The sequence below is a fragment of the Mytilus californianus genome, unplaced genomic scaffold, assembly GCF_021869535.1.
Source record: "Mytilus californianus isolate M0D057914Y unplaced genomic scaffold, xbMytCali1.0.p SCAF_12, whole genome shotgun sequence".
In the NCBI taxonomy this organism is placed as follows: Eukaryota; Metazoa; Mollusca; class Bivalvia; order Mytilida; family Mytilidae; genus Mytilus; species Mytilus californianus.
The window spans coordinates 21,982,662-22,054,750 of NW_026262604.1; the positions used below are offsets into that span (position 1 = coordinate 21,982,662).

General features: G+C 32.9%; 3 protein-coding genes across 3 annotated transcripts; all 3 read right to left on the reverse strand.

The window, feature by feature from the left end:
* Positions 1-15,673: 15,673 nt before the first annotated feature.
* Positions 15,674-42,748, reverse strand: LOC127722343 (uncharacterized; the record flags this gene model as incomplete). The annotated part of the gene is given in 2 exon segments (XM_052229229.1): positions 15,674-15,784; positions 42,542-42,748. Coding segments are annotated over 2 exon segments (318 nt in total), but the record flags the coding sequence as incomplete, so codon positions are not given.
* Positions 30,757-37,384, reverse strand: LOC127721547 (E3 ubiquitin-protein ligase Midline-1-like). The gene is made up of 2 exons (XM_052228314.1): positions 37,348-37,384; positions 30,757-34,207 (listed from the first exon to the last, which is right to left on the reverse strand). Exons 1-2 carry the CDS (start codon positions 37,382-37,384, stop codon positions 32,130-32,132), a joined length of 2,115 nt encoding a protein of 704 aa, XP_052084274.1. The 3' UTR covers positions 30,757-32,129.
* Positions 42,749-54,582: 11,834 nt separating the features above from the next.
* LOC127721551 (E3 ubiquitin-protein ligase Midline-1-like) lies at positions 54,583-56,843 on the reverse strand. The gene has a single exon (XM_052228318.1). It carries the CDS (start codon positions 56,816-56,818, stop codon positions 55,925-55,927), a length of 894 nt encoding a protein of 297 aa, XP_052084278.1. The 5' UTR covers positions 56,819-56,843; the 3' UTR covers positions 54,583-55,924.
* Positions 56,844-72,089: the final 15,246 nt, after the last annotated feature.

Sequence of the window (72,089 nt, forward strand, 5' to 3'; positions counted from 1 at the left end):
AGATTACGTAGAAAAAGATTTAGTTGCTGGCATTTTCTACTTTATATACATTCATAAATGTCAATGTAATAAAAAGAATAACTAAGCAAATAATTAAAATATCGAACAATATTCGTAACAAAAGTGATAATTCACCATGAACGTGCATTCCAGAATTAATGTGTTGTTCGGTCACTCTTAATATTTGTCGATATTTGAATTCTCGGATAGTTTGTAAAATTAAATAATTCATTCTAGTCATTTATTTGTTGTACTATGGTTTTTTTTATTTTAGATATCATATTACTAGTAGTTGATTTGCATTACAAAAAAGTTTAAATTGAAAACAAAAATAGCATATATAATATTTAGACTTGTTTATATTTTTTCGTTTGGGCTTGTATTATATTTGCCTTCGGGTTTATATAATCCGTTCATCCTATTTCGACTCTTCAAAATTCAAGAGTCTATCCTAAATTGAGGTAAATTATATGGCCTTCCAAATACCATTTCGATTCCTAACATCAATGAAGAGACATTAATTGTCGAAATCCGGATATGGTGTACCAATTTTTGCACCTCATGTTTGTGGTATACCATCTTTTCCGCAAGTTTATTGTTTTCTGTTTACTATTAAATTAAAAATTAAGATCCATTTTGTTACATCTGGTAATCCGTTTATTTAGCAATCGCCATGGCAGTCAGCAGGGTTTAAGAACACCCGTTGTTCGACCTGCTAGTCAAATGCGTTTTGTTAAAATATACCTTTTTACTTTTTTGGTCTTTTGGATAATGTTGTTTGTGCTGTATTTAGACTCCTCTACCCAGAAATTTGTTTTGCATGCCCACTTTGCCTGTATCATATAGACCCAAAATTTTGGAATTCAATTTATTCGGATTAATTTATACCCGGTATCACTTTTATTTTTATTTTTGACAAGAGAGGTGGATGGATCTTTTTCGGGAAGCCGGGATTATGCCTTTATTTTTGCGGGAATTCGGTTATTGGGCCTTTATTTTCAAGGGAATTCGGGACTTACCCTTATCTGGACTCGAGAAATTAATTTTTTCAGCTGTTGTAATAAGATTTCTACGAACCCCCTTTCCCGCAAATATAAATGAAAAGGACCTGTTTTGTTCTATTTGGCGACCTGAAAAATCTCTATGGACTTCCAGCATTTTTCATTTAGTGTATTATAATTAGTGAATTAAGGGACATTTTGAGAGGATTCCTGATGCAAGAGCGGACGTACGAGTGACTGAACGCATCAAAAAGTGCATAATATGTAATTCCTACTTCACGGAATAAGAGTATTAAATTCGGATTAATCAATATAAATAATCCTAATTTTCACTGAATTTAACCAAGTAACACCTGAAAGATGACGGACAAACGATCGTTATACTGTCACACTTCACTGGATATATCATGGTGTAATTAATTCAGATTTGCCTAACGTGAAGCTTAACTTATAGCGATCGTGTTATGACAAATGCACTCATTACAGCCCTACAAATGTCTATCAATAAAAGGGTTTATTTATATCTCTTACTCGATTCTAATTACATCGTGTTTATTTATTGTCCTTGATAATTAACTCGTTACACCTTATCCCGATATTTCGTGTCTATGTCTTCGTATGTTCATCTTGTATTGAATATTGAGCTTTTCTTAAGTTTATATAGATGCTTGTTAAGGAATTGGAACTATTAGGGGTGTATTTGTACAGGCTTGTCAGCAAATAAACGTTACATGTAATAACGTGGTAATAGAAGAACCAAAGTGACTGAACGAGTTACAACAAAAAAGTGATATAACCAGCACATAATGACGTTCAAAGCTGTCAGCAAAAGTATACAAAATGACGTCGAAATATCAGTCTTGCGTAATATGAACTTAACTATAAAATATAAAGGTTTAATAATAATAATAATACAATATTATTAGTCATCTTGGTGTAATCAGGGGTGTACAGAATTTTACACCGTTGTTGAAAATTCATACACCCTGAGGCGCAGCCGAATGGGTGTATGAATTTTCAAAAACGGTGTAAAATTCCGTACACCCCTGAATACACCAAGATAACGAATTTATTTCTTTTGAAACATTCCTTTCCTTATTTTTATACTAGATTGTAAAATTCTGATGAAGTTCTAAGACGACAAAAAGCAAAGTGTGTCTCACAACATTTTTTTGGTTATAGACGACAAAAGCAAAGTGTGCGACCATGCAAGACTACTTTAGGTTACAGACGACGGAAGCAAAGTGTGTGGCCAAAACCATTTTAGGTTACAGACGACGAATGTAAAGTGTGCAGTCAAGACCATTTAAGGTTACAGACGACAAAAGCCAAGTGTGTGGCCAAGACCATTTTAGGTTACTTGGCCGCATACTTTGCATTTGTCGTCCCTAACTGACCCAATACCCATCCAACAGTAACTGTTTTAAACGATGTAACTACCTTGGTTAGCTTCCTGTAGAAGCGAACAGATTTTGACTTGGCTTTCTTAGTTATTTCCCATTTCTCATAAACTTGTTAAACGTAGTGGTCATCCTGCTGGTAGCTGATTTTTCATGTTTTTTAACAACATATGGCAAATAATAGATATAATGGAGGGGTTCGTACGCAAGTAAAACTTTAAAAACGTTTGACCCACCATATTTAGTGCCTGTACCAAATTAGACTTTCTTGATCATATGTTGTTCTTTGTTCGGAGGAGTCGGGTTTTCACGGTTGATGTGGCTTGTCTTATATTGCAGTCTTTTTTTGGGTTCCTGTTATCCCTATTAATGACCCGTCCCTCTGATATTTAGTAAAGAAATACAGTTTAAGTACTTAGTAATTCAACCTTATTTTAGCTAGGGACTATCTTGATTATGCCTCATTGATAAAAACCTTCAAGCAACAGACGAAGAAGGAACAGCAACAATAGTTTTTCTAAGGTTTTTAGTATTCAAATGGAGTTATGTCTCCTGTACGTTCACTGTATATCCATGTCCATTAAATCCACTATAAAACTAATCTGCACAGTCTAAAATGAACAAAATACCCGTTTTCTAAGAATGGCAGTCGTGTGATGTAAAATGTTTCGATTTTTTGTTCCGACACCCAATGAAGCATCGACAGAACTTTTGTTTATTAATCAATCAACCGATCTTAGTATGAACAATGTGTATCTATGTGCATTTAAAGACAATTATATTAAGAACTTGGTTACAAAATCATTTAGAATTTTATTTTCGAAAGAAATAAAATTTGGGATTTTAAGAGAAAAAATTCAAAACTTATCTTCTAGGTTTTTTCCAAAATAAGTTACTGTATATTTAAATAATTTCTGCAACAACAACTTTACCAGAGGAGACTGATGTAACTAGGAATGTATTACTGTTTTGTTTGAACCTAATAACCCATGGGTCCTTTGTCTCAAGGTCGTCACATGGAATTATTCTTATTAGTTCTCCTGATGGTGAAATGTGATGTATACTGTTTGTACTTAGTGAACAAACGAAGAGATTTCCATGGAAATCTGCATCAATTCCTCTCGGTCTGTTCAACAATTGATTTGTGTAGGTGAATTGTTTTAAACCATCAGCGGAGCAAGACACACTTTTCCATCCGTCGGCATACACATAACTTTTGCTTCCATTGGCACAAAGTAACCACGTGTCACCACTTGTTTTTGTTTCTTCAATTGCTTTACCGTTTTTTGCATTTAACGAAACAATACTTCTGCCACATGCAAAAACAAATTGGTTATTTACATCTATATATCGCAAACCATATACTAGAACAGGAACTTTGATTGTCCTTGCAATGCTCATTGTGTGGAGATTTATAAACTTAATTTCCATTAAAGATTGAAATGACACTGCCAACTGATTTTCTGGAATGTTTTCAATATCATAAGGTCCAGTTGGAAACTGAATGTCGGATTGAAATACACCATTCATACTAAACTTCAAAAGTTTCCTCATTTTGAAGGTACTTATGAAAACAAATTTTTCAGTAAATATTCCACTCACTTCACTCAAACTTGTATCTCCTGTGTTGAGAGTAAACAGCGTTTTCAACTTCCAAGTACGGAAATATGATACTTCTTGCTTTGGAACCGAATCGATCGAAGAGGCACATATCGACTGCAACTTGATACTTGGTTTTGGATTTACAATATCAACTTCGCTTAGGGATATTATGTTTTGATTTCGTTCAAAACCAACTGAACCTTTACCCATGTTAGAAACAGAATTGATTGAAGATATACGTAGTGCCTCCGACTGGGCACTTTGTTTTGAATTTACAATTATAATTTTACCAAGAGTTGTAACGTTTTCTTGAAACTTTTCTACAACATGGTTCCTTTGAAACCGAAAAGACTTTTTATCAATGTTTGTTGTAGCATTTTTTAATTCCGATTCGAATTTTTCTTTCATTGGAATTAGTTTGTTGATTTCAACCAAACACTCGATATCGGATCCTTCTGTTATGCATATACTCAAAGTCCTATGCCACTTATCAACGGTAGATTTTAATCTGGACATTTCTGTCAATTTGTCTGTAAGTTGTGTTACTATCTCATTCTTAGTGACAGCAATCTCGTATTTTGCAGCTTTTTCAAGTTTGTGTAGGTGTTCAATTATATCATGCATCATCTTTTCAATATCTGAAAATATATTAATTTCCAGAATTTCAACGGTAGACACATTTTCCTCTGTATTTTCAATTGATTGTTCGAGCAATTTTCCCCACTGTATTATCAGCTCAAGAAATTCAGTCATCTGCTTTGATTCTTTGATACCGGTTGCAGCATCTTCTATTACAACAAACTGTTTGCACTCTCGATGTTTGACATTTGCACATACAGTGCAACAAGGTTTTCTATGATCTTTACAATACATTTCGACAAATTGATTTGCGTGGTGATCGCAAGGGATTTTTCCGGTCATAGCTGTTGTCGTTTTATTAGTTTGTACCTCATGTAATACTAAAAGTTTATGACAAGCTGTTATTTTAAACTTACGGTGGCAATTTTCGCATGCAGAACACATTGCTTCCTTGCAGACAGTACACCATGAAACGGCCCTTTGATTTATATTGCTCAGCTCGCATACGTTGCACTGAGTTTTTAATTGATAGTTCGGAAGTTTGTCTGCCCAACGTTCAGGACTTATGGAATTTTCCTCAAAAGATACAAATGATTGACAAACGGGGCATTTTAAACCATTACATGTTTTGTCCTTAGCAACGGATGACTGAATGTACGAGCAAATGCATAACTTACAAAACGTATGCAGGCAAGGCAAATATTTCGGAGTGTTAAACATCTCAAGACATATATTACAAACAAAGTTTTCGTCTTCTTGGTCGCCAGTTTTTAATGTCCAAGTCGCCATTTGTGTCATATTTCTCTTATGCACCCTGGAATGAGACATACATTTCTTAATAATATATTTGGTTTGTCTACTTTTCAGAATGAAAAGTCATTAAATACTGATAGTTAAGTTATAAAGAACAAATTAAAATAAAGAATTTGTCCTGTTATAAATGAATTGTCAAAAATAAAAAAAAGCTTGATATAAGCGTTTGCTAAAAATGTCTCTATATTAATTAAGTTTTGTGAAAACAGACAGAACAGATGGAAAACCTGCACTTCAATAAAAAAGGCTGACTCTTTGCCATACAGAAGTGTCCCGCACACGGTACCAAATATTATGATCTTCTTAAATGGTTCTTGTCTGTATGCACATTACTGCAATTAAGTAGTCCCCCATCATCAGGTTAGATCAATATGAAAGAAAGTGCTGCCTTGACATAGGCCAAGTTTAACAGTACATTTGAATTTTTATGGAAAATATCTCATGCAAAGAGGCAATTAAAGAAAAACCCAGACTCATGTCGATTTTCAGACTTAGATTAACTTACCACAGAATAAAACTATTTAAATTAATAATCAATGTTACAAACCTGCTCGTGCATTTTTCATTGTTATTCAACGCAAAATAATTATCTAAGAGACCTTAGCACATACTTACAACTTCTCGTCCAATCAAATTGCTTATATTTGCCTTCTAATTTTCATAGTACATACTTTTCCTGTGTACTAAGTAACTACGCATGAATGACCACAAGGGTAAGATTTCATTGTATCGTAATCAAGATATTTAAAACAAAAATTGCCACTGGCTATTTTGAAAAAAAATGTTGTGTTCCAATTAAATTAAATAGTTTGTAATTAGTTTTCACGTTGATTTTTAAATATCCTGCTGTTAAAATCTTTGGATCTAAAAATTGTTTTTGACAATTGCAAATTTTATCATTTAAATAAAGGGTAATACATATGGTTCTTTATACCTTGATTAGAGTACAACGATATCTTAAAATTATGATAATGTATCATCCATGCAATTACTTTGTACACAGAAAAGTGTGTACTATGAAACCTTGTGCAGGAAAATTAAAGCAACTTGGTGATAATTTTTTAAACTTTCTTAAGGAAGGTGATCTATTTCGTCATGAATTGATTGATTTATTGATTATTAGTTGCTTAATGTCCAGTGGCAAATATTTCATGCATGTTCAGGACGATGTCATGAATTGAAAAACTGTGATTATGTCTGAAGATAATGTGCCACCTATATATATATATAAACATATTCTGATAAATCTTTTAGTTTTTACTTTGAAATAATAAAAAAAAAACACAAAACATATAATCTTTGATCTATTGGTAGTTGCTTTTTAATGCCTTGTGGCACCGTTAAAGTCCATAATTCTTCTAAAGTCCACAACACCGCTAAAGTCCACAACAAATTTCCGCTAAAGTCCACAACGCCGCTAAAGTCCACAAACTTTCCGCTAAAGTCCACAAAATGACCTCCGCTAAAGTCCACAAGAAAACGCCGTTAAAGTCCACAATAACAAGTTCCGCTAAGTCCACAAAAAAGCACCGTTAAAGTCCACACATTTTTTTTTTATTATGAAAAACATCAATTCGTTTTTTTATCCCGTTAGTACAATACAAAGCATGGGCCTTTCTTCTCGGTAGTTATTTGTTTATCAGTTTGATAAATGAGAAAAGTACAGTGTCTGTAGATGATTTTGTTCCATTAATTTTGATCTTTGTATTATGATCAGATGATGATGGCCAATTTGGACATCATTTCTAAAAAGTTCGTAAATTCGTTAGTGATTAACTTATAACATTATTACTGCATTCTTCAAGTACTTTTTTTTTCTTATTCTTTGCATATAATCACTTTTTGACGTAACTAATGTACAAAGCAAACGTGCCTCCTAATCTATAACATTTGAACGGCATTCATTCGGAAAAGAATCTTGATCATGATTATAAACAAAAAAATACTAAGTATATGAGTCCCCAAAGGTCTCCTGTCACAAAACTTTTATAACCAACGTTTAACGTTACTAATTTCGGTGTTGGTTATAGAAAACAACGAAAAATAATGTGTTATGATTTTCAGAACGGAAAAATGAAGCCAGTATGATAAATTCTAAATAAAAAAGAAAATATTCTATGCTTTAAATTATATATTTTTTTATTAGTATAGGATATTGATGCGTTGAATGGGTGTCTACCAAAATGTCACAATAAAACCTGATTTGAGTACATTTCAATGAGACAGCAACTCAACAATAAATGTAATACATATTTACACTACTCTTCCGGAAACCAAAGTGGAAATTTAAATATTACTTGCATCATACTTGAAGATCATTTTTAAGTTTGTACCAAAACAGCGGGGGAGGGGGAATAAGCTGCAGATCAATTGTCAAGATGTGACATGTCTTCAAAAATGAATTCAGTAGACACAAAATATAGGGGGAGGGGAAGTCAAAGATTGAAAAATGAAACATTTTAATCTGTTTACTTAATATTTTAAATTAAGGTACATTTCTCCTCGATTATTTTTTCTAAGCATATTATTGAGGGAAAGAAAGGCAATTAATCTATACCCAATAACCCGTTCAGTTATGATTTTTCATACACCGATTTAAAAGGTATGTAGCAAACTGAACTAAAACTGAGGAGATGTAGGTTATACGTCAATAAGACAGTAATCAAACGACAAAAACAAACTAATGACTACTAAAGGGCAACATGTAGTATAGTTTAAAAAAAAAAGAAACGTGTTTACACAATATGTCAATTTTTAAATCGTCACTAATTTATATAAAAATTTTGATTAAATTTAACAGAAACGATGAAAAACAATCTTACATCAAACTGCAATTCTCCAAAAAATGTAACAATTTAGGAAAAAGCCTAAATATAAAAAAAATGTTAATTATTTAATACTTACCAACCTTTAACTGAATTACAGCGTATTTCCCCCCTTTCTTTGCCATACAAGAAACTTTCCTAGGAGCCGTGGATTGCGGAATATCGTCCGCATATTTCCAAAATGTTCACGTAAATTGATGACGTAATGTGTTAAAACAGTTATTCGCCAATCAAATCGGTGTATATGGTTTAATCTGCACGGCTCGGGATGACCCTTTAACCCGAACTCCTACGTCGTTCTGGTTAATTAGGGTCACCCGAGCCGTGCAGAATAAATCATATATACCGACTTGCTTGGTGAATAACTATAACAAACAAGAAATGATTGTAACAGGATGCTGGGGACTGACCCTATACGTCATTCAAATGTTCGAGACATGACGAACAGGAATATATATGGTTTAGGGGTGGGGATCTCGACCATTTACAAGATACTAGAACATTGGGGTGGGGGGAACACCTGGGGACTGACCCTATACGTCATTCAAATGTTCGAGACATGACGAACAGGAATATGTATGGTATAGGGGTGGGGATTTCGATCATTTACAAGATATTAGAACTTTCTCAAATGGCAGGGGGTCGGGATGACCCCTGGGGACTAACCCTATATATCATTCAAACCATCTTTGCATGACAAACCAGAATATATATGGTTTAGGGTGGGGATCTTGACCACTTACAAGATATTAGAACTTTCTTAAATGGCAGGGGGTTGGGGTGACCCCTGGGGACTAACCCTATATTTCATTTGATGTGCTTTATCATGACAAACCAGAATATATTTGGTTTAGGGGTGGGGATCTCGACCATTTACAAGATATTAGAACTTTCTCAAATGGCAGGGGGTCGGGATGACCCCTGGGGACTAAGCCTGTATATCATTCAAACCATCTTCGCATGACAAACCAGAATATATATGGTTTAGGGGTGGGGATCTTGACCACTTACAAGATATTAGAACTTTCTTAAATGGCAGGGGGTTGGGGTGACCCCTGGGGACTAACCCTGTATTTCATTTAATGTGCCATATCATTTAGAACATTTTCAATTAAAAAGATTGTGTCTATCACAAACGGTTTTCAATTTATAATCATTTGAAAATTTTAAAAAATAAAATCCCATTGGGTTCTATAGTAAAAGCGGTTTTGGAGAACGGGTGCGGACAAGTTCAAATTTAAAAGCGGCGGAAGAGGAAGAGGAAGAGGAATAATAATTATAATAATAATAATAATAATAATAATAATAATAATAATAATAATAATAATAATAATAATAATAATAATAACTGAGCAAAACCAATAAGTCTTCCCAAACGAAGACTTAAAAAACAAGAATGTGTCCATAGTACACGGATGCCCCATCCGCACTATCAATTTCTATGTTCAGTGGACCGTGAAAATGGGGTAAACACTCTAATCTGGCATTACCATTAGAAAGATCATATCATAGGGAACATGTGTACTAAGTTTCAAGTTGATTGGACTTCAACTTCATCAAAAACTATCTCGACCAAAAACTTTAACCTAAAGCGGAACAGACGGACGGACGAACGAACGAACGGACGCACAGACCAGAAAACATAATGCCCATAAATGGGGCATACAAAAATATACATACACTAGTTGCTTACCTTAGTAAAGTGTTTTAATCACATGCAAAATTAGTCAAAGATTAATATGTATAAACTCACAAAACGCTAAATCTGTTCTGCAGTAACCAATAAAATTGTATTGATGAGAACAGAAACATTCCTTGATAGTATATAATTCGTAAAAGTTTCAGCTCAAAATTTCATACTAGTCTTCCATTTAGCCTTTTAAAAATACTAAAAAAGTATCTTAAAAAAAGAATAAAGAAAGGAAATTAACTCTGAAAGCGATACCGTGAACTTTGATGTGACGTATATTTTATCAATCATTATGACTATAGCCGTATAGGATAGTTCCACAATTGTTGGTGTTCGGACTCAATGCAAGATGAACGTTCCTATTGCCTTTATCCTATATCCACACCCTCTAATGCTCATATACATATATTTTTATTAGTCTGGATTTCTCAACACACAAATAAATCGGCAAGTGAATGTAAAAATCAAATAAAAAAAATTCCAAAACATTTGACGGCATTTACAGTTGGATTTTCACAAACCATTTGTTGAAAGACGCAGAATTATCTGAATATATAATTTTATTTGTTTATTTCGTCATAATTTTCTTGTTTTATGTTTTGTTTTTCTCCTGATGCAAATTAAAATTTTGGATAAATGTAAACTTTGTGTTATATCATCAGAAATTGATAATTAACGCTTCAAAATAAATATATTACCAAACAAACAAATAAACCTATGAGAGTTCTGCTTCTATTGGTACCAATTTTGATTATAAAATCTTACATGAAATAGTCCCTTAATATTTTTTATGAAAAAAACGTAAATTTTCATGATATATATAACAACAAATTGTAGGTCACAAATCCTTCTGATTATTAAATTTTTCTGGCTTGACGGTTTTTGAAGTAACGTTCCTAAATGTTCTAAAACTTATCTTCCAAAATATACATGTATGTACTTCCAATAACTTCAATTTCAATGAGCATTTGAACTCAATTTCATACTTAATACAGGAGATTAACTCATAAAGTTACAATGTAGCGTCACTTTTGTATTTAGTTAAAGTTTTAATTTTATTTTTTGACTCTTGGTAAATTTGACAAATGCACGTGTATGGTTGAGCTCGTACTAGACCGTACGAGTATACTCATACGGTACGAGCATACGTTCGAGTATACTTATACGGTCCAAATACTCATATTGTCTGGAACATATATACATGTAGCATTGTTGAAATAAAATCTTTTATACTTGTACTCATCATGGGTAATACACAATACAGAACCACATCCGCGTATAATTTATTCAAATTCATCTTTCATTCTGAAACAAATACATTTTCCTTTTTGAAAACAAAACAAACATGCAAACCAATGAGTGATGAAAATCTGCTGAGCACCACAAAATGCATGAATGTGTGGAATTCTTTATCATTATTTTGATTTCAAACAAGAACATTATGGTTCAAAGTCTATTTTTGAGATTTACGGACCGTTTTGGCTGCTGTGGAGCCTAACAGACACTGAATGGAAATCATTCTTATGTTTTATAGATATTTGCAAAGGAAATTTAAATGTTAAATATAGGCTCCAAATTATGTCAGTGTCTCCAGCATATACATAAAGAGAACGCTATGTTGTAGTTTCTTGTTAACAAAATTTAATGTTTACTAAAGAATAAAAAGAGCACCATAGCTAGATAACTTTTCAGAAATGTTGTCTGTTTGATTGATAGAAAATCGCAATACAAAGATCAAATTTATGGGGATCAAAAGTAGATATACTATAATCTTTTCATTTATCAAAAATATAATTCAAGCTGATAAGAAATACTTCCCAAGAACAAAAGTCCATGCTTTTTATTAGATCTATATATACTATCGGGAGTAAACAAAAGCGAATTGATCTTTTGATAATAAAAAAAAATGTGTGGACTTTAACGGTGCTTTTTTGTGGACTTTAGCGGAACTTGTTATTGTGGACTTTAACGGTGTTTTTTTGTGGGCTTTAGCGGAGGTCATTTTGTGGACATTAGCGGAAAGTTTGTGGACTTTAACGGCGTTGTGGACTTTAGCGGAAAATTGTTGTGGATTTTAGTGGTGTTGTGGACTTGAGCGGAATTGTGGACTTTAACGGTGCCACAATGCCTATCTGCTAGACTATATCTATGGGGACAAACTATCTCTATGTTTCAAATTTATTATAGCTTTAGTTTTACTGTGAAATTAAAAAAATGTTTTCAAAACATGTAAAGCTTCCACTGCAATTTAATTATTGTACATGTATAGTAAAACACCGCTTTATATCAGTATACATACTTACACCAGCAGCTACCATCTTTTCATTCTGGAGTGAAGGGCCTTTTGAAATCACATATTTTACAATAATACTAGTGAGTAGATTTACAAAACTTTGTTAATGACCTCCTTTTTACAAACACCTGTGATACAAGTAGTCAGCCAAAATAAACTATCAATAGACCAATTAAAAGATTACTCGAGTTGTAAATATGTGCTAAATTTGATAGTCTATGTATTAGATACAATACAAAGGTAACAAAGAAACAGGCCGGTAACAACCGTTGCCGGATAGTTTTTCTGCACGAGTAGTCAGGTGAAGGTCCGAGGCGATAGCCGAGGACCTTGACCTGACTACGAGTGCAGAAAAACTATTCGGCAGTTTGTTTCCGGCCTGTTTTTTGTTACCTTTGTTTTGTATCTGACTTGTACGACGTTTCAAGAAAGAAGTAGTACATTTTGCATGTAGAAGAGGTATAAGAATTTAACAGATTCGAAACTTAAATGGCAATATACAAGTTAATGTAAGTTACAGTAAGACAGTTTAAACAAACTTTTTTTTCACTTCCCTTCAGCCTATAGTTTTTTTCTAAAGAAATTCAAAAATCTAATAATTTCATAAAAAAGAACCATGTCGAGTAAAAGATGAATGTCGTACACATTTGAGACTTTTAAAAATGCATCTTCGCAAGTAAGTAATGTATGAAAAAGATTTCAGAGGTAAGCAAGCTAACATTTGTTCTTTATTTGGGGGAAAACGGAAAAGGGGGGGGTTAAAATAAATTTAAAATAAACAGGTTTGATTCTTTTTTGTTGAAAACATGCGGGATGTGTCATTCCATTCCCCCATTCCGCCTTAAAAAATAATAAAAATCGTACGTTTGCTCCCAAATATATAAATTCGATAACAATATAAAAAGAATTAATTTCCTATTTCATTAGTGAATGAAATGGTACGAAAAAATCGATTTTGTCTTGTTAAAATCACCCATATATAGGCATATATTTTGGATTTTTTTTTTAAATTATGCTTATAGGTTTTTATATATGTCTCTAATAGTGTTGGCCAGGATCAAACACGTGTCACAATATGATCCAATCGCAGCTTACCGACCAAAATTGGTGACATAAGTTGAATGATTTTCTTCAAGATTTGCTGCCTATTTGAACATGTATTACACGGACACTTTTTATTAATAGGATCAATCGTGCATTGGTGAGTTGATAGGGATTTTATCTTTTGATTAGATTTGATTTTTTTATATATATTTCCTGTCTTTTTTATTGAAATATAAACGTCGGTACCAGCATTTCTTTACTTTCAGCATTGTCCAGAATACTATTCATGTCCATATATTGAAAAAAAACAAAACATTTACGGACCGACCATATAGCTTCAAAAGGGGGGTATGTTTTTTTCTGAGTAAGAAAATGATTTAGTTTATCAACACTATCACCCAAATATTTTTTTTTCGAAATTAGCACTATTATATACGGTATTCGGAAAATCAGGAATCAAAACAGTATTTTGTCATCTGATTGACCACAATATAATTTTTCTCATAAGCTGATTGGGGATCAGAATATTTTTTTAGGAAAAAACATAACTCCCCTTTTTAAGTTAAATGGTCAATTCCTTAGTGTACTGATATGAATAGTAATATACTGGAATTGTTTGAAAAAAATATAGTTATTGATGCCAACGTAAATATTTTAATGAATAAGACAAGAAATATGTCGGTGAAACAAAAAGTTCAAATCTAATTGAAATTTAAAGTGCCCATGAACTCACTGATCACGCACTAGTGATTCTATTCATAAAAAGTGTCCGTGTAACAACTAAAAAGTGTCCGTGTATTATCTAAAAAGTGTCCGTGTAACACCCGTTAATGTACTGTTTTTCTATAGCTCTGCTGGGGGCAAAGTCGTACAAGAAAAGGTATATACTATGAAATTAAGAGCTCGGGGCAAGCTCCAAATTATGTCAGTGTCTCCAGCATATACGTAATAGTTATACACCGAGGGATAGGTGTGTCTGGATAAGAAACCCCGTCGGCCGGAGGCCGGAGGGGTTTCTTATCCAGACACGCCGTATCCCGAGGTGTATAACTAACTTACACCCCATTCTATACCCCATATTTTTTAACACTGATTATTAAATGAAAAAAAAACCGATAGCATATTTATTGACAATATCAAACCATGATTTATAAGAATTTTTTTTTTATTACATGAAACCCCACTAGTAACCTTTCTTAGGGTATCTTTGTTCAAACTTTGACAAGTGATTATATTTTACAAATGTCAAAGTTGTTTTGCATATTCCCGTTAAATCCATGTACTAAAACGGATCAGCGGGTCAAGGTTGACCGTTTCGTGTATTCTTATAACAAACAAAAATACATCATGCTCCTTGTATGCAGTTGTCAATATGGACGGGTATAAGACGGACGACATTTTGCGGCAAGCGTTGGATTTGGTAGAAGAGACTTAAGATAAAAGCAATACTATAACCCAAAGTACTTACCTGTATCAGTGTAATAAAGGTAATCATAACTGTATTTTATATCTTACGGATTTATAACCCCCCTCCCTCTTCTCGAGAATAAATAAACATTCATATTCGGACATACTAAGGGATAGGTGTGACCAGACTACCAGACACGCTCAACAAAGATACAGATTTAATATTTAGGAACTCCCTTTTTGGGGGCAAACAGGGGCTGATCAAGCTGGGGGTTCCCAACTCAAGAGAAAAAAGGGGGGTCCAACCATTCAAATGCATTGATCTTTTAAATAAAAGTCGGGTCCAAACCTCGGAACCCCCACCCCCAGATCGGCCAATGGGTAACCGTAAAGGGGGGGGGGTGTCCCGGGAGTTAGAATCCCCATTTTTTTAAAGACTAATGCTTTAGAATAGAGACGTATGACTGGGATAAAAAAAAATACCTTCAATCAAAGGAGTATTTAAAGGATTATTTTTGTATTCAAAATATATGCTTAATTTTTTTTCGCTATTTCCTAAAATGTTTTTTTTTTTAATATCTTGAAACAATTTGTAGTGAACATGGTGAACACTATTAGTAATTTCTTATGTTCATGCTATTTAAAAAATAATAAATTTCTATTGTTACGAATAAGAATGGACTTTGTTTGCGGGATGTAGAAGCAGGGGTTTCCAGAAACCCCGCTCGTCACACCCTGTGGTCAAAATCCTTTGTTATTCGTAACAATAGATCTATTCAATTTACACTTGTTTCAGAAATAGAAACTATGAAGTATAACAATAGAACTGGGGTGTAAATAAAGAGAACGCTATGTTGTAGTTTCTTGTTAACAAAATTTAATGTTTACTAAAGAATAAAAATTTAGAGCAAGCCCCTCGCTCTAAATTTCATAGTATATACCTTTCCATAGACTAACCTAGACTGGGACGATCTCATTTCACAAAGGTTTTCTATTGTCTACTTATTTTACCTCGAACTTATTTACCCGGTGTAGGTCTTTAAGTTGAGGTTCAATTTACTAAAAGTTAATCTGGCATGACTAATTAGATACGCCCTCTTAAAATCAGGGGGTCCGAAATAGGATCGGGAAAACACCCAGCAAAATACCATAATTTACAATTTTAGAATTTTTTTGATTCAACGTACTTTTGGTTGCTTTAATATCTCCGGTCAATAATCAAACGGTATTTTAGTGGAAATACTAACCTGTCTCGAACCGGGAGATGTTGGCTGCAATAGGAATTTATTTATAAAAAAGTTCATATATCTCATTTACTTATAGTGGCCGTTATTGATTGTAAATGCATGACGTTTTGTTTTTGACATTCGTCTACCGTGGAAAAAAAAGAGGAGAAGGGCTAATAGTTTTATGCTGCGTTCACACGTAATTCGAATTCGATTCGCATTAACTAATTCGAATTAGTTTAATTCGCATTCGAAACGTTTTACGTCCGAACGTATATTCTAATTCGAATTGCAATGCGCGTCAAATTCGCTTAACTGTCTGAACGACGTTACCTTTTTTAAAATTCGTATTAACAAAAACGTATTTGTAATGAGAATTGGCTAATGCGAATTAGCCAATTCGAATCAATTCGAATAAAAAAAGAAGAGTGTGTGAACGCGATTAGCGAATTCGATTCACATTCGATTTAAATCAACGTGTGAACGAGGCATAACTTACGACTTCGACCATGGTTCAACTGTATTCTATTACGGCATACGTTTACCTCAATCGAACGCTCTGCCTTATTGTAAATAGTACCACTCTAAAATTGTAATCATTTGCTTCAGGTTGATCCACTCGTCGTGAATATGCATAACATATTTGCCACTGTACATTAATGGAGCAATTAATTTATCAGCTTCATTTAGTGATGTATAATCATTTGTCTTCAGTTGATAATTGTCTCTAACAGTTTTCCTAATTTTATATATTTCAATTTTATTTACATTTGCATTTTTAAGCGTAAATCTTAGCATTTCCTTCATCATTTTTCTCTTTGCATTTAATCTTTTTTTTTAACATTAAAAAACGTTGTCGTAGTACACATCAGGGGTTACATTGTATCCTTTCCAGCAAAACTAATAGGAGAGGGGATCAGAACAGAAAAACAATCTTCATTGAGTGGCAATAACTCTTATATTGAAGCGTACAATGACGACTGTCTCGTCTAGGTGACAACATTTGCTGTTTAAAGTTTATTTATATCTCAGACTGGTATAATAGTTGACATAAAAGCAAATGGATAAAAAAAAATGTTGACATTAATTTATATAAGGATTCAACTTATTTTGAGCGTTTCATTTTTTTTTTTTTTAGATAATGTCTTGCTAATCGGTTTTGTTAAATGTTTTTCATCTACAATTGTCCAGGCGGAAACCTAGTTGAAATAGAACAAAAGAATCGAAGCTCTTTGTTAGAGAAGGCGATAAATGATTACTTTAATGTTTACTGTAGTAACACAAATTTTAAAAGTTAATAGAAACAAATAAAATGACAGTTTTTTGCTAAATTACGAAATATTTTATCATAAAAACACAATTTGCATAAGTTTTCAATTTATCTATTACATAATTAAGCAGAACAATTAGATATCAAGTCGACGACATGGGTGTCTATTAAGTTGGATCCAAAAAATGCATAACCTCCGATTTTTCAAAAAAATTTACCACGGACGGAGAACATATCAATCTATTTGTTCCTTAATTTTCGTTTCTGCCCTTCCATTATGTGACTCATGAAAAAATTCCCAAAAATGGGTAACAATTGCATCGAAAAGACAAAATCGAGTGCACCTTTTTATGTTAGGGCGTGTTTGAGTTGAATATTTTGTCTTGAAAACGTAAAAAGCAAAAGTATTTGATACATCATCTCGCTTCAGATTCTATCATTTTTATATATCAAGGCTACAGGTTGACTTTATAACATCGAAAATTCACAGTAGTAAAAAAATGAAATATATAGGTCAAGTGAAATACCTTTCTAATGAATCACAAAAACAGAGTAGGTGTGTTCGAATAGCAAATTTTTACTAAAAGTACTTGACGACAGACTTTTAAGTTGGATCTTAAAAATGCATATCTTCGAAAAAACTTCATTTTTTGTGTGTGATATCTAGGGTTTATAGTCTTCAACGACTGAAAATTTTTAGTCTGCCCTTCCACGAAATATTGAATTAGAATTTTTTTAAATGTTTATGAATTTTCGAAAATTCCACCTGACAACCGATCAGACAATAGTTTTAAGTTGACTGAATGCAGACAATTACATTAACTGATACTCATTAGCTAGTAGATACATTTGTCTTTTAAAATACAACTGGCATATAAGGATCGTAATGGTGCTATGCGGATAAATTTATCGGTTTTCAAGAGCTAAATTGGCAGCGCGTCATCCCTACAATGGCTTCCATTTTTACAATTGTAAAAATGAACTGGCGTAATGGGGAGATAATTTTGACGAAGTTGAATCCTGACTGTGTCCTTGCAAAAGTGGCAAAAAAATGTGTTAAAATCAGCCATGCGACTTATTTGAAAAGATTAAGCCGATCTTTCTTGTTGTTTACACATTTCAATCATTCAACTCGTGCGTAGATCGTATTTCCCTCTTATGTTTTTAACGTATAGATAGCGTGAAATTCCCACTACACCAGTCATCGGAAATACATTCCTATTTCGATCAGACAAAGCTGCGGATTTATATATCCGATAAGCCAAACGAACGCACCCAAGGGTATACTGTGGGACGGGAGAGGTCCAGACATGTCAATATCTCTATACCCAAGTGAATCATTTTGTTTTGAATAAAGGGATATAAAGGTATACATTAAAGCGACAGCAATCCAAAGACGCAGACAAATCAAAACATTAAGATTCAACATTCAGATTTTATAGAAAGATGCGTATACAGAATAAAAAGCTCAAACCCGCTCCATGACAAAATAATAGTTATACGAGGGATTACGGAGTTAATTCAATAATATTTACCGTTAAAGGTATCCCAACAATCACAAGAAGTGTTTGGTTGAAAAATTTCACCTGCCCAATTTTAATTTTGATCGGTGAAAATTTAAGAAGTTGTACTATAAACCAGGACTGGACTGGGTTGCAAAAACGTCTATTTAGTTAATAGACAATTAACTTTAATAGACGTCTGTGCAACCCAGTCCTGGCATCATAGAGTAAGAGCACAGACTGGTCGGCTCAGAGTCGGAAATGTGTCCGGGTCGGGTGACTTTTCTTACTGCGAACTATCTTGTAAAATTACACGTTAAAAAAAACCGACTCAGCGTGTCAGTCTAGTAAAAAGCGGGGTTAATACTCATAATCATATTAACATGTTATCGTCCTGAATATTCATTTTATTTGCCGCTGGTCGTCATCCATTATCATCATTTATTTACCGTTATATTATACAGTGAAGTGTTTTTCTTCTACAGGTGTTTAGCGTTGAAATACCAAATACCAATTTTAACGTCTTTGTTTTGCCCGGTCGGGATTCGAACAAACGACCTCCTGCTCTCGAGGCGAACACCCTCACACGAGACCAACCAGGAGAGCGGTAGTACAGAATATCATACCAAAAAAAAATCAAGTACAATAAACAAAACAGTTTCACAGAATTCTCACAGTTACTAAAGCGAGCTAAAAGTATCTAACATAAATTGGATGCGTGTAATGATATTTCAAACTACACGTAAACATCGATGATCGACTTCAGAGAAGATTTCATGGATCAACGCTCTCGGCAAATTAAAAACTCTTGCACCATTTATTTGAGTGGTCCGAATGTGGCCAGCTGTTGCAAGTCTAAATTTTTGTCCTTATTCAATATACCCTCATTTTCCAGTGGCATTTTAAAGTTTCACGTCCAACCTCACTGTTGACCTCCTATTGCACGACCTACCTATTGTATTTAAATCTATTTGTTATAGTGATGAACATGCATGAAATATTTGCCACTGGACGTAAAGTAATCAAAAATCAATCAACTTCATAAATTGTTCCATGTACCTAGCACACAAAGACAAGATCTTGTAAAATGCTATAATGTACAATTTTATGTTTTTTGGGGTTTTTTTTTTCTTCAATTTATTACATTACTGACTGCTTATAAAAGTTTTATATACTTTTTACTATGCTTCTTATTTAATGTTTTAATACTATTTATAACATATGATTTTTTGTCAGGCAAGGATAAAACTAAGAAAGATAAAGTTTTTTTTTCAGGTGTTTTTGCTTCATTTAGACAAGAAAAGGGAATAACGGACGACTAGCATAAAAGAGTTTGTTTTCATATAATACATTGAACTTGCGAAAATATCTCAACTCAACACGTTTTGATCTGACCAGTGAAATCTTGTTGATGCTATATATGTTACAATTAGGTTTTTTAATACGATTTTATTCAATGAAGTTTGCATGCATAGTTTTTATTTAAAAAAACAAACAAAACAAGCAAGATCTATTAATTAATTGGACTGAACAGACAACACTAATTATTTTGCATTCGCATGTAACGTAGTGTTGGCAAATTACAGAATCAAAAACAAAATGAACATTTACCGGATGAATATTGTGAAGGGCCTTATACATCTTGGTCTGTTCGATTAGAAATTCTGAAGCAAGCAGTTTAAAAAGTTAATTGTTGGAAGAATTTACTTACTGTTTTCTAAGATCTGGTCTTTACGAATCTATTTCATGATTACTGACAGATTAAAAACATCAAATATATATAACAAGACGTTGTTGTGCAGAATATTCATTGGTCAGTTATAAATGAGGTCTGTATAGGGTTTTGATTGCCTCATTTATTAAATAAGAAATCGTTATTTCGAAAAGTTGGATTCAAAAATATGAATTTACCCCCTAAGTTTGTAAAACTATCATTTGGTGTTGTTTTAATGCTAACAAATTTATAATGAATAAATAATTAAATGATGTACTGCCATTTAATCGGTCCGTTTCCATTGCAATTTGGTAACTGTTAATTGTACATATCAGTCTGAGTACTGTTTAACTATCAATTAAGTTGAACATCTTTAGACTCGTCCAATTCAGGGGAATTAGGTTTCTGCATGTGCTTTTTGTGTACTTTTCTTATGTTTTTGACGGTTTGTAAGTCAGTAAAAGTTCAATGATTAAGTTAATATTGACATTAAAAGACCTCCTCACAAAAAGGGCTGTTCAAATCCCCTCGCCCTTCGGGCTCGGGGATCTGAACATCCCTTTTTGTTCGGAGGTCTTTTAATATCAATATTAACTTATCATTGAACTTTTACTATTACTAAGATTACACCTACATGTATATATAACATTATCTAAGTTCAACTTCCAAGTCAGTTGCGTCATTTACAATATATTATAATATGTATTTATCAAAATACATGTACACACAAAATAATGAACAAATTTATTGTGACTAGGTCATTTTCTAAGGTTTTTTTACCCTGCTTAACAAAAATTGATATATTCCAATACTTTTGCTAAGGAACAAATATCAATAAAATCAAAACGGGGATTATTAAACTTATCTTTCTACAGAAATGACTTTGGAAGACTAGCTGATGTTGTTTAATTGGTTAACGGGGAGTTTCGTTATTCTTGAAAAATGTGTTGACGGACAGATGGAAACCCTTTTGTGATTCTTAAAGAATGAAACAGAGATAGATTACGAAACACCAAACTTGATCATGACGGAAGTCCATACATTTTGTTGTGTATTTCCACCGCTGTCCTATGTTAGGGGAGGGTTAAGCGCTGTGGCAACATGGGTAACCCAACCACATTATATTTGTTCTTGTTTTAAATCAAGAGCCTGTTTTCCAGAGGCTGAAGTCAGTTGGTGTCTGTCATTTTTAAATTTTGGGGATTGCATTTTCATAATTCAGGCCGTTTTTTTTTCGTTTGCATTGTTTCCAATTTTGTCATGTTTGGACATTTTATGGCTGATTATACAGTATATGTTTTGCTCATTGTTAAAGCCGTACATTGACCTATAATTATTTAAATCAACGTCATTTGGACTTCAGTGGATAGTTGTCACAATAGCAACCATACCACGTCTTCTTATTTCAGTACGACTTTGTATTGTCGAAACAACAAAATTACTTTGAACACTGTAGAAGATTATGTCTTCCTGCATTTTTTAAGACGCTCTTGAGAGAAATAATCTACGAAGTTCAAACCCTGATATAAAAGTGTAGAACAGCATGTGGTAACTTTCTTCGAGTTTAAAATGCTATCAATAATTGCGAGCTTTGTTTTGTGCGAAACTGTACCAGGTTATCAAAAAAGTGTTTAATGCTAAAAATTAGTTTATCTTCTGAAATTATTTTTACTAATATTTATCGTCCTGTCTACTTCTGAACCCTAAGCTTACTTATTTGTGTCATTTGATTACTGCTCTGTTATTCGTATAACTGTGATAAATCTAAAGTTCCTCTTTTCCTTGATTTTGACATTGCGACTTTTCACCTTATTTTTACTTGAATGAGCAAAACTGCGATGGCATATTTGAAGCAGACTTACTACCCTTCCAGATCACCTGAGTTCACACGGTTTTCGATACTCAAACTTCAGTTTTCTGTGAAATGTTTTGTTATTGTTATTCGCTTTGGTCATTTTTTTTTGTCATGGTGTTGTCTGTTTTTTATTGGTATTGTGATTTATATTGCTCCTTGGTGTTTTCTTTCTCTTTTAAGAATATATCTTGAGCAGTATAAACTTTAAGTCGACAAAAGGGGCTGTCGGATCTTACTTTAATGTGCAAACATTGGTTTACAGTTTAAACCCCAAACAAGTGAAAGATGAATACCATCAATTAAATACTTTTTTCTATTTTTGAAAATATTCATGTATTGTTTTCACTAACGATAACGATAGAAACATTTTTTTCCGCGTCTTTGATATAATGTTTTCGGGCAATTGTTTTTATTTCTACTGCCTAACGAGCTCTAAAATTTCTAATTGTAATTCTTTATTGGCGGTTGCAACTTTTCCTATAACAACGACTTGTTCGCATTTGCGATGTTTGAGGATTGAACATACAGTGCAACATGATTTAGATTGATCTACGCAACAAATCTTAACAAATTGTCACAACTAATCGACCCAGAGTTAGCTAATCTTATTTGTTTTTTTTTTCAGAATTCTATCCTTTAAAGACACATTAAACTTACTTCGATATGGCGAATCTTTTGGAATGTCTCCAGACAAATACTGCAACAGGTCGTCTTTTTCTTCTCCGATATTTAATGACTATGTCGCCATTTTGTCACATTTAACTTTCGTATTCACTTCCCGCATAATCGATAAAGTTATTTATACGTTATCTTTATAATGTTTATTTATTGTTTATTTTCAACTTTTCCATACTAGTCGAGAAATCTTATCTGGGAAATAGGCCTTATCCAGAGAGTATTTCCCTGTGTCCGTAACAATAATATTATTATTTAAATAAAAGAGTACTATAATTGTTGTTTTTTTGTAATAATAATAAAAAAAAACGTATGATTTTTTTTGTCTCGCCTTGACGGAGTCAAAAAGCGAGACATAGGTATGCTGTTTCCGGCGTCGGCATCAACAATGTATTAGTTTGTGATTAGGTCTAGTTCATGGTGAACCACTAGCGGTAGGTCAATGATATTTGGTATGCAGTTGTATTAGCATTGGCACATCTCATTACCATGGAGATTATTTGGCCCCACCCCCTCAGTCAAGGTCTATTGACTTTGAAACTTTGCTTAGTTTACATGTATTAGTTTGTGATTAGATCAGTTTATGGGGAACCACTAGTGGTAGGTCAATGATATTTGGTATGCAGTTGTATTAGCATTGGCACATCTCATTACCACGGAAATTATGTCGCCCCACCCCCTCAGTCAAGGTCTATTGACTTTGAAACTTTGCTTAGTTTACATGTATTAGTTTGTGATTAGGTCAGTTTATGGGGAACCACTAGTGGTAGGTCAATGATATTTGGTATGCAGTTGTATTAGCATTGGCACATCTCATTACCACGGAAATTATTTGGCCCCATCCCCTCAGTCAAGGTCTATTGACTTTAAAACTTTGCTTAGTTTACATGTATTAGTTTGTGATTAGGTCAGTTTATGGGGAACCACTAGTGGTAGGTCAATGATATTTGGTATGCAGTTGTATAAGCATTGGTATATTTCATTTCCATGGAGATTATTTGGCCCCGCCCCCTCAGTCATGGTCTATTGACTTTAAAACTTTTGCTTAGTTTACATGTATTAGTTTGTGATTAGGTCAGTTTGAGGGGAACCGTTAGTGGTAGGTCAATGATAATTGGTATGCAGTTGTAGAAGCATTAGCACATCTTATTTCCATTGAGAATATTTGGTCCTTACTTCTCAGTCATGGTCTATTGACTTTGAAACTTTTGTTAAGTTTACATGTATTAGTTTGTGATTAGGTCAGTTTAAGATGAACCACTAATGTTAAGTCAATGATATTCGGGCATTTGCAAGTTTCATTTCCATGGAGATTATATAACCCCACCCCCTAATTATGGTTCATTGACTTTGAAACTTTTACATTGTTTACAAGTTAATGTTTGTGTTAAGGTTTGTTTAAAGGGAACGACTTATGAAAAGTCAATGGTACTTGGTTTGCAGTTGTATTAGCATTGGCACATCTCATTTCCATGGAGACTGTTTAGCCCTGTACATTCAGTCATGGTTCATTGACTTTGAATATTTGCATAACTTACATGGTAAAGTATTGTAATTTTAATTTCAACATTTGCATTATCAAAATAACAATTAGGCGAAACATATCTCTGTGTTAACAGTTTATTTATAACATGTATTACACAATTGTATACGTAAAAATAAACTTTGAATTGTATGAATTATAGACTGTGGATTACTTACCCAAAAATCAGAATAATGGTCGAAATAAAGGGAAAAAATTCTTACTGATAAAAATGAATATGAAACAAATATAAAATATCTATGAATAGCTCTAGATACAAAAATATGCATCTCATTTTACATAAGCCATTGTTGATTTTATTATTTCCATACGTCTATTATGGGAGTGATCTTTTCCTCAGAGTAGTCAATTTTTTTAGATAGTCTCGCTGCAAAAAATGCATTTTTTTTCTTTCATCACAAGAAAGAGCCCATAATACAGAAAAATATATATACATTAAGTTTTCGTATTCAATATTTTAACAGCATTTGAGTGTCCATGTTGGGCAGTTGGAAACGACAAATTCAACACGAGCTTTTGTGTATTACTAGTAATGCGTTTTTCTGTAAATTTACTTTTATAAAATGCGGAATTATTCTGAACACTACGGTATTTCGACTCCAGGCATAAATAGCTTTAGTCGTTTTTGGAACTTTGTAGTTTCCAATGCTCTTAGGCTTAATTCAACTTTGTATTCCGGTTGGCAGTGCAATTGGGTCAATATATCTTATGCACCTTAAAGTGAGGTACTCAAACTATAAATAGAAATAAAAAAAACTGTATGCAGTGAAATTAGACATGATGCTATTTTTGATAATTGACCGAGCTTAACCATTTGTGTGTGCTTTTTTGAAGAGCTGAAGACTGTACAATAAAGATGTAAAAATTTTCGAGTTATTAAATGTTTGTACAAAACTGAATTTCCATAGAATTTAACTGTGTGAAAATAAGGACTTTTCAATTGCTGAAGCGGCATAACGTGAGACATTTCGGGGTTGCCAAATTTGTGAAATATTAATCTCACTTCGTACCCCGAAAATTTAACCACATGTGTGAAAATATCTCAGCTTCGAAACGAGCCAGAGGAATGGAAGAAAATGATAATATTGTCGCCTACGGGAAATTAATTGTGCATTTTGACCCAATTGTTTTGATTCTTTCAACAGGCATATAACGGACCGGTAAAAAAGTTGTTGAAGCGGTTGTTTAACGTTCAGACAGTATGGAACTCTCTCAACAAAAGCATTGGATTTAATGGCTAACTTTTTACCGGACGTGATTTCGTATCATTACATTCTGCCCAACCAACCGGTCACCTCAGCATCAGTCTTGTTGTCGGATGTTGATAATTTTTCACAGTCAACCTCGGATATAACTTAAGAGATGTTGGTTATAAGTCTGTCAGACAACAATCCTACGACCAAAAATGACACAAATATCAACACAACATCATTGAATAATAAAAGAATAATGTTTGGAAAGTATGTCGCTTACACTATCTTATCAAAATATCTTTGAAATGAACTTACGATTGAAGGATGAATAGCATGGAAATGGTTAGCATGGGTGCACATGGATCTTATATCGTTCAGCGTTCATTGATATCTAACTGATTGCATTCGAATGTTTGCCTGTTTATATAGATATTATTATTTTGAATATTCTAAATAATTTGATTGGTTCATAAAGATTCACATGTTCTGCTGTATTTTCTAGGCTCAAAACGTCAGTTAAAAAGTGATATTGCACAGTTATTTTTAAATATCTAAAAATTAAACAAGCAGTCAAATAAACTTCAGTGGTTGTCGTTTGCTGCTGTGTATCATATTTGTTTTTCGTTCATCATTTTGTACATAGATTAGGCCGTTAGTTTTTTCGTTTGAATTGTTTTACATTTGTAATTTCGGGGTCTTTTATAGATGACTATGCGGTATGGGTTTTGCTCATTGTTGAAGGCCGTACGGTGACTTATAGTTGTTAATTTCTGTGTCATTTGGTCTCTTGTGGAGAATTGTCTCATAAGCAATCATGCCACATCTTTTTATATTCAGCTCTATTTCCAGGGTATTGACAATAATAATGTATTAATTGTAGCATATTTTTTAAGTCGATATGAGGTTATACCGACCTAAAGAAGTAATTCGACCTTGAACTTCGTCCTCAGTTAATATACTTCTTTCGGGAAAATGTATCCTTGTATAGACCTCTAACAAAAGCTATAATTGTATAATTGTATAATGCGCTTATAAGACTTAATATAAATTGAAATGCATAAATACATTTACCTGTTTCTGTTAACAGGGGTTCATGGGTGTGATTGCCTCCGTGGTCTCGTGATAGCATACTCGCCTCGAGGACGGGAGTTCATGGGTTCAATTCCTGACCAGATCAAACCAAAGATTTGAAATTGGTATTTGTTGCTTTACAGTTAAGCAAGCAGTAATTAAGACCTAAGACCTTCATGACCTAAGACTGGTCGGCTCTGATATGCATGTTATATTTGCCTCGGACTTTAAAACCAATCCATCCATTCGTGAAAGTTGTTTTCTTGATTTAAGACTTTATATCACGTCCAATCATGGTTTGTTACTACGTGTTAGTCGTTTTAACGTAGATAAGGTATTTCTATTGATAACTAGGATTTGATAAATAAAGAAATTCACCATTCAAATATCTTTTTAGCTGAATAAAACCTTATGTATTCCAACTGGGGCCTCATTAGTTTATCTACAGCATCACTAGCCTGCCCACACTAAGGTTGTGAGCTTGAAAGCCGCTTTCGCCACCGATCTTAATTGACTAAGATTGCCAGTTTTTTTCGCTGACAGTCGGTGGTTCGTTCAACAATACAAACTGGCCGCAACGTTCAAGCATAGGGTGCTGAATGATGTGTTAAACATGAACGATAAATAGATCTGTCTTCAAAGTCTTGGGTGGATTTTAGGGCCAAGGACGTTTACGCTTTTTTACCTATAACACGAAAGATCATTTTCGCTTCAAACAATATGGACATTTGTGCTTTAAACTTTGATACACCTGAACTACATTGACCGGACCTTTTCGCTTTTTACTTATGATAGTTTACCTGTACTCTTAACCAAATTTATCAAAGTTTAGGATAGAGCTTCACACGTTCTTTTAAATTGTCCGTACAAACCAGAGAAATTCCTTTTTATTAGGTAATATCAGAAAATAATATTTAGGTAAACGATAGAGAAAAACGAAATGTTAATGGATGGAACATTTAAATTTTGCCCTAAATTCTTCAAACAACTTTTTATTTTTGTGACCATTCTATTGCATGGAAAGTCCAGAGATCTGTATCATCATTGTTTATCTACGCTTGTTTCAATACGTGAAGACCAAAATTTTGATGTTTAATGACCTGCTGTTCACAAATGACACAAAAGAAGGAACATGCTTTCGAGGAGAAGGGTTGTTGCAATCAAAATCAAAAGTTTAAAAGGACAGATAACACTAATGCTCAAAGTAAAAGCCAATTTTAATTAAAAATATTCAAAACAGAAAACAAAAGGATTGAGAAATATGAACCCAAACTAAAATCCGAGAATGAATTAAGGTCAGATGCGAAGCAGACGTCATGTGTAATATTTAAAACTGAAATTGAAAAATATCGCGACTATACATGTACAGCCTCCCTATTGTATAACCTTGCGAACCCAGCATTAATTTGATTTAAATCGACATATGTGCGCGTGATGCTTTATAAATGATAAATTTAGACTACATGATATCAACTTCCAAACGAAGGTTCGAAGTCATTCCAAGGTCAATGTCTTCTTTAGTCACGTCCGCAAATATTTATGTTTTTGTATTAAGGGAAAACAAATAAAATGATTTCCTTTGCACAGTTTGTATCTTGGTATTTTTAATATCCTCAAATCTATCATACATAATTGTTAGTAAATGCCCTGGTTTTATTAGTTGAGTTGACTCTAAACGGCCGGGCATTGTTGATATAACACATGGAGCTTTCAGTACTTAATGAAAATATTGTTAAAAGAAACAACGTACACAAAGTCTGAAAAATCTGAATTATTCTGATATATATATGCAAGTGAAATAATATGCATTTCCCACTGGACCCATAGCAAGCAACAATTAATAAAATTCAGAAAACAAATAAAAAGAACAAAAAAGACACAGTTGAAAATTTAAAGTCTTCGATCATGTAGATATTGATGACAGTAAATTTGTAAAAATCGTTAAAAGAATTATAAACCAAAAATACTAAATTTCCAACATAACTGGACAACGTTGTCTACATTGAGCATTGTACTTTAATGTTTGTTAATAAAAACAGTTTGCATTTGCATGGATGGTGATGCATGCAATGATATATCGGCTTACCCAGTCGACACACCAGGTCGACGCTCATTTAAAGTTCATCAATTCCGTCTGTTTTTGTTTGTTACCTTGAATAGACTATTTTCATATTACCGACTTTTGACTCCAGATTATATAATTTGTCGACTGGTTACCTTGGACATCATGGTACCAAGTCAGGTAAGAGCAAGCTAAAGAAGTAAAACCAAGCGTTCAATCGGTACAATTTTGGGGGAAAATTACCTGCTTAACATTTTTTTTTCACTACAAAATCATCGGAAAACAATAAACTTTCCCCTCAAATTACACCGATTATATGTTTGTTTTTACTTATTTTGGTTGCTCTTACTTGACCGAGTACCATGATGTCCAAGGTAACCAGTCGATAAATTATATAATCCGGAGTCAAAAGTCGGTAATATGAAAATAGTCTATTGTTATTCTACTGTTGTGCAACCCTGCAAAACGATCAGCTTTGGGATGTTAAGTGCATATTACGCTTACATTTTAATTATATATTGTTCTAGATCTTATAGTCGAAAGTGCGTATAGTTTATCGATTTTCTGAACTCGATTTTCTGAACTCGAATTTGAAATGTAAACATGAAAAAAATATTCATCTCATTTACATCTTTAGGCTATCATAAATATTTATCCTATATCATTCGTTGTTAAGACTTTGACTACTTGGTATTTCTAACGATATTTTAATAAAAGTAAAATGAGGAAACAACCTACCTGCTTACATATTTTTTTTAAAAATAGATTTGGACCAATTGAAATCATGCAGTTCTTAACGATATTTAAAATAAAGTCAGTTATCGTCAACCGAGGAAACAATCAGTCTGTATACATATTATATAATAACATATTTTTTATAAAGCTTAAGATTGTAACCAAATATAAAAGACAACAAGTGGGTCATCATCCTTTCAAGTCACGTTCGCAAGTAGTAAATTTGTATGAATGAAACGTGAAACTAATCAAAGCGTTCATTATAAATTAATATCCATTTTTTTTATTTCCTTACGCATATACAACGTCTTAAATTAAGTAATTTGAACTTGAGTTAGAATTAAGCTTTAGCAATGTCAACGTAACGCAACGAAAGTGGTGGTTTTGAGTTTATGACGTTTAAGCTTTATGGACAGCTCTATCGTTGATTTAAATTTGATAAGACTAAAGATGCAAAACTGAGAATCAAAATTCATAAGTCATAGAGAAACCGCCAAATGGCATAAAACGAGAAACGACGAAAAGACACACATCAGTCGACAAAACATTACATAAAATGAATGACTGAGCAACACGAACAGGGGTGATATAAGGTGATCAAGAATGGTAAGCATATCCTGCTCAATATATGGCACCAGTCGTATTGCTCATTGTAATTTATCAAGTTTGCTGCTTAGTTTCATTCTGTGATGTCATCAAAGAAGGAGAAAGCTATCTAAAACGATACAAGTTGTCCAGAAAGCTTTAGTCATAAGAATCCAGAGTAACGAAATGGTAGTCCAGACTACTTTAGAATGCAACTGTCAAGACGTAGAACGGCAATACAAGTAATTTTTCTTTGGTGTATTATATTGTATTTCATTGGATTGTTATGTCGTACATTTACTCTATATCATTACTCGTAACGGTAAAAACCACTAAAGGAACGGAGTTATTCATTTTCAATATGAACAATGACAGTTTCTGTCGTATTTATTAAATCTAAACACATATATACAATATATATGCAATGTTTCAACATTTTCGTTCAACTTCCAGGCTCCCCCTATATATATGCACTTATTTGAAAATAGCTAGGGTTTATATTATATTGACAACATTGTGTGTAAGGCAATCTTGAATCGTAAAATTTCTAGTAAAATCATATGTTTAAATCATTTGTAAAAGATTTTTTTTTTAATCAAACATTGTCGTCAATAAAAGCTTAATAAATGTTAACTTAACTATCTCTGCAATAACAACTATCCCGGAAGTAATAGAAGTGACTAAGAATTTATTACTATTTTGTTTGAAACTTATAACCCATTGGTCTACTGTTCCAATGACTTCACTTGGAATTATTCTAATAAGTTCTCCAGATTGTGAAATTTGATGTATGTTGTTTGAACCTCTTGAACAAACGTAGATATCCACGAGAATCAACATCAATTCCTCTCGGCTTTGACAACTTTTGGTTTTTGTAAGTAAAATTAATTGAATCCTCTGCAAAATACGACATACTTTCCGATCCGTCTACAAAAGCATATTTGTTGCTTTCAAATGCATAAATATGATTTAAGTTTTTCCGCTTTTGTTTGTTTATTTAATTTTATCACCGTTTATTACATTTAATCAAACAATATTACTGTTACAAGGAGCAATAAATTAGATATTGTACACCATAAACTGGAAATAAAAGTTTGATTTGTCTTTCGATGATCATTGTATGTATATTTACCAAAATAATTTGATTATTTCCTCGACATGAAACCGCTGACGTTATGTCACAAAATTTTGATACCATAAGGCCAACTATCAAACTCAAGATTGCACTGCAATAATCCATCTTTAGGAGTTTTTTTTCTTTTATCGTTAGTTATCAAAATATATTCTTTAGTAAACATTCTACTCACTGAACTTTTACAGTTATCTCCTGCGCCAAGATTTAAGAGTTTGTAAACTTTCCCAGTATCAAAATCGGGTTTATTCGAATCGGAACTGAATCAGCTGAAAAAGGCCATGACGACTCCGACTGAATTTTTTGCTTTTTCTTGAACATTTTCTTCGACATTATTTCGTTCAAAATCGAATATACTATCATCGTTGTTTGTTATTGCATCGTTTGAAGAAACACATAGTGACTCTTTGTGGGATAAAGAGTAGTAAAAAAGTCACCAATTCATACTGTCTTCAATCTGTACAATAAATATCTCGTTATATAATGGTTGCTTCTAATGAGAGTATCAGAGCCGCATTTTTGTAACTATTTATTCGTTAATGGTCTCACGATGCATCTTGAATAATGAAAAGCTCACAAACGGCAAATAAAAAACACCAAAGGGTAGTTCGTTAGAGGTCGTTTAAATAATCTCCTGTTGGTCTCCTGGTTTTAAAGAATGATTTTGTTAGTTTTTTTCCCACATCAGCTAGACAACTTGACACACTATTAAGCTATACGGCTATTTTTGAAGGAAGTATTTTGATCTTTAGATGTCTTTTTGTTAGTTAGATCATATTGTCTGGTTCACGTAAAGACATATCTCTTTTTATTCATATAATACAAGATAAAACCAATCGCACAATTATTTACCAAGATGGTGTCGAAAATGATAAGGATAGCAACGAGGATGATGATGGATTCATGATAAAATTATATAATTTCAGCAACAACAACTTTCCCGGATGAGAGTGAAGTTACCAAGAATTTATTGCTGTTTTGTTTGAACCTTATAAACCATGGCGCCACTGTCCCTAGGTCTTCACATGGGATTTTTCTCATCAGTTCCCCTGAAGTTGAAATTTGATGTATATTGTTTGAACCATAAAAACAAACATAAAGGTTTCCACGGAAATCTACATCAATACCTCTTGGAAAATACAACTTTTGGCTTTTGTAAGTAAATCTAATTGATCCATTTTCTGAGCAAGACACACATTTCGATCCGTCGGCATAGACATAGCTGTTGCTTTCATATGCACAAATATAATAAGTTTGACCACTTGTTTTTGTTTTCTTTATTTTCACACCGCTTGTTGCATTTGACCAAACAATACTGTTTTCACATGCCATAATGAATTGGTCATTTACATCTAAATATCGCAAACCACAAACATCATGTGAAAGCTGAATTTTTCGTTTCATGGTCATTGTGTGTATATCCATCAAACGTATTTCTTTTGAATTTGGAAATGACACTGCTATATCATCATCTCGAAATTTCGTGATATCATACGGTTCACTGTTCAACTGAACATCGCAGAGAAATGTACCAGTATGATTAAACTTCAGGATTTTTTTCGTGTTGGTATTACTTAAGAGAATTGATTCTTTGATAAATATTCCACTCACTGCAAGACCATTGTTATCTCCTGCCTTCAGAGTAAATAGCGATTTCACCTTCCCAGTACGAAATTTAACTTCCTTTGGTTTTGAATAAGAGTTTGTAAAAGAAGTACAATGCAACTTCGACTGAGTATTCTGTTTTGGATTGAAAGGTTTAATCTTACCGAAATATTGTATGTTTAAATTTTCCACGTCAAGGTCTCGTTGAAAATAAGTTGAACATCCACTAACGTCTGGAATTGTATCTATTAAAGAACCATGCATCGACTTCGACTGGACACTTTCTTTTGAATTAACAATTCTAACTTCACCAAGAGTTCTAACGTGTTCTTGAAACTTTTCAAGTCCGCTGTTCTTTTTGAAAATCAATGACCTTTTATCAATGTTTGATGTGGTATTTTTTATTTCAGATTCAATTTTTTCTTTCTTTGGAACTAGCTTGTTGAACTCAATCAAACATTGAATCTCTGATCCATCATTGACACTTGTACTCAAAATATTGTACCAGTTATCAACGGTAGACTTTAAGCTGGACATTTCAATCATCCTGTCAGTAAGTTCTGTAACTATGCCCTTCTTTTTGCTGAACAACTCCTCTTTTGCAGCTTTTTCCACTTTGTTGACGTGTTCGATTAGATCTCTCTTCAAATTTTCAATTTCTGAAAAAATGTCTTCCCCCATAATTTCAACGGCACACACATATTTCTGTGTGTCTTGAATCGATTTATCAAGCAAAGTTTTCCACTGCATCATCACCTCCAAAAATTCAGTCGTCTGCTTTGCTTCTTTAATACCAGCTGCCGCTTCTCCTAATTCTACCACCTTTTCACATTTGCGATGTTTGACGGTTGCGCATACAGTGCAACAATGTATACCATGATCTACACAAAAAATCTCGACAAATTTATTTGAATGGACATCACATGTAATCAACCCGGAAAAGGATGCAGTCGTGTCTCTTTGTGTCTCTTGTAATGTTAGAATTTTATGGTTTGCGGACACTTTAAACTTACGGTGACAGTTCTCACACATAGAACAAAGTGCCTCCTGACAGACAGTACACCATGACACTGCGTTCTGATTTACATTGCTCAATTCGCATGCGTTGGATAATTTTTCTAGTTTTTGTATCGCTTGTCGATCAATCATCGATATAATTAAATGATTGGTTGAAAGCTCATCTACCCAACATTCAAGATTGATAGAACGTTCTCCAACTGACACCAGACTTCGACAAACAGGACATTTGAAACTTATAATGTTTTCCTTATCAACAGATGACTGAATGTATGTATGAATACATACCTTACAGAACGTATGTAGACATGGTAAACATTTTGGAGTTTTGAACGTCTCTAGACATATACTGCAAGTCAACAGTTCATCTTCTTCATTAATCACATTTAAATACCCAGTCGCCATTTTGTCACATTTAAACTTCCTGGATGAATGATATACCTAGTTATATATATATGTGTCATATTAATATATCATGTGTGTGTCAAATTATTTTAAACTTTTCAATTCTGGTAACGTGATCTTATCTAATTTTTATTCGCATCGCTCCTTTTTTCGGCTTATTCTTTATATTATTTTCGAAAACTCCCAATCAAGCAATGAATAAATGCAAAATTAGGCATAACTCTGAATATAAAGATTGAATATAAGAAATAATCAAATCAAAGAGGTTTTCATTATGCGGGTAGAAATGATGTATCCCAAGCCATATGACTATTGACCACCGGCGCTAGGGTACAGGATTTCGATATTGTTTTTCATTGTTTCCACTGGATATTAAATATCCTATATTTATATCACATACTTATCACAACTATAATTGTCTGACCTTGTGTTGGGATTTGTACAATGAACATAAACCTAACATGAACAACAAATAGTTTTACTCTACTTGACTATAACGGTGCCCAACAAGCGATTAGACGAATGACGAAAAAATTATTGACGATTGACGTTAAAACCTTTTGATAGAACTAGACCTTATGCAAAGTTTTCTCTTTCTCGTATCAGTAATACAATAACATGTATTTGATTATAAAGGATGTTCGATGCTCTGTTTCAAAATAACAAGTTTTTTAAAAGACCGTTTTAAATCAATGTAGGTATATAACAGAATTTGATTGAAAGGTTCGTCTCAAGAAAAGAAAATGTAAAACATTTTGGATGATTTGTCATCTGGGTTATGATCTGGTATATATTATAACAAAATTATTATGCGACAAATTCGCGGGTAGAACACATTATTTTTCCAAGAATATCGATTAAAAATGGGAAACATGTAAAATGGTAATATAACTACGAGGAGGAGAGTCGTAGTGAACTGACTTAATAATTGGATCAATATCTCTAATTCGCCTCAAATTGAGGAACACAACTATAAATAGAAATGAAAAAAGCCTCCATGCAATGATAAAAAAATATGATGCTATTTTTAATAATTGACGGAGCTTAACCATTTATGCGTTTTAAATAGATAAAATTCAGTATAATAAAGATGTAAAAAGTTTGAAGCTATTTTAATGTTTTTAAAGAACTGAATTTCAAAAGATTTTAACTGTGTCAAAATAGGGTCTTTTAACATACTAAATCCGCATCACAGGGACTTTTGGGGTTTCCCAATTTGTAAAAACAAATTTCACTTCGTTCACCGAAAAATTCAACAACATTTGTGAAAATCTCTCAGGGTCGAAACGAGCCATCATACATTGTTCATATCCAAGTTTACGATATTGACAGCGGAAAGAAAGAAAAGGCTATCATTGTCGCCAACCTAAAATTAATTGCCCATACATGGATTATGCCAGGCATCGGGTTAAACGCGAGAAAGAAGACGTAGTTACTCTTTCCGAATGGATTAAGGCTGTGAGGTCGTTGCTACAAATCCGAATTAAGAAACTGAATGGGTCTAATAACAATGCTACATCAATCTTTAAAGACCCAAATGTTGTAAAACCTCCATGACAAATATGTTGTTGTCCCCGCAGATAAAGCCCCAAACAACATTGTTTTTGTGTGTAAATTACATTACATAAACTGCTTGATAAAGGAATTATGTATTGACAATTCACTTGGAAACTCAACATATACCCTCACGACACTTACTAAAGAGGAAATCCTGGATAATCATAGGTCTGTTCTATGCTCCTTTGGAATTTCAACCAAAGATGAAGAACTGGATCTTCCATCACTGTATTGGATAACTAAACTACATAAGTGTCCTTACAAACAACGGTTTATTGGACTTCCAAGTGCTCCACGAAACCTCTTTCTAAATTATTAACATCAATTTTATCAGAAATCAAAACAGGGCTTCAAATTTATTGTGAAGCTACCTATTCTAGAGGTGGCGTGAATCAGATGTGGATACTAAAAAATTCCAAAGATCTTTTAGAGTACATACAATCTAAGACTCTTTCATCTTGCAATAGTATTAAAACATTTGATTTTTCTACACTTTACACAAGTATTCCCCATTCCAAACTAAAAGACAATTTGAAAGAGTTGATCCTGCTTTGCTCCATATAAAAGAATGGCCGAATTAGATACAAGTATCTTGTCTTAGGGAGGGATAAATTCTACATTTAAAAAAATTATTCTGATTCAAACAAAACATTTAAGAAAAAACTGACATGATGCTTGATTTTTTGATTGACAACTTATTTGTTACGTTTGGAGGACGTGTTTTTCAACAAACAATCGGTATTCCCATGGGAACCAACTGTGCCCCCTCTTCATGCCGACTTGTTCTTTATTCATATGAGGCTGACTTCATACAGGAACTCCGTAGGAAGTAAGAAAAGAAGTTAGCAATATCCTTTAACTTTACTTTCCGCTAGATAGATGATGTTCTATCACTAAATAATTCAAAATTTGGTGACTATGTTGAACGCATCTATCCCATCGAACTTGAGATAAAGGATACAACAGATACAGTTAAGTCTGCCTCATATCTTGACTTACATCTAGATATTGACAATCAGGGTCGGTTGAAAACAAAACTTTACGACAAAAGAGATGATTTCAGCTTCCCAATTGTGAACTTTCCATTTCGCATGTAGCAACATTCCTGCAGCGCCTGCATACGGAGTATATATCTCCCAGTTGATACGATATGCCAGGGCTTGTATTTCCTATCATGAATTCCTTGATAGAGGATTCTGCTCACAAGGAAGCTATTAATCCAAGAGTTCCAAGTGGTGAAGTTGGAATCATCCCTTCGTTATTTTTACGGACGCCATCACGAGCTGGTTGTCCGTTATGGAATATCCGTTTCACAGATGATAGCGGGTATGTTCCTAATGTCGTAACTTCAATCCCGTCCCCTTTTTCCCGAATGTGACCTACCGAATTAGACTTATTACCGGGTTTGTACTAACATGAGCAACACGACGGGTGCCACATGTGGAGCAGGATCTGCTTACCCTTCCGAAGCACCTGAGATTACCCCCAATTTTTGTTGGGGTTCGTGTTGCTCAGTCTTTTGTTTTCTATGTTATGTTTTGTGTACTATTGTTTGTCTGTTTGTCTTTTTCTCTTTTAGCCATGGCGTTGTCAGTTTATTTTCTTGTGAGTTTGAATGTCTCTTTGGTATTTTACGCCTCTCTTTTTTGACACATCTCAATGTATGTAAAATAAAATATATTTGTGCAATGCCAAAATATGAGTATCGACAGAATGCAGGACCGAAAAGGTAAATAGCTGTTTTGCAAAAACATTAAGTTATGTTCCAATTTATTGATAACAAAATCAAAAGTTTGTACCAATAAAAAACAATATTCAAAGATCTTATTACAGTGTTAAATTTATTAGTACACCTTTATTCAAAGGATTGATTACTTTACACGGCTGATTTTTATAATCATTTCAAAAACCTAACTACTGAAACCAGTCCTAATATAAGTGATGATTTTGATGCTGGTAATCAAGAGTGTTTGTATAACGAGCTTGATGCGCCTATTACTCCAGAAGTAGAGTGTAAAGTTTTGTTGAAGTTAAAATGTAACAAATCGCCTGGTATTGACAATTTGTTAAATGAGTATTTTCTACATTTTAAAGACATTCTCATGCCTTTAATTGTACAATTGTTAAATGTAATTTTTGAAACTGGATATTTGCCGAAACAGTGGTGTAAAGGAATACATATTCCCGTACATAAAAAAAATTGCTGTAAATGTTACTGATAATTATAGAGGTATTACACAAAGAAGTTGTTTCTGCAAACTTTTTACTACTATTATCAATGAAAGGCTCACATTGTGGGCTAACGAAAATGACATTTTAACTGATGCTCAGTTTGGGTTCAGACCCTGTCATGGTACAGCTGATGCTAGTTTTGCCTTACAATCAGTTATTTCTAAAACTTTATTGTTGTTTTATAGATTATAAAAGTGCTTTTGACAACTTGAATAGAAATGTTCTACATCATAAGCTTGCAAAATGTGGTATTATCGGTAAGCTATTTTCAGTTATAAAATCTGTATATGATAATTCTGTGAGCTGTGTAAAGTTTAAAGGTGAATTTTCTGACATTTTCTCTAGAAAAAGGAGTATTACAAGGGGAACCATTATCACCCATACTATTTCCAATGTTTTTAAATGATTTTGAAAATGAGTTTATTAATAGCTTATGTCTGCCAGTAGACATAAAAGAACTTTCATTGTTTTTATTGATGTATGCAGATGACACTGTTATATTTCCTGAGACTATTGATGGGTTGCAAAATATGTTGAATTCCCTACATAATTATTGTAAAAAGTGAAATCTTATTGTAAACACAAGTAAAACTAAGGTGGTTGTTTTCAGAAATGGTGGTAAATTAAGAAGCGATGAAGAATGGTTGTATAATGGCGAAATTATTGAAGTTGCTGATCATTATTTATATTTTGGTGTTATGTTGTATTACAATGGAAAGTTTAATCAAACTCAGTTAAATATTGTTGCCAAGGGAAGAAAATGTTTATCAATGCTGTATGCTAAAATATAACATATGTGTTTAAATGTACAAACAAAATTGTATTTAGTTGATGTTTATATTTCACCTGTTTTATTATATGGAAGTGAAATATGGGGGTTTTCATAATGCATCTGATATAGAAAAACTTCATATAGAATTCTGTAAAAATGTTTTGACTGTTAAGAAATCCACTGCTACTGCAATGGTTTATTCTGAGTTGGGAAGATTTACTTTATTGATATCTCGTAAAGTAAGAATAATAAAATATTGGATTCGTCTATTACGGACGAGAAATTGTATTCTTAGTGCGATATGTAATGACATGTATGATGAGTGTGAATCAGTAAATAAGTCATCATGGGTTAATAATGTTAAATGTATGTTACTTAGCTTAGGTTTTGGGCATGTATGGTATGCACAGAATGTTGTATCGAAGAAGTATTTTTAAAATTATTCAAAAAAAGGCTTATTGACCATTTTCTTCAGGAAAGAAATATTTTTTTTCGATTTGTCGTCAAAATGTACTATTTATAAACATCTTGTAGATAATTTTCAATTGCAGTTTTATTTGACAAAAAACTTATCACCACAATGTATTAGATTTCTAACTAAGTATAGACTTTGTTCACATAAGCTAAATATTGAATATGGTAGAGTCATAAAAAGAGCAAGAAATGAAAGACTATGTATTTTATGTAACCATGGTGATATCGAGGATGAATTTCATTTTATTTTAAAATGTCCAAAATATGACAATATAAGAAAATTGTATATTAAAAGGTATTATCATACAAATGCATCAGTTTTTAAATTAGTTCAGTTATTGTCAACAAAGAATGTATCGGAATTGCGTAATTTAAGAAAGATATAAGATTTTCAGGACAATCCTTTGAATGATTTATACTAAAGTGTTATTAACTGGCATGGCTGTTTCTGTATTATAGATTCGAGGTTAGCTGTATTGGACCCGAGACTCGAAGAGTCGAGGGCCAATACAGCTGATCGAGAATCTATAACAGGGTCAATACAGAAACAGCCAGTTCATAACACTTTTATAAAATGATTTTAATTCTTTTAATTAGAATAAACGAAGAAACTTACCGTGAAGAAGATACAGAAATTTCATATCTGAACTTGTCTTTTCGCATTCGCGTCCATGGATTTTGTGTCAACATTGTCAGATGTTCTCGTCAAAGTACTTAATATTATGCTATTACAATTCATTTTATCTAACAAATATAAAGAAGCTGGGAAGAATAAATCAGACAGTTGAACTATTCTTACTCTTGGATCGTCTGCGTTCTGATAACCCGAATAATTCAGTCCCTCCCCGTAATCGATCTCTCCTACTTGCGAGGGCCTGAATTCCTAACACGATAAAAACTCTTCACGAATCCTCGATTTTGATTGGTGCTCTGTAGAAGAGATGACCAATCAGCAATCAGCTTAATTTTATCTAATTCCGAATGATTGATTGAAGATTTTTCATTGTCTATTCATTCAGACGTTAATGAAGTAATCGTAGATCAGCGGAATATACCGTCTGAATTATTCGGGTTAGTGTCAATAATCGAAAGTCGTACTCGAAAAGGCTGTGAAATATTTCCGTTTCAAGACCTCAAGACGTTACAAAACACTGAAAAGGGCTGATTTGCTCATATCATTTAATAATATGTAGTCTTGCCTCCGATTGTATTTAAAATGTTTTGGTATGATATACATGTATATATTTATGATATACCTATAAGCTGTATTGCTTCTGGTTTGAAATAAACTATTAAACTATCTAAATTTACAGGCTCTATAAACTATATCACTGCCCACATGACAGAGGTATTGACTAAGATAGCGATACTGACTGAGCCGTAGTCGAGGTCATTATCGCTGTCGCAGCCAATACAACTGTCCTACGGGCAGTCCATGTATCACGATAATGACCAGTTTTCAATAACTATTATGTTTATTTCATTGAGGAACCATGTTTTTAAAGATTCTCTTAAATTCAAATTGTTCAAGGCAAACTCGAGTTATTGTACGATTTCTATAGGAAAGAGTGAAAACCAGTCATAGTGATAACTATGAGTCACTGCCATTCATTTAAGTGCATTTTTTCAGTATATGAATACAAAATAAATTTTCTATAATTCTATAATTAACGAATCGCGACTGCCGTTTTTTATAGGACATCACTCTAAACAGAGAAACCACGCCCCACTGGTCATTAACATGTAAAAGTCCGTTAACGACCGGTTTTTATGGTCCGTTTTTTCTGTTAAAGACCGATGGAATTTTTTACTGAAGAATAAAGAATGTCATGTGGCCCCTTGTTATCCCCAAAAAAAAGCTAATTCTTAACCGATATGAAAACAATAATTTTAACAACAACTTTGCCGGATGTGAAAGAAGTTACTAAGATTTTATTACTGTTTTGCTTAAACCTTATTTGTCCCTTGTCCCAAGGTCTTTACATAAAATTATTCTAATCAGATATCCTGATGGTAAAATTTGGTGTATACACTTGTTCTACTGGAAAAAAAAACCACAAATATTTCCATGGAAATCTCTCCCATTCCGATCGGACTGAACAACGTTTGGTGTTTGTAAGTAAATTTAGTTTCCGATATCATATTGCCCGCTGTAAAAAAAACTGAACTTTAAAATTTCTTCGTGTTCAAGTTACTTCGATAAATAAATTATTTAGTAAAAATGCTATTCATTGCCTAATCTTTGTTATGTCCTGAATCAAGGGTTGACAGAGTTTTCACCTTTATTTTTGCCAATATGGAAATGCATCAATGTTTGGAATTGCGCCTATTGAAGTGTAACATAGCGACTCCGTTTGTGCAGTATGTCGCTGATTTACAATAATTTCACTGAGACATTTTACAGTCTCTTGGAAGTTTTCTACGACACGGTTCCTTTCGAAACTAAAGGATCGTTCACCAATGTTCGATGTTGCATTTTTTATGTCAGATTCTTTTTTTTTCTTCTTTTGAACCAACTTGTTCAACTCAACCAAACACTGAATATCTGACCCATCAATGATGCACGCACTTAAAATCTTGTGCCATTTATCGACAGTAGACTTTAAACTGATCATTTCTGTTATTGCGTCTGCAAGTTCTATTACTATGCTCTTATTTTTTATGATCAACTCTTCATTCGCTGTTTTTTTCAAGATTGTTAACGGGTTCGATTAAATCTTTCTTCCACTTTTCAATTTCTGAAAATATAGTTTTCTCCATAATGTCAACGCTAGACACATTTTTCTGTGTGTCTTGAATTGATTTGTAAAGCAAAGTGTTCCACTGCATCATCACCTTAAAAAAAATTGGTCGTCTGCTTTGCCTCTTCTTCTATTACAACCACCTTTTCACGTTTACGATGTTTGACGGTTGCACATACAGTGCAACAAGGTTTACCATGATCTACACAAAAAATCTCGACAAATTTATCCGAATGGTATTCACATGTGGTCAACAGAGAAACATGAAATTCTGTCTCTTTGTTCTTCTTGCAACGTAATAATTTTATGGTTTTAAGACCCTCTAAATTTACGGTGACAGTTTTCACAGACAGAACAAAGTGCTTCCTGACAGACGGTATACCATGACACAGCTTTCTGCTTTGCATTGCTCAGTTTGCATGCGTTGCATAATTTTTCTAGTTTCTGTATCGCTTGTCGATCAATCATCGAAATAATCAAATGATTGTTTGAAAGTTCCTCTGCCCAATATTCAAGATTACTTGAAAGCTCTCCAACTGACATAGACACATGAAACCGATTTTAATGTTTTCCTTCGCATCAGATGACTCAATGTATGTATGAATACATAACTTGCAGAACGTATGAAGACATGGCAAATATTTAGGACTTTTAAATATCTCTAGACAAATACTGCAAGTTAACAGGTCGTCTTCTTCTTCGATCACATTTAATGACCATGTCGCCATTTTATCACTTTAAGACTTCCTGGATGAATGATAAATATATCTTTTTATATGTTATATCAATACATTCTTTTATGAGTTCAATCATGTGTTTATTCTAAACTTTTCCATTCTAGTTTTGTGATCTTCTCTATTTTTTATTTGCTTATTCGGTTTTTCGGCTTATATTTTTACTTTTTTGTTTTAGTGTTTTTTCGAAAACTCACAATCCTGCAATGAATATAAAAGGCAAAACATTGAATATAAAGATTAAAATTGGAAATGAACCAATGAAAGAGGTCTTTATAACATTAATTTGTGTTTTAATTGGGTCTTGTGTTGAATTTTTTAACCATTTGGTTTGTGATAAATGCTTCATCTCGTTTTTGTACCTATAGAAAGAAATCTACAATTCATGATGTTTCTTTCAAATGAATTAAAACGAATAGAGTAATACTTTTGTCACGCTAAATGCAAACAGACAAAGGATTTGACAATCAACTCTCTGATCAAGACAAAGGATTTGACAATCACCTCTCTGATCGAGACAAAGGATTAGACGATCACTTCTCAGACCGAGATAAAGGATTTGACGGTAACCTCTCTGACCGAGACAAAGGATTTGACGGTCACCTCTCTGACCGAGACAAAGGATTTGACGGTCACCTCTCTGACCGAGACAAAGGATTTGACGATCACCTCTCTGACCGATACAAAGGATTTGACGATCACCTCTCTGACCGAGAGAAAGGATTTGACGGTCATCTCTCTGACCGAAACAAAGGATTTGACGGTCATCTCTCTAACCGAGACAAGGGATTTGACGGTCATCTCTCTGACCGAGACAAAGGATTTGACGATCACATCTTTGACCGAGACAAAGGATTTGACGGTCATCTCTCTGACCGAGACAAAGGATTTGACGGTCAGTTCTCTGACCGAGACAAAGGATTTGACGATCACATCTTTGACCGAGACAAAGGATTTGACGGTCATCTCTCTGACCGAGACAAAGGATTTGACGGACACCTCTTTAACCAAGACATAAGATTTGTTGATCACCTCTCTGACCAAGACAAAGGATTTGTCGGTCACCTCTCTGACCAGAGTAAGAACATAAAATGTAAACCATTTTGAATGCTTTGTCATCTGGGTATTTATCTAAACACATTATTTTCCAAACTTATCAAGTAAAATTATAAAATGTAAAATTATTCCTATAGCTTCTAGGAGGGAGTCGTAGTAACCAAAATATATAGAAATATAAAAAAAATGTCCATTGGCTAAAACAATAAACAAAAAACAAAAAACAAAACCAAACAATCAAAATATGAGGATTAAGCAACGAGAACCCCAGCAAATGTCAGGAATAATTTCCGGTAAGAATCGATAATCATCGATGAGTTACGTTTAAATGGCCATAGGTACGATTCAGACAAAAATTACTATATGATTATTTTCGATCGTTTCAATCATTTATAAAGTTGAATTTTTAAAATTATTTCGCTTTAAAAAATATGCTTAAAAATATCGCTAATGTATTATTGGCTTGCAATTCAATAATTCAACCTCATCTAAATCCGTATTCAGTTGACCTTTGGTTTAACCTTATCTGGAGATGGGTTATACATGTGCTTACCGTGTTTGAAAAAAAATGTCAACGTTGAAAAATGAAACAAGGGAGCCAATGGGGACAACCATTTCGTTGATAAACCCACAAAAAATAATTCTTATACTGGTAAAAACAAAGATGTTACCTATTTGTATAATCTATGATATGAAATCAAAGAGACCCAAAAATATCGGCATTATACATGTGCACGTGTTTGTCTCTGTTTTTATAATCATATTCAGGTTTATATCGGGTCATTGGTATTCTTTGGAGGTCATCTCAATGGTTGACTAGATTGCGTCTAGTCTAAAATACACAAGAAATGCTGATAGTTATAGCGAGTTCATCAATTGGTGATTGTTTATTTTGGACTTTTGTACTTTGGATAAACTTTTTAGTATGTAATAAATCAAATACGATAATTTGAGTCAAATCAGTAGACCTGAATTTGACAGCTTATGTCCCTTTAAAACTTGACAATGGGGAAGATCGCAACATTATACGTACAAGCAAACATTTACATTACCTTAAAAAACGAACCGAACAGTTTAAAAAAATATAAAACCGACATCCATGTGTGTGTGATGCTATACGAATTATCAATTTAACATGAAAACAATTTCCAACGGAAAGTGCTTTGTCATTCAAATGCTAATGTCATCTCTAGTCACGTCCGCAAATATATATTTTTGTGCTTAAGGGAAAACAAATAAAATGATTTCCTCTGTACGACGAGTTTTTATTTAAGTATCATCACTATATCTATCATTAATTATCTTTAATTGATAACCTGGGGTTGCTTAAGAAGTTGATTTGACTCTAAATTTGTAAGCATTGTTGCTATACCAAAAAGAGCTTTCAGAAATTACAGATAATTCCTTTAATAGAAAACATCGTTTAAAAGAAAATGTTTAAATTGTCGATTTTTTTCTAATTGTATAACAAGTTAAACAACTTGATATATATATGCATGTGAAATAAGATGTGCTTGCTACTGGACGCTTAGCAGGAAAATATCAATTGAATAAAAGAAATCAAAACATGCCGTTCTTTAAAAGACACAGTTGCAATTCTTACATATAATGACAGAGCATGTAAGATAGGTGGTTTATAAGATTTATGAACTACTATACTAAACGTTAAACTAATAGGACTAAATGTAATAAATGTAGCATCGTACCTTTAAGTTTGTTCATAGAATAGTATGTTTGAATATCTGTTCTTTCCATAGCCATAAGCCCTCAAAAAGCAACCAGCTTAGATAAATTAACCCGTTTACTCTTGCAAAGTGTTTTTTTTTAATGTTCTAAAAGGCGAAAGTGCTTAAAGTTTATCGATGTTCCGGACTCGAAATATTTTTTGGGAAAATAAACAAAGAAAATTATTAAATCTAATTACAATTTAATGCTATCATAAAGATTTATTCCACATTGTTCCTGTTGAAATTCTGGTCTACTCATTTTATGCCTCCATACCTTTATATTTCTATATTTTCTCAAAAGTTTGGATCAATGAAATCGACAAAATCAATAGGCAGTTAAAGTGACGTATGATTTATAATCGATTTCACACGGAAAATGTGAAGTCAGTCAAGGCCTATGACCTTTCAAGTCACGTTCGCAATTAATTTTGTATGAATGAAAAGTGAACTAATGAAAGCACTTTTAAAAATAGTCAATATTTGATATATTATTCAAATATATGCATCGGTTGACTTTCCCATTTCTGATTTTTCTTTTGTTGCGCTTTCGGTCTGCCACTAGACATGTTTTTACTGTTTCGTTTAAAAAAAGACAAAACACACATAGTCTATCTGAAAATACCATTGAGAATTTCTTCATTGGTTAATGACTAATGAACAAATAGTGTTGTACTTTTCTCAATAATTTTCCTCAAGTCTGATCTCACTTACCCTATCTTTCAATTTTCTATGGACAATTAATAAACAAGACAATCGTAGTTTATAGCTGTACAAATCAAGGTATATAAAAAGTTAAATATCGATATGTTCTTGCTCGTTTTGGAGGAAAATCTTTATAGACTTTGCGATTGGCTCTCGTATCTTTTCAAAATAAATATCATGAAATTCTGCAATCAACACCAGCTTCTCAAAATATATATAAAAAAAACAACATAATGATATGATAAAAGAAAAGACCCGTCAAAGTTCCTAACTTCAGACAGGTACATCTATATGTTGCGGAGTTAATTTTTTTCTGATTTTTAGATCAGAACTGTTACCAAGGAAACAAATTATAACGGACAAATCACAAATTTACTTTTTGGTGAACATTTATTTTCCTGGCTTTTAAAATCAAGGAAAGCATTTTACAAAATAATTAACATTCTCTATCTAAATGTCTTATTTTGAACATAACTGAATGTTATATCTTGTAAACACCGATGAGCTGTAAAGCTTAAGGTAATAAAGAATATATATATAACACAGTAAAGTATTGTGGTATGTATGCTAATTATATAAGAATTATCGTCTTTAAACGGTACCGCCAAACAGTCAATACTAGTACTTTGTTCAAAATTAATACCATCTGTACTGATGTGCAGTCTTGTCGATGTTACTTTTAAACATGAACAATTTTGATCATAAAAAAGGCGTTAATTTTCTGAGTTTGTGGTTGCTTTTTTCATTTTTGTGTCTTTCTTCCTCGTTGGCAAGTAGGTATCTGGGGATATGAGGTTCAACCAAGATCTTTAAAAGTTAGAGAGAAGATACAGGGTGGCAACACAAAAGCATAAGTCACAGAACATTGACAACACCATACACTGTAAGTCAGAATAATAAGCAAGAGAAATATAGATTTCACCACTGTGTGTTACGATATTTCTCCACTCGAGACAGTTAAATTTTAATATTTAAAGCGCGAGGCTTGCCGAGCTTTTTAAATAATTAAAATTTAACTGTTGAGAGTGGAGAAATATCGTAATAAACGAGTTAAAGTGGTGAAATCTATATTTCTCTTGCTTATTATTCTGACTTACAGTGTATGGTGTTGTCAATGTTCTGTGACTTATGCTTTTGTGTTGCTACCCTGTAACTTCTCTCTAACTTTAAAAGATCTTAGTTGAACCTCAAATCCCTAATGATTTTCTCATATTCTCTAATGATTTTTATCCTTCCTTTTCAAAGATTTCCAGAAAGTTGTGTTCTGTATGTGTGACGTCATCAGGCATGGTCGCCTTTTTTCATGACGTCACAATAGGAAAATTCAGAAGAAACCAAGAAAATTTGACGTCATGATTCAATTTCGACCAATCATTTGCCGAGAACAGATATTTCACTAGTGGGGAGAAATATTTTTTTCACACCGATCAAGAAATGTGAAGATAGCACAAAAATTAGAGAAAGACTGTTAATCGTATAATCTTCCCGTGCGAACAAGTTAAAAGAAAAACGCACGAGAAGATTTGTAATAAGATATTGAACTTCCAATTATATTTTAAAACGCAGTGCAAAATAATCATTCAAATATGTGTGTAAAACTATAAAAATAAGAAGATGTTGTATTATTGCCATTGCCACAACTCTCCACCAGAGACCACGTAGACATTAACAACTATAGGTCATCATACGGCCTTTACCAATGAACAAAACCCATAACGCATAGTCAGCTATAAAAGGCACCAAATTGATAAACGTATTGGTCTTCATTTCTTAAAAAAAATACCTATTTTACTGTTAATGAAATGTAAAAGTCATTCAAGGTGCTCAAGTTTTACTATTCTTAGACATATGTTACATAAACCAGATTTCGCGTATCTTAATATTTTAACTTTTTTCTTTCAATGATTTTCAAGTTCCTGATTAAGTTGCCTACATGATACTCATTAGTTGCACTCAAATACAAATTAAGCATGTTACGTTACGCTCTGTCTTGTTCTGTAGTATATGCATTCTGATTGTTTGCCTCTTATTACAGTTTATGATGTCTGAGAGTGAATCAAATCTTTACAGAACAGGTGCTCTTAACTTTACAACTTTTGTTTTCAAATAATATTTAATAGGATTAAAAGCTTGCGGTAATCTATAATAATCTAATTAAAAGTTAATCAAATCTTTACAGTAGACTTGTCACTTTTTTGTGAGAAGATTAAATTTTAATCCGGTTTAAATTTTTCTTTAAGAATAAGTCACGTCCACATAGCTGAACTTCGTATGCCATGTTCAAGTGAAATCTAAATTTTCAAACTTATATAGTTTATTCTAGTCCTTTTCTTACATTGAACAATTACACAACATATTTTCATATAATTAAGTAAATAATTGACCATAAACGATATGTCAAACACTATCAAAATACTATAAATGTTTTTGTTTGTCTACGGTGTACGAATTCAAGGATGAACATAATTCTATAATTCTATAATTCTATACGTCAGAAAACTCTTAGGGTGCCTCTCTAAATTATATTGAGAAGAAGGGTTCCACACAGCTATTACTGAATTGACAGAGAAAATGTATTGGATTTCATAGTAACGCATAACAATATTTGCTTAGTACTAAGCATTGCCTTTAAGGTTCTTTTACAACATAGTATTTGTGAAAACTTCTGAAAGCTAATAATTTATGCTTCAACTTATAGGATTTGGCTCGATACGATAGGTTGGTTCATGGCTTACAATGTATTAAGATTTGGCTCGATACGATAGGTTGGTTCATGGCTTACAATGTATTAAGATTTGGCTCGATACGATAGGTTGGTTCATGGCTTACAATGCATTAACGTCCCGGAGCAAATATTGCATAGTACTTAAGGAGAAACGTATTTAGGATGGTAACATGTTTACACTTTCAGTTATAAGTGGGGTTCGTTTTGCTCAATCATTCGAGTCCGTGAATTTTGTGTGTAACCTTAATATTATTTTGTTAACACCAAGTAATTTCGAGATGAAGACCAGTAATAGATGTACTTTTATTGTAAAACATTGTTATTTTTTCCTATTCCATAGCTAAACAATGCTTGTGTACCTTAACTTCTGAAACTAAAGTCTGTATTAGGGTCTTAAACTTTTACCATGATAACAGTAAAAAGGTTTTTAACAAACTGGTTGCCATCAAATACCGTTATTTTTCATTCAATTGAAAAGCAATAATTTTACATTTGAAAGAAATCATGTTATTTAACATTTCTAACATCATACAACAATAGGTGTTGTCAAGACGTTGTCACGTGTGTTCCTGAAAACGAAATGAAAACGCGAAGATCATAAATCAAGAAATATATCTTTCTCATGCAAAAGTCTCATTCCTTAATGGCTTTGCCTGTACTTTTTGTTCTTTTTGGTTATATCAGCTATTTAATTTTGGAATGTGTTTTGGAATATTTTTGCATCGGGCATCACTTCAGACATTTATTGTCGAAATGCACATCTGTTGCAGAATAATTGGTACCGTTAATGTTATTACTACCACTGGGTCGATACCTCTGTTGGTGGACTGTTAGTATCCGAGTGTATTACTAGCCGAGTAGCCATTCATTCGGCGTTGGCATGCTTCGGTACGGGCATTAAAATAACGGATTGAAATGTTGGCGATTCTTTAAACTAAGAAACATGTCTCTCTCGTGTAAAGCTCTTAATCAATACACAGCTTTAGCTTTTATCAACATTTCAATTTTGAATAAGTTTTAGATTTTCCATTATTTTTTTAATCGATCATCACTTTAGAGACATTTACTGTAGAACAGCACATCTGTTGCAGTAACATTGGAACCGTTAATATTATTTTCCTGATTTTTCTCTTTTATATACATTTTCAGACACTTTGATAAAATGAATGAATATAAAAGTAAGAAGATGTAGTATAAATGCTAATGAAAACAACTCTCTACCAGAGACCAAATGACATACACTTTAACAACTGTAGGTCACCGTACGGCCTTCAACAATAAGTAAAACCCACACCGGTAGCGAAAAGAGGGTGTCTGGCGTTGATCATACAACATTCCTACCGTCGCTATAGGCTAGTACTTATTAAAAGTTTTCATTTTCAAGTAGCAGTAACACAACGACATAATCAACTATTTTTTTACAGTTAGTTCTAATACTGAGCTGTTACACTACTGTCCAAGGATGGGGACTACGCCGCTGCTCCATACCGAATGATTTTATTATATTTAATAATCATTTGACACATTGTAAAATTGTACTGTATTTCGTATTTTTTTACCATTTTTGAATTGGTACTAGAATAAAAGTCAGCACTTGATTATTTATCTCTTCTTAACCCAATAGACTACTTTCGAGTTCGTTGCATTTCCGTCAAAAAACTTTGGTTTTATTGAACATCATTCGTGCGTTTTGGGGCGTCGTCACTTCCGTTCCTATATTGAGCGATTGGTTGAAAAAATGATAATGCTATATTGCAAGAATTATTCGACAAATTAAATTCTTATAATTGATATTCAGCACTGATACCATTAGGGAATTGTGATTAAGTAGTTACGGAATAAATATTATTTCTAGTTTATCCTGCATAATGACGACCACAAAGATGCTTGATGAACGTTAATAGAGCAGGGATACAGGCGATCCCCTCTATCTGGTAAATGACGTCACAAAGGCGCAAAAAAAAATTGATGAACTTTTCCGGTGAAGGACATAACTCGAAAGTGGTCTATCACCTGGCTGAAACTGATAGGTCGAGCCAGCACATCAATGGTCGTAGTTGTTTCGTGTCACATTTGTTATATTAATTGGTTTGCTATAAATGAGGTCGTTAGTTATCTCGTTAATTTGTTTAACATTTTTTGTTATGTCGGGCTCTTTTAATAATGACTATACGGTATGGATTTTTCTTATGGTTTTAGGTCATACGGTAATCTATAATTGCTTACATCAACTTCATTTTATTTCTGGTGGATACCTATAGTTGTCTTATTGGCAATAATACCAGGAAAATGTAATCTGAATAAAATAATGTCAGTTATTAGTAATCTGATGTAACGGTTTTCAAAACATAAACGAATATATCATTATTTTCTTAACGTAAATGACATAAAAACAAGAACATGCTTTCGAGGAGAAGGATCGTTGCAATCAAAATAAAAAATCAAAAAGGGACAAACAACACTATTGGCTAAAGGAAATATGTAGAAAAGTCAAAACTGTCAACAATATTCGACACAGAAATGAAGGATTAAGCAACATGAACCTTACTAAAATCCGAGGATGAACTCAGAAACCATACGAACCCAATGCGCTATGGGCTTTGCTTTGTTAATTTCTGAGACAGTTGGTCTCTTGTGGAGAGTTGTCTCATTGGAAATCATACCACATCTTCTTTTTTATATAAATTAACAAAAATTTTAATTGCGCTACATTTATCTCAGATCATTCCTTGTAAAGACTTCGCCTACTCCTTACTTCAAACGATATTCAAAATAACAATGTGCCTACGATTCCTGCCTATTGCATTACATTTTTTCACTAAAATTTGGGCCACTTGAAATTGATAAAATCATTATGTACTAAAGTGACTTATGAATTTCACACGAAAAACGTGAAGTCGTTAAAGGACAATAACCTTTCAAGTCACGTTCGCAATTATATTTTTATGAATGAAAAGTGGAACTAGTGAAAGCGCTAAAACAAACAAAATTCATTTTTTTTAATATATTATTCCTTTACGCATATTCGAATGCATGCGTTGATAGACTTTCTAATTCCCGAACTTTCTTTTGTTGGTGCATATTTTTTGTATGACGCCAAGTTTAACAGATATATTTTTTGCAACGTCAAAAAATAAATCATAAGTGTAGAAACATTTTTTGAATATACAAACTAGAGATTTGTTTTGTTTTGTTTTTTTAATTTGGTCTGCAAATTAACATGTCATTCAGTAATAATAACCTCTTAATCAGTTTCGTTTAAATGCATAACTAAATGACATTTTTTTAACATTAAGGATGTTCGCTACTCTGTTTCAAAATAACAAGCTTTTTAAAAGACTATTATAAATTGATAGTATATAAATAAAGGAACTGAAAAAGCAGAAAAAAATGTAGGGTCCGTGTGCTTGTTTTAGAGATATAAGCCATTGAAAATTTGGCGGGAAATAATTCTCTCTAGACTTTTCTTACATTTAACATTGGCACCCTTTTTCTTTCAAAAATTATGAAAAAATAACAAGGATTTTATAGGATTTTCAAATATGGCTTTTTAAACTATAAGTAATAAAATTATTAAAAGAAAAGTAGGGGTTAGCGGGGAAATTTTTTTAATGACACTACATGGATAAAACCAGAGGATTCCGAATATGTGGCAAAAATTCAAAAACAAGAGGAGCGAACATCCTTAAGAATACGTGGTATGATTGCCAATGAGACAACTAGCAAACAGAGACCAAATGACGTAAATGTAAAACATACTATATTCCTTCCCGTGCGCAAACCCAAAAAGTATAGTGTATTATTAATTAACTACATTTGATATGAACTGCATGTACAATACAAAAGTTTCAATTCGACCAAAACAGAAAAGGGCAGCCAATATTAATGTTTTGTTTTGTATTGGCCAAGTTCTGATCCAGCTAATTCTAGCTTTTGGAATGTCTCTGGTTTTTAGATCAAAATGCTATGATGAACAATGTCTTGGTGTAAAATGTCGCCTGGAAGACGTTGTTTGATCTATTCACCAAAATCATGCCTAAATATGCAGTGTGGCAAAGATTCAAAGCAAAAGATGGTCGTATTCATTTAATCATGTTTAATAGAGCCTTTTGTAAGCAGACTTGATTTTTTCAGATTTGGTCAACGAGTCTGTAGTTCATTTTCATGTTGACCTCATTAATTATTTCAATCCTTTTAATTAGGGATGCCAACTCGATGAAGATTTACTAATCGAGTACTCGTTAGATTTACCGAGTGGTACTCGAGTACTCGCTCGGAAAACATCTACAAAATGGAAACAAAAAATCATACCCATTTTACGTATTGTTGGTCGTTGTCTTATGGACGTAAAACCCTCAACATTATTACCTAGGACTAGATAATAGTTCCAGGAATTTCATACCATAATTAATAGCTCATTTACTACATGCAATAATTATGTGAACTGGCAATACAATAATCAATTAATTAATAAACATCTATAGAAAAATGTTTACTAAAAGAACAGTATTTGTGAATCGTAAAAAAACACATTCAATGATCAACAAAGGGGTGATGATTAGAACTTACTGATGACTTTAACCATTCTCTGAGAGTATATATATATCTTTATTCTCACAAACCAAATTACAAAGTCGACATAGAGTGCAACGGATGTGTTCTTATTTAAAAATATTATGTTTTCAACTTTTTTTGGGACGAGTCAATTTCTCTACTTTGATACGTAACTAACAGTCCTCCTGATGAAAATATTTGCTATGGCGGTAGAGTTGGTGGAATGACACGATAAGCAAAAAGTGTAAACCTTTGAAAGGTGACTTGTTCAAAGCCGACATCTGTTCGATAAAATTTTAAATGACAATCAAACGCAAACATTCGAAGCATATTTTAATTTTGATTAATTCAAACCGGACCAGGCATAACAATTGTGTAAGGAAACACGGCGGCCTGTTATTGTTCACATCTTTGTTAGGATGTATCATTGGCATCTCCTAATTTTTATTACTTTTTTGGTTTCTGCAACTCTGGAAAAAACGGAATAGTGACTAAAAAAAAGTGAAAAATCTTCAGTCTTACGTTATTATTTCGCAGGAGTGTACACCGGACGACATATAAGACACCAACTGATTGTTCGTTACTGGTCGTTTTAACTTAACTGGATGTTTTTGTATTCTTACTTGGTGTCTTTCTATGAGTAAGAGTATCGGTTTACTCTCTGATTTACGTTTAAGTGTTAAACGTCGAGTACCACATTTGTAAACATATCAGGTCGAAAATATAATAATGTAATATGAATAGGAACTCTGCTTTGTACTAGAAAAAACACGCTGAACCGGATTCCAACGCGCTATTTCACAGTGTAAATAACAGTCCACAAGAAGACATATCAAGCTACTTGGACATAATTACAGACAACAAGAATTTTCTCTTACATCTCATTGTCGTGTATCATGTGCATGAAGGAGCAACAAATCGAGCACACTACCACGAAACAGCCTTCCCGGTTACATAATTTAAAGATGTGATCACATATTAACAAGCACATCTGATGTATGTTATTTTTGTTTGCCAAGTGTTTTCCGTGATATATGTTATATATGTACATAAGAAGCAATATGAAACGTTTGAACATTTAATTTTGTATCAAAAATTGACTTTATTTTACTTATAATACATTTGGATTGATGAGTCGAGAGCTTCAAGAATATTCTAGGTTTTCATTATTTACAGAATAACAATAAAAATCAAAAGTATTCTTTAAATGTTAATTTTGCGAAATTATAATTAGGTAATTTCTGCAACAACAACTTTCCCGGACGAATTTGAAGTAACCAGGAATTTATTACTGTTTTGTTTGAACCTTATAACCCATGGATCCACCGTTCCTAGGTCTTTGCAGGCGATTATTCTGATTAGTTCCCCTGATGGTGAGATTTGATGTATATTGTTTGTATCTTTTGAACAAACGTAAATGTTTCCATGGAAATCTGCATCAATTCCTCTTGGATGAGACAACTTTTGGCTTTTGTAAGTAAATATAATTGAACAATCTTCCAAGCAAGATACGCTGGTCAATCCATCGGCATAAACATAACTGTTGCTTTTATATGAGCAAATAAATAAAGATGCAAGACCAAGTGTTTCTGATGCTTTTATTTTCTCACCGTTTGTTGCATTTAACCAAACAATACTGTTATGATATGCAGCTACGAACTGGTCATCAACATTAAAGTAACGCAAGCCATAAAGTCCGAATTTCAATTTAATTTTTCGTCCAATGGTCATTGTTTGCATATTTATCAAAATTATTTCTCTTGAACCTGGAGCTGATACTGCTATCTCATCTCCTCGAAAATTTTCGATATCATAACATCCATTGTCTAACTGAACATAGCTTTGAAATATACCACTATGACTAAATTTGAGTACTTTTTTTGTTTTATTATTTGATACGAAAATATATTCTTTGGTAAATATTCCACTCACTGAATAATTTGTGCTTTCTTCAGCGTCTAAAATGAATAATGTTTTGACATTCCCGGTACGAAAATTTACTTCTGTCACATTTTTAACTGAATCGATTGGAGAAGCGTGTCGTGACTCCGACTTGGTACTTAGTTTTGGATTTACTATGCTAGTCTCACCTAGATATTTGAGGTTTTCCTGAAAATTTTCTACGACAAGGTCTCGGTCTAAATTAATTGAACTCCCATAAAAGTCTTGAATTGTATCAGTGCTAATTTCACCAAGAGATGTTACGTTTTCGGGAAACTTTTCTAAAATACGGTTCCTTTTGAAACTAAGTGAACTTTCATCAATATTTGATGTAGCATTATTCATTTTCGTTTCAAGTTTTTCTTTTATAGGAATCAACTTGTTGAACTCAATCAAACACTGAACGTCTGTCCCGTCATTGATACATGTTCTTAAAATCTTGTGCCAGTTATTAACGGTAGACTTTTAGCTCGATATTTCAGTTATTCTGTCTGTAAGGTCTGTTACTATGCCCTTCTTTTTTATAGCCAACTCTTCTTTTGCGACTTTTTCAAGCTCATTGACGCGTTCGATTATATCTTTCTTCAAGTTTTCAATTTCTGAATAAATATTGTTACCCAAAATGTCAACGCTACACACATGTTTTTGTACGTCTTGCATTGTTTTATCAAGCAATGTTTTCCAGCGCACCATCAGCTCCACAAATGCAGTCGTCTGCTTTGATTCTTTAATACCAGCTGCCGCTTCTATTATAACCACCTTTTCGCATTTACGATGTTTGACAGTTGCGCATACAGTGCAGCAAGGTTTACCATGATCAACACAAAAAATCTCGACAAATTTATCCAAATGGTCTTCACATGTTATAATTCCAGAAACAGATGCAGTCATGTCTTTTTGTAACTCTTGCAACGTAAGAATTTTATGGCGGGAAGACATTTTAAACTTACGGTGGCAGTTTTCACAAGAAAAACAAAGTGCTTCCTGACAGACAGTACACCATGACACAGCCTTCTGCTTTACATTGCTCAGTTCACATGCGTTGCATAATTTTTCTAACTTCTGTATTGCTTGTCGATCAAACATCGATATAATCAAATGATTGTTCGGAAGCGCCTCTGCCCAAATTTCTGGATTACTCGAATGTTCCCCAATAGTCACAGATGTTCGACAAACTGGACATGTAAATCCCTTATTGTTGCTCTCCTTAGAAACGAATGACTGGATATATGTATGAATACATAACTTACAAAACGTATGAAGACATGGTAAATATTTTGGATCTTTAAAAGTTTCTAGGCAAATACTGCAAGTCAATATGTCTTCTTCTTCTTTGACATTAAATGATTTAGTCGCCATTTTGCCACATTTGAACTTCCTAGTGAATGATATATCTATTTTTATTTTATATTTATATACTAGTATCCATTTATTGAACTTTAAACGTGGCAAATCATGTGTTTAGTTTAATCGTTTTATTCGGACGGTCCAAGTGGTCTTTTCGTATCCAGATATTTTTAGTATTTTTTCTTTCGAAAACTCACAATAAATCAATGAAAATAACGGGTAAAGTAAGACAAAACAGTGATTATAAAGGTTTCTTATTAGAAAAGAACAAATTTAAGAGGGTTTCTTTATTTGGGTAGAAATGTGGTATCCGATGCCATATGACGATGAAACACGGACGCTAAGATACAGAATTTGGAGGTTTTTGTTCTAGATGTTATGTATCATACTTAATACTACTATAATTGTCTTACCTTGTTTAAAGTTTTGTGCGATGAACATCAACTTAATGAGAACGATAAAAACAAGCTGCTTTCTTTAAAAAAAGAAAAGCAATACGTGAACCTAAGTACGCTGACTGCCGGGTCACCAAAAGATTGTTGCTGAATTTGTGTTTGCTTTTGAAAGTGTACATTTACATCTACTATTTGAATATACATTTTAAAGCTAGACTATTTTATTTAGTACTTGGGAATGTACATAATTTTCCCGATGATAACCCTTTTGCAAATCCCAATTTCTAGAAACCGGATGACTTATGCAAATTGCACAAACCAATCGCAATATAAATTTATGCACTTAGTATGCTTTATAATCTGGAATTCTGCATGCATTTATTTTATCTATCATATCTTTATATTTTGCTTCCTACATGGACCTTCATGTTCTCAACTTTTTATTGAAGCTGTCTGTACTCATGATAGATGTTAGTTGTATAGATAAATCTAAAGTCCAATTTCCATATGCAATGAAACCTGTTGCATGCAACTGATTGGGACATCTTATAAAGAGACTTTTTTTGGTCTAATAAAACATCTCAAATTTTAAGGATTTCCTAATTTTACTTAAATCAAATTCAAATATTCTACAGGGAAACTTGATTTTGCCGAAGAATATCTTAATTCAGAATTTTATGAATACATGTACATACCCTCAAAATAACCAATTTATATAAAAAGGTATGTAGATATAAAAAAAATACCAGAATTAAAATGATGTTCGCCAGACGCCAGTCTACAAAAAAGCATCAGTGACACTCGAATGAAAAAAGTTAAAAGGCCAAATTTTATTATAGGACAGTGACTCAAAAAAGAAAAAAAAGAGAAACAGCTATAGGTCAAAATACCGTAAGTAATGATGACCGTGAATGAAAGTCACATGTCAATCTCTTACAGCCGTGTCCTAAATTTAGATAAGAAAAACGAAAATGCGCATTCAAGAGTGAAATTAGTATGATTGGAATTTTTGAGAACGCAAACCGATAGTGTGCGTTTGAAATGTGATCTATAATGTGAATGAATCCAGACGTATAGGATAGTTGGGCAACACAGTGAATATAATTTTCAAAACCGTACCATAGTACAGATATGTAGATGTTATAAGGCTAAACTATTAAAACAAACAAACAAAAATAGAATTGAAATTTTATAATAAACATACGTTCCTGTTAGTTATTTTGTCCGAAAAATTTTAATATATATACATGTAGTATCAATAAACACAAACGTCAAGTATTTACGGACGGACATTTTATTTATCAAATGAATCTATTTTTAAATCCTACCATTCCACTATATGAATAGATTACTATACAAAATATAAGCAAAGATTTATAAACCCATACTAAAACAGTACAAAAAAATTAACATTATGATAGTACTTAATTAGATTTTGTTATGATTATTGTAAATTATTATTACGTTTTTTTGTGAGCTGCAAGGATTTAAAATCTTTGTGAATTAAAAACACACAAGTATTTTTATTCACGACCGTTTAAACTTTAAATATTTAATTAATTTATCTTACTTTCCGTTTTATGGATATATTACGATACAAAAAAATAAATAACAATTACTTATAAAACCTTACTAAAACGGTAGGAAATAATTAATGTAGAAATATAATTATTATGGATTATCAACATTTATTTTTGTATGATGCAAGGATTTATTCAGATTTAATTATTATGCAAATACCAAAGCAGAGTATCTTGTCATATAAATACTTATTTCTTAATTGCAACTCTGAAAATATTCTGACTTCAATTTAATATTTAGTTTCTACAGAAACATAAATACAGTATATTTTTGGTATATATTTCTTTGATTTCTATTGAATTAATTAAATTGAATACTTTTGATAATAATATTATCTTTCTGTTTTCCGATCTAATATACATATTTAAACCAGAATGTTCTCTCCTTAGTATATGATGAAAAAACACACGTGGTTAAATCTTCAGACATAATTAGTTTACATGTTATCATGACAATGCACAATACCACGTTATAATTGACCTAGATACACACAGTGTACAGGGGTCTTTTAAAACAAATATAATTGCGTTGTCATAATACTTGTTTAGAAACTTTCACATCAAAGCGCTTATAAACATTCACATTATTAAAAACACATATGTTTTGTGAAAAGGCAAAAAGGTTCTTGTATTTAAACGATTTATTGACTGCAACCTAGCCTTATTGTTTACTTTCCAATTTACTTTGATGGTGTAATGTCATGTGGTAGCCCTAGCCATAGAGGGACCGTATCAAAGACGTAGATAACTACCTGTATAAATGATCGAAAACTTTCGAGACGTTCCGAGAATTTTATTCCGACTTCCGGCCGAGATATATCGAGTGGCCCATAGAAACATCCAAAACTCGCCAATATATAAGCGTGAACCCCTCAGGGGATTCACGCAAAAATTACTCTACTGGATTTTAACGGTGCCGAAAAAAGCGATTAGACGAATGGCGAATAGACGATTTTGTTTATTTTACGATTCATGATAAAGTCAATTTCTAGCCTTTTTGATAGGACTAAACATTATGTAATGTTTTCATTTTCCCGTATCAGAAAAACAATAACATTAATTAAAATTGAATATTAAGGATGTTCGCTGCTTTGTTTAAAAAAAAGCTTTTTAAAAGTCTGTTGTAAATTGATAGTATATAAATACTAGTAACGGAAATAAAGAGAATAGAAGAAATGAAAAGCCTGTTAGCCTGCTGAAAACTTTGGCGGGAAATGATTATCTCTTATACTTTTCATACATTTAAATTTGACACCTTTTTTCTACGAAAAACTTTACAGCAATATGTTAATTTAATGTAACAAAGTGAAAGATATGTGACAAAATTGTGGGTAACATAAAACAATATTTTCCAAAATTATCGAGTCAGAATAACAGAAACATACATATAGCTACTGGAGGAGGTTCGTAGTAACCAAAAATATAAAGAAATAACCCTCAAAACCAAACAATCTTGAGTTTTGAGAAACAAGAACCCTACAAATTAAATTTCGGTTATAATTTCAGGGAAAAATCGATATCAGCGATGAATAATGTTTAAAACTTGAACATGGGGAAGATTGCAACTTTCACATAAAAGTGCACTGTTCCAAAACCTTAAGAACCTAAGACATAAGTTTTAAATTAAAACCGATATATTTGTGTGTGATGCTATACGAATGATTAATTTAACATGATAATCATTTTCAACGAAAGGTGCTTTGTCATTCCAAGGACAATGATCTCTCTAGTCACGTCCGCAAATATTTTTTTTTAAACTAATACAATCATTTGTTTTTAATTAGAAAAGCTTTCATCACTATATCTATTATAAATTATTGTGAGTTAATGTCCTGGTCTTGTTTAAATTAAGTTCAAAACATATTCCATTAGAATAGCCGTTCGTCTTTACTATGATTTGATAAAACAGGTTTCCAGTCTAAAATTAAGTTCTGCACAAACGTGTAGGCATTGTGGATATAACAAAAAGTGCTTTCAGAACTTACAGACCATTCCTTTAACAGAAAACAACGTTTAACGGATAATGTCTAAAATTGCCGTTTTTTTTTTTATTCTTTAACAAGTTAAAACGACTTGATATATCTATGCATGTGAAATAAGATGTATTTGCTACTGGCTAAGCAAGCAAAGATCAATTCCATAAAAAAATATCAAATCAAGCACAATTGTAAATTTCAAGTCTTATAACAAATAATTTATGATACGTTGTTTGTAAGATTTATGAACTACATTACTAAACGTTCGAACTAATAGGGCTAAATGTAATAAATGTAGCATTGTACCTTAAAGTTTTTTCATACAGTAGTCTGTTCATCTGTTCTTCCATAACCCCGCTAATAACAGTCAGTTAAGAGAAATTAGCTCGTATACTGTTTGAAAATTTGTTTTTCTTTATTTCTTTTCAGTGTTAATGGAGTGTATGAAAATTACCGATGTTCCAGACTCGAAATGTTTTTGGAATGTAAACAAAGCATAACTACATCATTACTGTTAAGGATCTGGCCTACACATTTTCTGTCTGCATACCGTTTTTATTTCTATTTTTTCACATAAGCTTGGACCAATTAAAATCGACAAAATCAATGTGTATGCTGTTAAAGTGACGTATGATTAACTTACAATTTATAATCAATTTCACACGGAAAACGTGAAGTCAGTCAAGGTCAATGACCTTTCAAGTCACGTTCGCAATTAATTTTGTATGAATGAAAAGTGAAATTAATGAAAGCGCTTAAAAGTCAATATTTAATATATTATTCAAATGTATTCATTGATTGACTTTCCCATTTCCAATATAGATATTTCTAGTTAGCAAACATATTTTTTAGAACATGGAAAAGTGCATAAGTGTATCAGTATTATGTGATAATACAACTTAGAGCTGCACTTTCGGTCTGCCATTAGAAATGTTTTACTGTTTCGTTTACAGAAAAAAAGACAAAATACACAAAGTCCGTCTGAAAATACCATTGAGAATTTCTTCATTGTCTAATGACTGATGAACACATTGTACTTTTCGATATAATTTTCTTGAATTCTGATCTCACTTACCCTATTCTTTTAATTTTCTATGGACAAGTTATAAACCAGACAGTCGTAGTTTTTAGTACAAATCATGGTTTGTAAAAAATCAAATGTCGATATGGTCTTGCTCGTTTCGGAGGAAAATCTGTTTCGTTTTTGTGGATCAGAACTCTTACCAAGGAAACAAATTATACCGGACCAATCACAGTAAAGTATGTGTAGGTATTTTTGCAAATCATATAACTTTATACTTTATCGCTAAACATTCAATATAAACTAGTACTTGGTTCACAAATAACACCATCTGTATTGATATGCAGTCTTGAGATATAACTTTTAAACATGAACAATTTTGATGATGAAAAATTGCACTAAAATGTATGATTTACTGAATTTATGGTTGCTTTTTTCATTTTCAAGTTTTTCTTCCTCGGTGGAAGGTAGGTGTCTGTGAATGTGAAGTTAACCCAACATATCTAAAATGTGAAGAGAATAAACAGGGAACAATACAAAATCACAAGTCACAGAACATTGACAACTTCATAAATTATAAACAATATGCTTTCCTATTTTCAAACATATACATGTATTACATTAGCCAGATTAAGCGTATCTTATTTGAACGTTTTTCTGTCAATGATTTTCAAGTTCCTGATTAAGTTGTCTACATGATACTCATTAGTTGCACTCAAATCCAAATTAAGCATGTTACGTTACGCTCTGTCTTGTTATGTAGTATATGCGATATTACATCCCAGCTCCTTTGTTCTACCAGGGCTGATCTGAGCCGGATCATCAATACCAGATCACCCCATCTTGCGTTTCTTTGTTTTGCATGCTTTCCTTTGAAACATTTTGGCGGGAATGCCTAATCCACAATAAAACTTAGAAATATTTATTGAGAAAAGACACACTTTCAAAATTTATGTAGAAAAAATCCATTGTCTATGTTGGGATTCGAACTCAAGACCTTTGGCATATCAACCCACGACACATACCTGTACACCAGGACGACTGGATACCAACTCTCAGTATTTTAACATATTTAAAGTAAGCAATATATTTTCATAAGTGGGGCGAGTTGAAAGACCTTTATTCAGTGGGATTTTAACCCTTTTCATAAATAAGACGAGTTGTCAGACTGATTGTTCAATGGGATTTTATCCTTTTTCATAAGTGGGGCGAGTTGGTAAACAAGAGTGGGGCGATTTTTATGAAAGTGGCGATTTAGTGTGGGCCGATTGGCCAGTGGGGCGAGTTGACATGGTTTCATATCTAAACATCGTGTTCGGGGGGTCATAAAGGGTATATATTATATAATAATATATAAAGTATATTATAATGATTGTGTGGCGTTCTAAAATAGATTTTATGAATTGTAAATGGTTTTTCGTCTAATCTCTAACAGCTGGGATGTAAAATAGTTATCCCATTCGGACTTGGTGTGTCAGTGTTAGATCACCCTCTGGCCTCCGGCCATCGGGGTGATCTTACACTGACACACCGCGTCCTCATGGCATGAGTATTACTGATTGTTTGCCTCTTATTACAGTGATGTCTGTGAGTGAATCAAATCTTTACAGAACAGTGCCCTTAGCTTTACAACTTTTGTTTTCAAATAATCTTTAATAGGATAAAAAGCTTGCGGTAACATAAAACAAGCGGTAATCTTTAATAATCTAATTAAAAGTTAATCAAATCTTTATAGTAGACTTGTCACTTTGTGAGAGGATTAAATTTTAATCCGGTTTAAATTTTTATTTAAGAATAAGTCACGTCCACATAGCTGAACTTCGTATGCCACGTTCAAGTGAAATCTAAATTTTCAAACTTTTAGTTTATTCTATTCCTTTTCTTACATTGAACAATTACACAATATATTTTCATACAATTAAGTAAATAATTGACCACAAACGATATGTCAAACACTATCAAAATACTTTAAATGTTTTTGTTTGACTGCCTTAGGTGTCCAAATTCCAGAGATGAACATAATTCTATACGTCAGAAAACCCTAAGGGTGTCTCTCTAAATTATATTGAGAGGAAGGGTTCCACACAGCTATTACAGAATTTACAGAGAAAATGTATTGAATTTCATAGTAACACATAACAATATTTGCTTAGTACTGAGCATTGCCTTTAAGGTTCTTTGACAACATAGTATTTGTGAAAACATCTGAAAGCTAATAATTTATGCTTCAACTTATAAGATTTGTCTCGATACGATAGGTTGGTTCATGGCTTACAACTTATAAGATTTGGCTCGATACGATAGGTTGGTTCATGGCTTACAGTGTATTAACGTCCAGGAGAAAATATTCCATATATATATATATATATAGTACTTAAGGAGAAACGTATTTAGGATGGTAACATGTTTATGTGTTACATGTATGTATATAAACCCTATTTTGACATGACCGACACTCTAAGATGCTAGCTCACAAGGTAGTACGTCCCTTTATAGTACTTATAAATGTTCTGAATGTACCTTTTCGTTAACATCCTGATCGAGATGAAAAATGGATGGACTGAGATCTTTGAAGAACCCTTTAGCAATCATACTACATATCCTTATTTCAAACAGTTTAACCCCGCCATATTTTCATGTGTGTATCCCAAGTAAGAATTAAACCTCGTCAGTACTATCAGTTGTCGTGTAACATATCTTATTTGGAGGAGAGGGTGCTGATGGTAGATCTTTGATTGTTTCTGTTAGATTTATAAATAACTTGCATATGGTAGGAACGATGTAGAGATTGACATAGTGTGTGAACACCTGTTTACTGTTGAAGAATGTATGTTGCTTCTCTCGATTACCATAGTCATTTAGATCCTGAAACGGCCGATTGCAAAAGGTTATAATGAAGTGTTGTTGATCTGCTATTAGATAAAAGAATGCGCAGTATACTCGAAACATAAAACTCGCAAAGTATTTCACCGAAGGATATATATACCAGTTTGACGAGCATAAACGAACGAAACCATTTGAAGTTATTTGTACAATTAACAACGCTTACAAATATATGAGGGTCTGTATGGGGTTTACAGAATAGAACAAAAAGTGCAGATTAAGGCAAAAAAATAAAGAATGGAGATAATTAGGAAACAAAAATAACGAACAGAGAATAACGAGGTGCTAAAATATAAAGAATAGATAATACTGGGCAAAAAAAAGAAAGAATAGAATAAAAAAGTAAAAAAGTTGAAGAAGAAAGGAATGACAGACCCTCCATCCAGACCCTCACATAGTAACCCTGCGTACAAAAGACGTGTTCCGTTGGCGTGTGATCAATGTGTATTCTACTTTCACCATTGAACTTACCTGATCAAATTTGTTTTGCAGAAAATCGTGTTTAAAGCATCATATGTAATATAGGTATAACTTTTACGTACTGGTGTGCATAATGAAACGAAAAGATAGTTCATAAATATTCTTTTTTTTTTCTTATAGCTTGATGACTTCCTATGATAAACTTCAACATAAATTATCATTTTGCTTTGATTTCAAATAACAAAATACAATTTTGGTGACATGCGACGCATGACTTTAATATCACAACATCATAAAAAGAATGATAAAATCTATGTTATATAATGAAATTGACGGTACGATATTTTACTGCACCAGATGCGCATTATTCAGTGGTGCTCGAGGCCAACATATTTGAAAGTCCAAAACCAAATACAATCGTTAAAAGAGCTGATAAAACCAAAAAGGTTAAAAAAACAAAACTAAACCCAAACAGTCGTGAAAAACAAATATACAGTATCGACCTCACGAACGTTAATCGATCGACTTGCGAAAAGTAAGGGTTGATCGGCTGATGACATTGATCGAAAGATAGTGGCGACATTTTAGAAGATAAAACATGTGTATATTATTTATTTTGTTAATGAGTAATATAGTTTAGCTATCAAAAGGTTTATTCCAAATATGTCTGCATGCACGTAGAATCCCCTTACCAACTTATACCCTTTTTGAAGATATTCAATGGCCTTTCATTTCTCCATGCACCGCCTTTTTCATTTCATCATCTAAATGATTTTTGGATGTTTGATTTGGGATCATATGGACACGGACTACTTAATATAGACTCTATACATTTAGTATGCATTTGTCTCCGCTTTTTTTCCTCAACACCTTATCATAATTTTATGAAACTTTTGCAGAATCTTTAGCATATAATCACATTGTGCATCTTCTATTTTGTTTTTGGTCCGATTTATCATTAGTGTTTTGCCTTATGGTCTTTGCAGTGTTGGGAGGTTTAATTTTGTTCTTTCTCACCATTGAAGAAAACCCAAAACATCTCTTACTTTTTAATCCTTCACGGATAATATTTATGGTGTGGAATTTCAATTTTGTTAAACGTTTCTTCATATATTCAGTTATTATTATTAATATTATTGTCACAATGTCAAGTTATTTTCGCACTTATTACATTAACTTAATGTTCCCTTCCTTTACACAACAATTTCAAGAAGAAACGAAATAAAGTTGAGCTGTAAGATCTTGCTCACTAATGATACCCCGCTATGAATATTAGATAAACAGGGGATTAAGTGACGAACGCGAAAATGCATCAGTACGGTATAGCATGAAGCTTGCTACCAAATTTCTTCAAACTCTGATTCGTAAATCCTGAGAAAAATGTGACGAACATTTTTTTATACGACCAACTATTATGTGTAAGAATATATGAGGAAGAATACGAGCAATGAATATGAAAACGCATCATATGTATAGTACTAGTATGCTCACAGGAAGTTCTAATTTGTAGTTCCTGAGAAAAATGAAACGAGAGTTTCATAGGACGAATGGACGGACGGACGAACACAGTGGTTAACCTCGGACCGGGGACGTAAATATGATACTGAGTATACTTGTGATCCACCAATGGTTAAATCGAATACAAAGGAGTTTTAGTGCGGTGGTTAAAACCTTGAGAAAATGCTCTATTGCACAAATAATGTTTCATGCGAACGTGACCGTGTGCCCAAGATAATGGGTCGACAACTCTGTGATGACTTGCGCTTTCATTCATAATAGAACCAAATTAAAATATGATATCCCACAGATAACAGGTATACATTTCTTTAAAATCTGTAAGTGCATCGAACATTTAATTTTATGTTTACATTTAAATAAATTTCTTGAATGGAATAGTAAAATGATCCTATTAACATTTAAAAAATCAACATATTTTGCACGGGTGAATTCGTTTTACATTAACTATTAGAATAAAAATATGAATTTTGTAATGAAATTAAAAATAGATAAATAATGATATAACTAAAAAATAAGACTCGTTTTACATCTAACCGTGCAATTTGACAGCTATTACTTAAACGATAGAAACACGAATTTTTAGTTAATTTTGGATGCCATCTTTGTTATAAGTAAGTAGAAATGGAGGCACGTTGGGTCTACTTAAAAATCACCAGTTACGATCGTATCAAATTATTTGAATGGTCAAATCAATTTAGAACTTAAAAAGCATTGAAACCAAATGTTCCAATAAGTATACCAAATCTGGCAAATACACTATGTCTGGGGTAAAAAAATCTTAGCACTACGAAAGATTTTTTACATTTCATAAACAGAGTAATTCCTAAAGAAATGAAGATCAAACCTTGAATTACTTTCAGTAACAGCAATAACACATAACAGCTTCCTACCTATATCTATTGATTTTAGCCATTTGCAAATAAATGATTTTACAGGTTGTTTTTATGGTGTGCTGTTGCACCACTGTCCAGGCCTAGGGTTAGGGGAGGGTTGTCGCCTTCAAACATGTTTAACCCCGCCACATTCTGTATGTGCTTGTCCTAAGTCAGGAGCCTATAAATTAGTGGTTATCGTTGGTTCATGTCTGTCATGTTTCAATTGTTTTTCAAGAATTCGGTTGTTATGCATTAGGCCGATAGTTTTCTCTTTTGAAATGTTTCACATATTCCTTGTCGAGACCTTTTATAGCTGACTATACGGTATGGGTATTCCTCATTGTTGAGGGCCAGACGGTGACTTGTAGTTGTTAACTTTGACGTCATCTGAAATCTGGTGGATAGCTGTCTCATTTCCAATCATACCACATATGCTTTTCTTTAATTAAGTCACTAATGATACCACGTCTAATACAGTTATCTCCCGTACTCTTTGGTCGGGTTGTTGTCTCTTTGACACATTCCCTATTTCCATTCTCAATTTTATCATACTCAGCAAATCTAAATAATGGTCATTTGTGTTGTTGGATTGCTGTCTTAGTTATGTCAATAAACTAATATTTACTATCGTTTTTAATATGGTTTGTAAGACCTTTTGGGATCCTTGGGTTTTATCGTAACTAAACAAACCTTCAAAATGTTGGAGGGAGAAATAATATTTATACTTATTGGCAGAGGAAGCCGGAGTTTGCGGAAAGAACTACTGACCTTGGACAACCCAAGTCAAATAAGATTGGAGATCACATCTCGACATAGCGTCGAACTACTGACCTTGGGCAACAAAACTGGCAATCCCAGGCAAATAAGATCGGAGATCACATCTCGATATAGCGTCGAACTTAAGACCTCAGAGTTGAAAGGCTAGTGCCAACACTATATATCATCTACTTAGACCACTCGGCCACATTTGTATGTTACATGTACAGGGTAATTTAGTCATAACAACATTGATCACATCTCGACATAGCATTCCAAATTGGTATTTTTATAGGAGTAAACCTAGCTTAACAATAAGGACAAAATGACAAAATGTGGACCAAAAAAAAAACAACACAGAAAGATATTGAAAAAATCGTTGCGTTGTTTTCAGGAACCCGGATGGATGTTTGTACGGTACTTATTAAACTCTGAACTGACAGACAAACGTCTTTCAATAAATATACCTTGTTTAGAAGCGTTTAATGAAAAACGATACTTAAATAAATATAATAATTATATGCGAAAAGCCAGTTAGTGCATTTTAATAAATGATTCATCGAATTTATCTATAATATATAAAAAGTGAAACTTGATATTAATGGACATTTAGATTTAACAAGACTATAATGGATAACTTATTTATTATATATGAGTGGTTTACTACAAAAATAGCAAGTCATTGTTCTCTCATGACAATGTTTGTTGATGTAGGCCAATTGGTCACGTTCACAAATGACAATAAAGATCTTAAGTGGCCTTGATTGTTGATACAGTTTAACTTTTATGCATTCGGACAAAAATAATGGACTCATTGGGGTGGTACAAATAAGGTTAAATTGAGATACACTGGAAATAAGATAATGTTATTTATTTGGTCATATATACTATGTATACGGAAAAGATTTCAGAATAGATTATCACTCTTTTACGATTTGTTTACGTTTTTTCTGCACTACATTAACTATTAGGCAACGATAAATTATCTTTTGTTTGTGAGTGTGTTAGACTATGTAGGATGCTTTGTTTTTTGTTTTTGTTTTTTTGGTTTCGGAACGGAATGAAAAAAATAGTCTGTTTCTATTGTAAATAATTTAAAAAGCAGCATTGAGTTAAAAAATATTTCTGTATCTGTAAATGAAAATATTTTGTTTTTAATTAAAGTTTCCCCGGAAAAATTTTGCTGCTTCCGGTACTGATGAAGACTACTCTAGAAACACTGGTCATCTCCATTTGTATTACATCGCGTTCTAAAATACCATTGCATCGCTATTGTTTAAATACAATTCCTAAAAATCCACAATTCGTTCTTAAGATAAAATTAAATCAGTTTCTTTTGTCCGAAATAGTTTGAAAGATCACCAAATATTTTACGCGGTACACCTGTGAAATGGTATATTCATACTACTTGTAAATCGTGAACTCGTTTTAATAGATGGGCTTGTAAAAACGAAACTGCTTTGAAATAAACCAATTAAAATTGAATATGTCGATATGGTTTACTATCAAGTACGTTTCATCAAATTAACTGACTCAAGCGTAAAGCACTCTTGTTAAATAAAAAAAATATAGATTTTTTAACTAATCTACACGATCAGGTGAAATCAATTATGTAATACAGACATGTTTTCCAAAAGAGTATTTTTATGCCTTATTTATCCCAAGAAATGCTGCCGTGCGTTAATAAGTTCAATTTATTTACTTGCAAACAATACTCGCTTCGATACAACTTTGTGTGCACAATCGGCGTACTTAAAACACCAACACCCAATCAATCATGCGTGATTAAAAAAAACATGGCCGAAAATGAATCGAACTCCAAGGATTGACTTGGGTATAAAATTTTGGTAATCTCTGGACTTCTCCGGCACGACGGTAAAACTTGGTAAAGAAGGATATCTTTTGGGCTTTGGGAGATGCATAAATACCAAGCCAAGTGAGATCGAAACGAGGACGATAAATGTGATGCACCTTATAGGTTGAGTGCACGTTGAGTGCACCTTATAGTTTGAGTGATAAATCTCTGCACGTAAAAGGATCTTTGACAATAATCTCTCATGAAATATTTGTCACTGGTCGTAAAGCAAGCACGCATCCTTCAATCAATCAATCAACCAATAATTAATCGATGTTTGATGAATATTTTATTGTTTTGTTACACATCAGTGGTTTTTCATTATCCGAACGTTTATAAAAATTAAAGTCTGGAGGTACAGCAATTAACTCATTTCAGTTGAATTTTTTTCTTCATTGCCCTCCCTGGGGTAATTTCTTTCTTTCACTTTGTACTGTTCTTGAAAGATCAAAGTGAAAAGCGGCATGTTACAGAAATTTTCCATTTATCATTTAAAAAAGTCGATTCATAGATATTATTAAAATTTATACCTTTATTCTAATTGTCAATTTATTATTGTTAAATGTATAACTAATGGTTTATAATCTATTGTAAATTAAAATTCAATCAATTTTCGTAAAGTGCAAGTCATCACCTTTATCATCACGTTCACATCATGTCATTTTTCCAGGTCAAGATTTATAAACTGATTGTAACTATTAGTCAATATCATTAAAAATGGAAATCCAAGGGCTAACCGGGTATAGAAATATGTTCATTCCTCATCCTGATGTAAAATCGTGCTAAAGACGTCTATTTGGCTGTGATACACAGCCACGTCCTGCCGGAATGGGGGGAGCTGCATCCAATGCCATATGAAGGGCGAGTGCCAAGCTCTCTGCACGTAAAAGCACCTTAGTAACAACTTACTCGAGGGGTCTGTAGGTGGCCTGTTGCAAGTCAATGTTTCTGCCAAAATATAATAACCCTCATTTTCAAAAGGTCATCCGAATTTCCAACCTTTTATTGCGTTGACTACCTTTTAAAGACTACCTAATTAATGCATTTATTGCTATTTGTTCTATACCTTAAGATGCATAAAATATTTGCCACTGGACATTAAACAAGCAACAATCAATCATATTATAAAAGAGGGGGGAGGGAGATATCAAGAGGCGGCACCAACAGCCACCAATAAAAAAGACAACACCATAACCAAAACGAAAAACGACGAAAAGACAAAAATCAATCGCTTACTTCATGAAATATTACCCAATGGACACTTATCAAACACCAAGCATTCAATCAGATAATTCATATTCATAATACATTTGTTAAAAGTTCTACAAAATATTAAGTATGTATTCAAAAATTGATTAGTCGAAGTCAAAGTAAATATTCAAAACTTGAAAAATAGGTAATCATCTTATATCATCACATCAGTCCATTAACAAATTCTCTCAGGAATAATATCAGATCAACATCTTTACTTAAAATGATCTAATAATCATTGAAGCAACCAATGAAATTCACACCTCATATTCTTTGAAGACATGTAACATGTTACTTTTATTATTCTCCCCTTAGTTTATTTATTTTGTATTTGCATTGTATCATAGGTCAAATTTATTTGTTCAGTGTATGTTCACTGGTGTTTATATGTCCTTTGATTGAGTTAAACCATTTCAGTTGATATTTTATAGTGTGTCTTTCTATGTTGTGATGTTACACTATTGTTTCAGAAAAAGGGTGAAGGTTTGGTACCATTAAAACGTTTAAACCCGCTGCAATTGTTTGCACCTGTCCTAAGTCAGGAATCTGATGTTCAGTAGTTTTCGTTTGTTGATGTGGTTCATAAGTGTTTCTCGTTTCTCGTTTTTTATATAGATTAGACCGTTGGTTTTCCCGTTTGAATGGTTTTACACTAGTAATTTTTGGGGCCCTTTATAGCTTGCAGTTCGGTGTGAGCCAAGGCTCCGTGTTGAAGACCGTACTTTGACCTATAATGGTTTACTTTTATAAATT

Bases quoted from the DNA above. Each gene is read 5' to 3' on its own strand.
- LOC127721551 (XM_052228318.1), bottom strand. From the start codon at position 56,818: ATGGCGACTAAATCATTTAATGTCAAAGAAGAAGAAGACATATTGACT.
- LOC127721547 (XM_052228314.1), bottom strand. From the start codon at position 37,384: ATGGCTAAAAGAGAAAAAGACAAACAGACAAACAATA. The intron at 34,208-37,347 runs GTACACAAAACA...TTAATGAAGAAG, and splicing joins AGACAAACAGACAAACAATA to ATGAACTGTTGACTTGCAGT.